General features: G+C 43.5%; 1 protein-coding gene across 1 annotated transcript; it reads right to left on the bottom strand.

Moving 5' to 3' along the window:
* Positions 1–5,430: 5,430 nt before the first annotated feature.
* LOC139366949 (diamine acetyltransferase 1-like) lies at positions 5,431–34,393 on the bottom strand. Its single transcript, XM_071104739.1, has 6 exons — positions 34,225–34,393; positions 12,376–12,427; positions 12,196–12,279; positions 7,250–7,351; positions 7,108–7,148; positions 5,431–5,854 (listed from the first exon to the last, which is right to left on the bottom strand). Exons 1-6 carry the CDS (start codon positions 34,288–34,290, stop codon positions 5,678–5,680), a joined length of 522 nt encoding a protein of 173 aa, XP_070960840.1. The 5' UTR covers positions 34,291–34,393; the 3' UTR covers positions 5,431–5,677.
* Positions 34,394–65,675: the final 31,282 nt, after the last annotated feature.

Here is a 65,675-nt window from a genome sequence, read left to right as displayed (position 1 = left end):
TCTTTTCCAGGGACCGTCCCTTACTTCCATCAACCCCACTGACATAAACAATTAGACAGGTATTCTTTATTTTCTGTCTGCCATTAACAATATTGTATGTCTAATCAAACATTTAAATTAAATCATTCGGTAACTGTATTTTGACATACCTGTAACCTGTGTGTTTGCTTGTTTACATCTGTCTACTACCCTGTTCCCTTTACTCTGCTCCTGTTCTCCAGGACCTAGGGGTTCTGCCCAACACCCAGACCTGATGTCCTCCATTACCCACCACCCTCCAACTTTTCATTACATCAGCTACTGTTATTGTCATGTTGTCATTATCTGCTAAGAAAGATCAAGAAAACTATCATACTGGGCACATAATGTGAGATGCACAGGTTAACTAAAAACACTAGCACTGCAAACACTCAGAACAAAGAGAGCAGCAGCACCTTGACTTTGCAGTCTCCCTTCCGAGACTGACTGCCTGTTGAAAACAAGTGACAGGCAGAACCTCCCATCCACACAGCACCCACATCCTCTCTATTCCACACACCAGAATTCAGGGCGGGAAATGAAGTCAAATCATGACATCAGTGATTTTAAGGTCAGAGAAAGATGCCAGAGTTTCTGAATTGGAATGCCAAGTTGGATGACTGTTAAAAACAAGAACCAAAAATCTCAGTCTGAGTTTATTTTGTTCTGAGTTCCCAGTTGTCATGAAAGCACTGAAGTCAGAGATTGCCCAGTTCAGTTGTTTTGATTGCGCCCCTAGAGACCTAGTGTACTTATTATCTCTGAATATGGCTAGCTCCTACAAAGAAGTCCTTGTGTCTGTATTGATATGATTATTTCTCACATCTACACAGTAAAGGTGAATGGCTGCGATATCAACTAGGCTAATATTTTTTGTATCAAGGTAATAGGCCTATTTTAGCTAAATCGACAAATGAAATTGACTAGATTACTCTGGCAATTAAAAATATTTTTGACAAAATCATGTAGATGTTTGTAAGGTGTTCATGGTGAGATATTTAATAATAAACTAAACAGACACAAACTAGCACGTGACTCATAACACATGTAGTCGTTTTTAAGGCATCCACGGTAAGATCTTTCATAACCTTAGAAGCAAACTGACGTGAGGTGGTCGATGCCACATTACACGATGTGAACACTACATGTACATGACGTGTACACGTCGGCAGTTTGATGCCTTAGAAAAAAAACTTTTTTCCATTGACAGTTCACGTTAATTCATGGCGGTATTTTATGGCATTTATCATTCCCCATAGCAGTGTCACTGCTCAATATGGTAGCTGCGTGAGTGGGAGAGAGATGCCCGTGTGCTTCGCGGTTTACCGGATCGTTTTTCTGCAGTTTTATTGAAGATCACTCGCAGATGATGCGCTGTCATCCACTAGCGCGTCATTCTCACTCGCCATAACCACCGCTGTCAGCACATGGACTAAAGCGAACCACAAGTTCTGATTCAGCTCATAAACTCATCGCTGTCTCTCTTGGTTTCATATAAACTTTGAGAGATAACGAGGAGCGACCACAATGTGTTTTGTGCGGGGATGTGCTTAGTAATTATTCTCTCAAAACGAACAAATTAAAACAACACGTCCTGACCAAACCTCCACAGCATGACGGTAAACCCAGGGAGTTAAATCAGAACACCTACACACTGGGTAGGAACAACATCAATTGCCCAAAGTTTAATTACTGCCAGCAAAGGATAAATAGCTAATTTGTCCAGGGATATAAACATTGAGTTGTTATTTGACTTGAAATTTAGAATCACAATCTAATGTCTTGGTTAAACTATATCTACAGAAACATCAGCCTCATATAAGTTCAGGCTTTAGAATTAGGAGGGCGATTGGGATGAGGTGTAGAATAATAAGTAGGTGTTCTCGGGTGTGGGTGGGTTCACACACAGTTCTGGGTTGATCATCAACAGCAGGAAGTGGCCTCCTGCCTGACTGAGAAAGCAGTACATGTTCTGATCCAGTTTGGCACCACATACAGTGGGGAGAACAAGTATTTGATACACTGCCGATTTTTCAGGTTTTCCTACTTACAAAGCATGTAGAGGTCTGTAATCTTTTATCATAGGTACACTTCAACTGTGAGAGACGGAATCTAAAACAAAAATCCAGAAATCACATTGTATGATTTTTAAGTAATTTATTTGCATTTTATTGCATGACATAAGTATTTGATACATCAGAAAAGCAGAACTTAATATTTGGTACAGAAACCTTTGTTTGCAATTACAGAGATCATACGTTTCCTGTAGTTCTTGACCAGGTTTGCACACACACTGCAGCAGGGATTTTGGCCCACTCCTCCATACAGACCTTCTCCAGATCCTTCAGGTTTCGGGGCTGTCGCTGGGCAATACGGACTTTCAGCTCCCTCCAAAGATTTTCTATTGGGTTCAGGTCTGGAGACGGTCTCGGTCACTCCAAGACCTTGAGATGCTTCTTACGGAGCCACTCCTTAGTTGCCCTGGCTGTGTGTTTCGGGTCGTTGTCATGCTGGAAGACCCAGCCACGACCCATCTTCAATGCTCTTACTGATGCTCAATGCTCTTACTCAGGGAGGTGACAAAGAACCCGATGGTCACTCTGACAGACCAACAGAGTTCCTCTGTGGAGATTGGAGAACCTTGCAGAAGGACAACCATCTCTGCAGCACTCCACCAATCTTGCCTTTATGGTAGAGTGGCCAGACGGAAGCCACTTCTCAGTAAAATGCTCATGACATCCCACTTGGAGTTTGTCAAAAGGCACCTAAAGGACTCAGACCATGAGAAACAAGGATCTATGGTGTGATGAAACCAAGTTTGAATTTGTTGGGTTGAATGCCAAGCATCACGTCTGGAGAAAACCTAGAACCCTCCCTATAGTGAAGCATGGTGGTAGCAGCATCATGCTGAGGGGATGTTTTTCAGCGGCAGGAATTGGGAGACTAGTCAGGATCAAGGGAAAAATGAACAGAGCCAAGTACAGAGATCCTTGATGAAAGCCTCCCCCAGAGTGCTCAGGACCTCAGACTGGGGCGAAGGTACACCTTCCAACAGGACAACAACCCAAAGCACTCCACCAAGACAATGCAGGAGTGGCTTCAGGACAAGTCTCGGAGTGTCCTTGAGTGGCCCAGCCAGAGCCCGGACTTGAACATCTCTGAAGAGGCCTTAATATAGCTGTGCAACAACGTGCCCCATCCAACCTGACAGAGCTCGAGTGGATCTGCAGAGAAGAATGGGAGAAACTCCCCAAATACAGGTGTACCAAGCTTGTAGCGTCATACAAGAATACTCATCTGTAATCACTGCTTCAACAAAGTACTGAGTAAAGGGTCTTAATACTTGTAAATGCGATCTTTCTTATTTTAAAATGTCTAAAAACCTTTTTTTGCTTTTTTTATTATAGGGTGTTCTGTATAGATTGACGAGGGGGAAAAAAACGATTGAATTGATTTTAGAATAAAGCTGTAATGTAACAAAATGTGGGAAAAGGTAAGGGGTCCCAATACTCAAACTGAAAATCAGCCAATCCTCTGTCGTTCACCCAATGGAAAGTTCAAATGCTTTATTACCTCAAGTGTGTAGGCGACAAAGAAACTAAATCATGCAGTTTGAGGCCATGTGGCAGAACATGATCAGGGTGCTAGGGGTGGGGGCTAGTGGGCAGGAGTAATGTTTGTATGATGTAGTCATATATGCTTTGTATTGTTTATAAATTACATATTGGAAACATACAGTACCAGTCAAAAGTTGACACACCTACTCAAAAGAAAAACATTAAGTTCTTGAAATTTTCCAGATTGCCTGACCTTCATGTCTTAAAGTAAAGATGGACTGTCATTTCGCTGTCCTTATTTGAGCTGTTCTTGCCATAATATGGACTTAGTCCTATTTGGTAAAAGACCATCTTCTGTATACCACCCCTACCTTGACACAACACAACTGATTGGCTCAAACGCATTAAGAAGTAAAGAAATTCCACAAATGAACTTTTAACCAGGCACACCTGTTAATTGAAATACATTGCAGGTGACTACCTCGGTGCTGGTTGAGAGAATTCCAATAGCGTGCAAAGCTGTCATCAAGGCAAAGGGGGCTACTTTGAAGAATCTCAAAAATAAAATATTTTGGTTGGACATGATTCCATGTGTTATTTCATAGTTTTGATGTCTTCACTATTATTGTAGAAAATAGTAAAAATAAAGAAACCCTGAAATGAGTAGGTGTGTCCAAACTTGACTGGTATGGTTATACATTTAACCATAGAAAAACATGGAAAGTTACTATTTGGCCTGGTCCCACATCTTGACGTGCTTTAGCCAACTCCTCGACCAACACTTACTGTGGGATAGGCAAGTTGGTACAGAGGTGGGAGTGTCTCTGGGTGTAACTTGACCCTTGACCTTGACCATTATGTGGTGGGGGTTGTGACTCACTGGGGTCATGATTATGTGTCTATTTGTACAACAGAGTGATGAACACCTGTGTGTGCTAAGAATAGAAGGTTACCAAGGTTCTTCTGTAAATGAAAAAGTTAATCTCCTTGGTGTGTCTTTAAATAAATGCCAATGGATAGTCAGTAACGGGGCACCGTTTAGAGCTCTGGACATAAACAAGTCAGTTTTGAAGTTCAGCGAGGCTCATGGGAGTCTAGAATGAAAATATTATGGCCTGTCTGGGGATAAAGGATGCTGTCTTTTCTCAACTCCCTTATACTCTCCGCACTTCCTAGCACACAGAGGATCTGTCTCTGCCTGGGCAAGGGGTTGGGGGAGGAGAGGACAGGACAGGAGACAGTGTTTTTAATATTATCTAAACTCTACTGGGCCACTACAGGGTTGGGTTCTGGATGTGTTTGTTGTTTAGGCATTGCTGCAGTGAATGTTCAAAATACAGTCAGTGAACACCAGACATCCCACTGATTTCTACGTCCCTGGTTTCTGCTAGATCTGACTAAGATGTGTGTGTGTGTGTGTGTCTGAGCATTAGATACTGTGACAGTTTGGCGCCTTTCCAAGGTCAGTGCAGTAACTAACAGTGTTCCACTCCTCTGCTCTCCATAGACTGTTATAACAGACCACACATCCCCCTTCTACAAAGAGAAGGTATGACAGAGGGGACAAGAGAGATGGAGGAGAAAGAGGACAAGGCTGTTATTTAAGTATCTTGATGACGTCACCATTCTGAAATTACTCCCACGAGAGACGGAGGATGACGGGGAGGGATTTCATTGTAAAGCAATGAACTCACCCCACTTCCCTCCTAGCCCCACAGAAATCAGTCACCATAGAACATAATAACCACTAACAAATACAATCAAACTACAGAAAAAAATAATTTTAAAATAAATCACTATTATAGAATAGTAAAATATATTGGTCAATAAATGAAACAGAGAATGCAAGGAATCCTAAGGTGTGTTGATTAAAAACTACAACTACTAAAACGATGTTTTCAGATAAAATACGTGACCTAAATGAGTGACTAGATTGAGAAAGTTGGTGCACACACATGTTTAATGACCCTTTTAATAATAATCTACTGTCAGAAGTCACACCCCCCCACCGCTGAAGTGAAAGACAGGCAAATAATTAAGTAATATAAATTGACCAAGTCTGTCACTCTTGTCCCCATCTTTCTATGTGTCTTGGGGCCAGCTCACTCTTTGGAGCCGGAGGACATCTTGAAGAGGGAGCTCTTGTTGATCTTGAAGAGTCTCCATCCCTCATCCTGAGTGATGTCGGCCGCCCCACGACGCTTGTAGAACTCTATTGACTTCTTGTTGTCGTTGGCGACGACAAAGTGCATGCTGTTGCAGCGAGTCTCGAATGCCATCTGAGGGGGAGAGAGGAAGGGAGAGCAGGTGTTAGCACACATAATTAAACCCCAAAGTGTTTGATGGGGTTGAGGTCAGGGCTCTGTGCAGGCCAGTCAAGTTCTTCCACACCGATCTTGACAAACCATTTCTGAATGGATCTCGCATTGTGCACGGGGGCATTGTCTTGCTTAAACAGGAGAAGGCCTTCCCCAAACTGTCACCACAAAGTTGGAAGCACAGAATCATCTAGAATGTCATTGTATGCTGTGTTGTTGATTTCCCATCACTGGAACTAAGGGGCCTAGCCTGAACCATGAAAAACAGCCCCAGACCCTTATTCCTCCTCCACCAAACTTTACAGTTGGCACTATGCATTGGGGCATTGTAGCGTCCTCTTGGCACCCGTCTAAGCCAAATTTGTCCGTAGGACTGGCAGATGGTGAAGTGTGATTCATCACTCCAGAGAACACGTTTCCATTGCTCCAGAGTCCAATGGTGGTGAGGTTTACACCACTCCAGCTGACGCTTGGCATTGGGCATGGTGATCTTAGGCTTGTGTGCGGCTGCTCGGCCATGGAAACCTATTTCATGAAGCTCCTGACGAACAGATATTGTGCGGATGTTGCTTCCAGAAGCAGTTTGGAACTCAGTAGTGAATGTTGCAACCAAGGACAGACGATTTCAGCATTCGGCAGTCCCGTTCTGTGAGCTTGTGGCCTACCACTTCGCAGTTGAGCCGTTGTTGCTCCTAGACCTTTCCACATTACAATAACAGCACTTACAGTTGACCAGGGCAGCTCTAGCAGGGTAGACATTTGGAAAGGTGGCATCCTATGACTGTGCCACGTTGAAAGTCACACAGCTCTTCAGTAAGGCCATTCTACTGCCAATGTTTGTCTAATGGAGATTGCATGGCTGTGTGCTCGATTTTAAACACCTGTCAGCAACAGGTGTGGCTGAAATAGCCGAATCAACTAATTTGAAGGGGGTTTCCACATACCTTTTTTTATATATAGTGTACATGTTCTCTGTTCCCAACGCACATTCATTGATTATTTCAACAGCAATAACCAAACAAAACACACAGAAGAACAACAGAATCAACGGTATGTACAAAAAAATCATAACTCACTGAAATGGGCTCAAAATGGGATTCTGTTAGAGGCATTGACCTACAACAGGATTCTGGCCAGAGCCATGTAACAACTGACTGACAGCTACCATCTAGTTTTTACTATGTTTACAGGGTCATAACTCCAAAATTACTCACGTCACTGAGGAGCTTGAGGATCTCTGAGCCGATGCCATTCTCTGGTGGAAGGATGACAGAGAAGGAGAGATTATGGTTACTGGTCAGGTCAGAGAGGAAAGAGAGCGACAGAGTAGGAGAGGAAAATAGTTACTTTGCTTACCCCTGTACTCTTCCATGACAAAGAAGTCTTCCAGGTAAAGCAGCTTGCCGATCCAGGGGTCATAGGTGAAGTAGTACATAGCAAACCCAATCACCACAGGACCTGGACACAGAAGTAAACCCACACACATAAAAACAAGCTAGATGTAATGTAACAGAGCTCGTACCGGAGTTACCCAGGTAGCTAATCTATGGTCAGTTGAGCATTTCCCTAAATGTTTAAGGGTGTTTAGGACTTGGAGGGGCAGAGCTGCGCATATATCCATGGTTAAGATTAACTTGTACTTTCAGAGGTTAACTCAGTCTGGTTGCCAGGGGACTGTGTAAAGAGATGTTGGTTGTGTTGTGAGAACTGACGTGTTGAGACAGGCTGTTCTAGCTCAGAGAAGCTTCCAATGGAAGTTGTAGCAGGTGTGTGTCATACAAGTGTTTCTGGCCTACATGTGAGTGACATCCACAACAGGAGTAGGCCTAGACACTATACACACCGGCCTTTCGATCAGAGACATGCATTGGTATGCGTTTCTGTGTGTACAGCAAAAACATTTCAAACAAGACACCTAGTTACTTCTCAGAGAATGTGCCAAAGTGTAGCTGAAATGTTTGTCTCCTCCCAGACACCCCCTGTCATGTCATTGTGCATCACATACAGTGCATACAGTGCATACAGTGCATTCAGAAAGTATTCAGACCCCTTCCCTTTTTCCACATTTTGTTACGTTACAGCCTTATTCTAAAATGGATTAAATAAATCAATTTCCTCAATCCACACACACACACACACACACACACACACACACACACAATGACTAAGCAAAACCAAGTTATACATCTTTGCACATTTATATAAATAAATACATATACACACTACCGTTCAAAAGTTTGGGGTCACTTAGAAATGTCCTTGTTTTTGAAAGAAATGCAATTTTTTTTGTCCATTATAATAACATCAAATTGATCAGAAATACAGTGTAGACATTGTTAATGTTGTAAAAGACGATTGTAGCTGGAAACGGCTGATTATGGAATATCTACATAGGAGTACAGAGGCCCATCATCAGCAACCATCACTCCGTGTTCCAATGGCACGTTGTGTTCGCTAATCCAAGTTTATAATTTTAAAAGGCTACTTGATCATTAGAAAACCCTTTTGCAATTATGTTAGCACAGCTGAAAACTGTTGTGCTAATTAAAGAAGCAATAAAACGGGTCTTCTTTAGACTAGTTGAGTATCTGGAGCGTCAACATTTGTGGGTTTGATTACAGGCTCAAAATGGCCAGAAACAAAGAACTTTCTTCTGAAACTCGTCAGTCTATTCTTGTTCTGAGAAATTAAGGCTATTCCATGTGAGAAATTGCCAAGAAACTGTCATTATGGGGTATTGTGTGCAGATTGGTGAGGGGGGAAAAAATAGTTTAATCCATTTTAGAATAAGTGGAAAAAGTCAAGCAGTCTGAATACTTTCCGAATGCACTGTAACTATTGTAAGGAAAAAGGTGTCTCTGTATCGAGTAAGGGCAGTACAAACTGAGCTAACAGTAAGGGCAGTACAAACTGAGCTAACAGTAAGGACTGTACAAACTGGGCTAACAGTAAGGGCAGTACAAACTGAGCTAACAGTAAGGGCAGTACAAACTGAGCTAACAGTAAGGGCAGTACAAACTGAGCTAACAGTAAGGGCAGTACAAACTGAGCTAACAGTAAGGGCAGTACAAACTGAGCTAACAGTAAGGACTGTACAAACTGGGCTAACAGTAAGGGCAGTACAAACTGAGCTAACAGTAAGGGCAGTACAAACTGAGCTAACAGTAAGGGCAGTACAAACTGAGCTAACAGTAAGGGCAGTACAAACTGAGCTAACAGTAAGGGCAGTACAAACTGGGCTAACAGTAAGGGCAGTACAAACTGGGCTAACAGTAAGGGCAGTACAAACTGAGCTAACAGTAAGGGCAGTACAAACTGAGCTAACAGTAAGGGCAGTACAAACTGGGCTAACAGTAAGGGCAGTACAAACTGGGCTAACAGTAAGGGCAGTACAAACTGAGCTAACAGTAAGGGCAGTACAAACTGAGCTAACAGTAAGGACTGTACAAACTGGGCTAACAGTAAGGACTGTACAAACTGGGCTAACAGTAAGGGCAGTACAAACTGGGCTAACAGTAAGGGCAGTACAAACTGGGCTAACAGTAAGGGCAGTACAAACTGGGCTAACAGTAAGGGCAGTACAAACTGGGCTAACAGTAAGGACTGTACAAACTGGGCTAACAGTAAGGGCAGTACAAACTGGGCTAACAGTAAGGGCAGTACAAACTGGGCTAACAGTAAGGGCAGTACAAACTTGGCTAACAGTAAGGGCAGTACAAACTGGGCTAACAGTAAGGACTGTACAAACTGGGCTAACAGTAAGGGCAGTACAAACTGGGCTAACAGTAAGGGCAGTACAAACTGGGCTAACAGTAAGGGCAGTACAAACTGGGCTAACAGTAAGGGCAGTACAAACTGAGCTAACAGTAAGGGCAGTACAAACTGGGCTAACAGTAAGGGCAGTACAAACTGGGCTAACAGTAAGGACTGTACAAACTGGGCTAACAGTAAGGGCAGTACAAACTGGGCTAACAGTAAGGGCAGTACAAACTGGGCTAACAGTAAGGGCAGTACAAACTGGGCTAACAGTAAGGGCAGTACAAACTGGGCTAACAGTAAGGACTGTACAAACTGGGCTAACAGTAAGAACTGTACAAACTGGGCTAACAGTAAGGACAGTACAAACTGAGCTAACAGTAAGGGCAGTACAAACTGGGCTAACAGTAAGGACTGTGGCTGTCATGAAATCTTGTCAGCTGGTGATTGTCAAGCAAATAACTGGTACTTGACCGTTAATTAACAAACGCATTTAGCATCTCCTGGCTTCCACGCATAGCCTACATGCCACTGATGCTGACCTTAAGAACATCTACATTTTAAAAAGTCGAACAAATCCATGTAATATAGTGTACACCATCACAATACATCTATGTATTTTAGACTGGTCTAAAGAAACATGATATGAAGAAAATGTAGTCTATTTCAAAAGAACAGATTAGCATACACCTTGTTAGGTCCTGACCTGGGTATGTCATATGGCTGTGGGCTACACTAGTTCATTTAGCAGACAAGATTTGCTTAGAATTCCATGGCATTATTTTATTTTATAATTTGAAGAATTCAATTGAACATAGCTGAATAAAATAGAAAATGTTTTCTCAAAGATTTCTGGGGGAGTGTGTACATGCGGCTATTCTGTGTTGAGCTGTTAACAAAAACAGGTATTCCTACATGCTTAATTTATATTTTTTTAATTAAACTTTAGTTGTGATGAAAACATATAACTCGACTTTGTATTTTTGATATATTCCAAGGTTGCATGAAGCAACTAATGATGATTTGAAAAAAGTTCCATTAAAAGGCATGAGTTCTGCTTTGTTATTTGTGCAGGCTGCACACATTTCATCATCCTCTCATTGACAATTTGACAAACACTTGATAATGCCTCGAATTTCCCGGCTGCTTCCACAAATACCCCCTAAATACATCCATGCCTTTTGCGGCCTGAGGCAGTTGTGCCCTTGGGCTGAATATAATAATTATAATTCCCCTCTCCCGGCTGCGTGCTCCGAAGCACCTCTCACTTACATGGCTCTCTCGGCCTATCACGTGATCGGGTCTTTCTCAGAGGCTACAAGTGAAGACACACAACTGCGTGCATCCTTATCCAATTCCGAGGCGCACATTGAAGATATAGGAAGAACTATCCACATTTACTTTTAGTCAGCCCGCAAGATGAGTAGGCAAAAATCACTAGCCTATGTCAATCTACTATCCCCCATAGTACAAACGTTGACCTATTCTGTGTGAGAAAAAAATATTCCAAACATAGCCTGGGACAGTTGTGTGATGCAATAGATCCCAAATGAATACAACCACTAGCATCAAAAAACCTTTAAGCAATGAGGCGGATGCAACAGATCAAAATGTTTAGCTTAAAATGCTATCACCTAATAGTTTATTTCGTTACATTATAAGTGCAGCAATGTGCAGATGGCAGATAAGCACAAATGTTCCAAAATTCAATTCTCAAAAGTAACCGCAAAATGCAATTCTGCATGTATTTATTTTATTATAAAGGTGCATTAGCGCTGCGTATGCATGCCAGTTAGGCTCTACACCCATTGTAAAGAAGTTATTATTTGGCCACATTAGTTGTGATACAAACCTTAAACATATGGGCCTATGAGCTAGGCTACATGAGGTGTGCAACTACAGTAGGATTTGAAAAAGTTGCCCCCCAAAAAAGGGATGCACAGTTTATTGCCTTACTGCACACAAACTGGGCATCATTCACAAGTGATAGGCTAATAGGGGGTGAGGGGGGGGGGGGGGGGGGGGGGGATGCATGTCATCTATGCACTTAAATAGAGAATGGAGGACACTTTTCCCATGGATCATTTTCATGCCAGCGAGGTAGTTTATACTCCTGTTGTACAGAGAAGCAATGTGATAAATATTAGGAATGTTGAATAATAAATATAGTAGGCCTAGCCTATAGAAAGCTGATCTTCCTCCTTTCAGTAGAGGCCATCACTCTGTTTTCAGAGCTTTGAGAAGCCTAAATACCGTCACATGGAATTTGACTGCCATCATTACTCATGGCTTTAGGTGTGGCGGTAATCTGGTCACCGTAACAGCCCTAATTAGAGGTTTGATTTATGTTTGGCATAGGGTCAGTAGCTACACACCACACATTCTTCTATGCTTAGGAGAGGCACTGTTTCAGTCAAGCCCATCAGATATAGTTTGCTATAATACAATACCGGTCTGTCACACTCAACACATCCATCCAATCCTCTGAGATGTACCGGTGTGATCCAGGGAATAGACAAGATCATTTGATATACAGAATCTCTTACCATTGTTGCTCTGCGGCTCACTGGGGACTTCTGCCATGACGCAGTGGTATAATGGGTTGTCACCGAATCCATCCTCGAGCAGATCTGTTTTTACAACGTTAGAAAGGCCTTATAAACTATGCACAGCAGTCAATCACACGGTGACCAATACAGAAATGCTTTAGTTTCATTCAGACTCACTTTCCTCAGTCAGTTTCACTTGGCCTTCCATTTCTTCATATTTAGCCAGTTCCTGGCCAGAAGAAACATTTCAGATTCAAAACCAAGAACAGCGAGTCAATAGGGAAAGTTTATCATTCACTGAGAAGTGACAGTCAACGAAGAGAACAGCATTTAACTTTACAAACACAAACAAATGGAGGAAACCGGGCCTGTTGCCAACGTAAACACAAAAAAGGTACAAAATTACAGAGCGAACTGTGATACAGACGGATATCCAGCGAAAATGGTCTGTTTTTATCACCTTCAAGACAGACAAATTTGCAGAGTTGATCTCTGAATGCAGTTAGGATGAGCACATTTAAAATACCCAAATGGGGGACAACAGGCTGGATTTTCCCTGGTCATTGTAACCACATTTCTCCCGACATACTGAATATGCATAAAATTCATCCTCCAATTGCAATATCTGCCTTTTGTCTCAAAACGTTATATTTTTAATACCTGCAAACACTACGTTATGCTTACCCAACTTCAAAATAGTCCAGGGCATCGTCACAGTCAACCGTGAATGATAATTATTCAGGTTTCACCAGTGAAATATTCAAACTGCGTCTGCATGCCAATCATTTGGTCCCAATCAGTTTAAATTGGAATATGCATTTAGATGTTCTTGAATTGCTGTTTCATGAGCAAATTAGAGGAGATGGTGTTAAACTACTCAGAACAAAAATATAAACACGTGTTGGTTCCATGATTCATGAGCTGAAATAAAAGATCCCAGAAATGTTCCATACGCACAAAAAGCTTATAACGACAATATATGGAAACGTCTGCTCTACCCAAATTTACAACTAACTAATTGCAGCATTACCGCAAAAATGGACGAGACAAGTGGAAGGGGGAAAGTAAGGAACTTGTCTGTCGGCCCTGCATTAAAGACTAAAATTGGTTTAAGAAAATTGTGATAAATGAAACTGGTATACTTTTTTATTTAAAAGACCTAAAAAATGACAGCTGTGCCATATAGATTGCAAAAATCGTTGAAGGAGATTTGATATACTGATTCTATAGCACATGGTTTATGAACTGATACACAAAACGACGCCAGATTCAAAACAGTTTCAGTGTAAGCTATTATAAAATTATTGCAAACAATAGAATGTTATATTCTGTATATGGAGGACACAACCATCCCAGCTCCGCAGATTTTTCTGCGAAGAGAATCATTAGATCATTTGCTTAGCTTGTTTTTGGTCGCAGGTTTAGGAATGACTGAAGAATTGCAACATTTACCTGGAGCCAACTCTGCAAATAGCACTATTGGGTGATTTGAAGTACTAGTCAATCGATCAATAATATAATAAACTTAAGCCAAAATGTTTCTTTATTTTTACAATCTTTAGAAACTATGACATTGGAAAGATTCAGAACTTTTGTGAAACATCACAGCACAGTTGAAAGACACACTACGGTCTAAAGTTTTAGAACACCTACTCATTCAATGTTTTCTTTATTTTTACTATTTTCTACATTGTAGAATAATAGTGAAGACATCAAAACAATGAAATAACACACATGGAATCATGTAGTAACCAAACAGTTCTATTTTTTTTCATCAGACCAGAGGACATTTCTCCAAAAAGTATGATCTTTGTCCCCATGTGCAGTTGCAAACCATAGTCTGGCTTTTTTAATGGTGGTTTTGGAGTAGTGGCATCTTCCTTGCTGAGCGGCCTTTCAGTTAATGTCGATATAGGACTCGTTTTACTGTGGATATAGATACTTTTGTACCTGGTTCCTCCAGCAACTTCACAAGGTCCTTTGCTGTTGTTCTGGGATTGATTTGCACTTTTCACACTAAAGTACGTTCATCTCTAGGAGACATAACGCGTCTCTTTCCTGAGCGGTATGACGGCTGTGTGGTCCCATGGTGTTTATACTTGCGTACTATTGTTTGTACAGATGAATGTGGTACTTTCAGGTGTTTGGAATTTGCTCCCAAGGATGAACCAGACTTGTGGAAGTCTGCCATTTTTTTATTTGAGGTCTTGGCTGATTTATTTTTATTTTTCCATGATGTCAAGCAAAGAGGCACTGAGTTTGAAGGTAGGCCTTGACATACATCCATATGTACACCTTCAATTGACTCAAATTATGTCAATTAGCCTATCAGAAGCTTCTAAAGCCATGACATTTTCTGGAATTTTCCAAGCTGTTTAAATGCACAGTCAACTTAGTGTATGTAAACTTCTGACCCACTGGAATTGTGATACAGTGAATGAAGTGAAATAATCGGCCTGTAAACAATTGTTGGAAAAATGACTTGTCATGCACAAAGTAGATGCCCTAACCAACTTTCCAAAACTATAGTTTGTTAACAAGAAATTTGTGGAGTGGTTGAAAAACGAGTTTTAATGACTCCAACCTAAGTGTATGTAAACTTCCGACTTCAACTGTAGCTAGTGGCTTGTCCATTTTCTGGTTGCTAAAACTCTACAAGTTTGCCTAATTACAGTTTGCGACAAAATAATCTAGTGTAGAGAAGCATTGTACCATTTAAACCGCTGTGAAATATATTTCCAAAACTATTGTATTTTCAGCTTTTTGAATCTGGTGTACCAACCGAAAGTAAAATATGCAAAAACGGGAAGCATAGAAATAGCATACAATAGATCTACTGCGTCTTAGACTTGCTTTCAATGAGAATGACAGATCTATAACTAACATTTGGTTGTGTCGCCCAATAAGTTACATATTGCCACTTTAACCTATTCAGTCATGCACATGCTGTCTACCGTGTCTCTCTCTCTCTCTGAATACATTGCTGCTCATGAGTTTCCGTGTGTCCACTTCACTCACTGCTGTTTGTCTTATAACCAGAATTCCTCTGATGACTGCAGAGGGGGACACGTGTGTTCAGTTCCTCATCAGCAAAGGTGTCCATCACTCCCTGTGTAACACTGTACAAATCCACACAGGAGACATCTGACACATTGCATTAGTGATCTAATATTGTCACTTCTGTTGACAAAGAGGGAATGTTAAAACAGGAAATGTAATTGTAAGGAAGAAGCACCCAGAGCATTGTTTATCATTGTTCCTCTTGTCCAGACGCACCTGGACATGGCGTTTCCTGTTAGAGGCAGGGGCTGATGAGATGCACACAGCACTCATGGAAGATTGTATGTTGAGTACACACACAGATACTGGCTGCTGTTGGACAGAAGGGGCACAGGTCAACAAGCCTGCTGAATCTTTTGGCGGCCTGTGTGGGACACACACACGTATAGCTGGCTGCCCTGCTGATTGAGAGGTGCGCAAACCTGGAGATCAATGATGAGGGATACACTCTACTCATGGAGGCTGCATGAGAGGGCCAAGAGGAGATGGTAGCCCCCTGCCAGTCACACACTCCTATCCTAGGTAGCCTCCTGCCAGTCACGCATTCCTATCCTAGGTAGCCTCCTGCCAGTCACACACTCCTATCCTAGGTAGCCCCCTGCTTTTGGCAAGAGGTATGGGCTTCTCTGTGTGGGTTTGAAATAAACCAGTGCTTTTGTTGAACGACTTTACCTACCATATTTACTATCAAAGCTCAGTGTTGAGGCAAAATATGAAAACCCCAAAATAAAGTTATATTCAGATACAGTTTCAAACTTATTGAGTTGATGGCTTTTTGGCTTTTCCAAAACAAATTGAAATAGCCAACAGTGGGAATAGATTGGTACTTTAAAGTGTGTTCCAAGCAGAACCCTCTTATATCCTCCCTCGGTTGTCTGCAGGTGCCAACATCAATGGTCAGACAGGTGAGGCCCAGGAGACCGCCTTGACTGGCCTGCTGATGGGGTACCCTGAAGGTGGTCGACTTCCTCATCAAGGCCGGGCCAACATCGAACTGTTTGCTCAATGTCCAAGTCGACGGGAGACAGAGCTGACGTATGCCTGTGAGAACGAACACACAGGCGTGGCTGACGTGCTGCTGCAGAGTGTGAGGGCATTTTCTATTAAACCTTACTAATGCTTGTGTACTAAAATATCCTTCTTTAAGCCTAGGCATTGGGCTTGAGATATATGCCTTTGTTAAAGAAACTAAGATAGAAAAGTGTGTGTGTGTATTATTATAGACCTGTTCTAACTGTTCTGTAGACATCTGACTCATTGCCACTAGAGCCACAGACACCTTGCTCATCAGATAATTTTACAATGATACAGTAGTCTTAACCAGTTGCGATTTTAGCATGCAAATCTTGGTGGGACAAAAAATATATATAAAGTAGGATGCATGCCAGCAAAGCCACTACACAACAACACTAAACAATACATTAATTGCACTATACCACTGCTACACCTGGCTATCAGCGGAGCCTTGTCTGGCAGCGAAACAGTTCAGCCTCATTTACTGCCTTTAAAAAAAAGCTGACATGACTGACTTGCTTAAACAAATGTGGTTTCTACTGACAATTGAGATGTACAAACTATGTTATAAGGGGACGGACGACAAGTGGATAAAAGGCTATCTGTAATTTCAATTAAGACAATGAGCGAGCTAGGACGGACGTAGTCAATATGACAATTTGTTCAGCACTTTTGAAATTTACAGCGACAGAATTCAGAACATGGACCGTTCTTAGTGTTCTTCCTGTACACCAAGTCAGAACCGTGGGATAAATAAAGGGGGCATATAAAGTAGTCAATGAAAGCTCTTACAATAGTCGATGATTACGTTTTTCAAAAACAGGTTATAGGCTACTTGTGCACCAAATCAGAACAGTAGGCAAAATTAAGAGGTGAAAATAGACCAAATGGTTAGGGTGAGGCACATGGGCTACTAACAGCTTACTACACAACATACACTTAGTATTAATTTCTTAGCTACAGTATATAAATATCTCCCTGGCATATTACATAATTTATGCAGCAGCATACAATACATGTTTGGACTCACCTTGTTGTGCTGTGTTCACTTGAACAGGAAGGTGGCACGGCGGTGCTTCGTGGGCAAATGATCAGTCCAATCAAAGCTACTGTACATATAACGTGATTTGACGTCATTTTATCTGTGGCCAATGACCTTGAGCCTTCTTGGATGGGCACTTTAATGTAACGCTATGTCAGTAGCCAAAGGGCTAGAATTTCCGAGGTATATCCCCTTACACTTTGCGGTGACGTAGCTTCCCCATGAGTGACAGAACACAGAGCCAATCACAGCGCAAAGCTATGTCTTTTCTGCTGGCTTGCCCCACCACCACAGAAAGCACTGAGCTAGGCTGAAACGCCGGCATTTTTGAGCTGCCTTAATAAAAAATAAAATTTAAAAAAAGAGACCATGTTTGTATGCGGCTTAATTAACTCAATTATATATATTTTTTTGTACATTGTGTGCAAACTGATGTGACACGTATTAATGCCAAAATAACATGCAAAACAGGCAAGACCTGTTATTTATTTATTATTATTTTGCTAAAAATGTGGGGCTCAAAACAGGTGGGGCTCTGCACTGTCGGTCTGTCTCTTTCTCTCTCCTGTCTGTCTCTCTCTGGCTGCCTGTCTCTACGGCTTTCGCTCTCTGGCTGTCTCCCGCTCTCTGGCTCTGTAGTTCTCCCTCTGGCTCTGTAGTTCTCCCTCTGGCTCTGTAGTTCTCCCTCTGGCTCTGTAGTTCTCCCTCTGGCTCTGTAGTTCTCTCTCTGGCTCTGTAGTTCTCTCTCTGGCTCTGTAGTTCTCTCGCTGGCTCTGTAGTTCTCTCTCTGGCTCTGTAGTTCTCTCTCTGGCTCTGTAGTTCTCTCTCTGGCTCTGTAGTTCTCTCTCTGGCTCTGTAGTTCTCTCTCTGGCTTGCTCTCTCTGGCTCTCAATTAATTTCAAATGGATTTATATGCATGGGAAACATATGTTTACAATGCCAAAGCAAGTGAAACAGAAAATGAAAGTTAAATCAAATGAACAGTAAATATTACACTCACTAAAGTTCCAAAAGAATAAAATACATTTCAAATGTCATTATGGTTCACTGGTTGCCAGGAAAGTTATTGGGGACATTGTCCTGTGTAGGGTGCAGTCTTCGGATGGGACGTTAAACGGGTGTCCTGACTCTCTGTGGTCACGAAATATCCCATGGCACTTATCGTAAGAGTGTTATCCAATCTGGCCTTCACACCATCATGGACACCTAATCATCACCAAACGTATAAATTGCCTCATTCATCCCCCCTCCTCTCCACTGTACCTATTCCCCAGGTCGTTGCTGTAAATGAGAATGTGTTCGCAGTTAACTTACCTGGTAAAATAAAAGCGCAGTTTCCACCTCATTTGTGGGCAGTGAGCACATAGTGTCTTCTCTTGAGAGCCAGGTCTGCCTATGGCAGCCTCTCAATAGAAAGGCTATGCTCACTGAGTCTGTACATAGTCAAAGCTTTCCTTAATTTTGGTTCAGTCACAGTGGTCAAGTATTCTGCCACTGTACTTTCCCTTTAGGGCCAAATAGCATTCTAGTTTACTCGGTTTTTGTATTCTTTCCAATGTGTCAAGCTCTCTCTTTGGCTCTCTCTCTCTGAATCTCTTGCTTTGGCTCTCTGGATCTGTCGCTCTCTCTCGGTTTTGCTTTCTCAGTCTCTCTCTGGATCGGTCTCTCCATCTCGTTTTGTGTCTTTCTCTTTGCCTGCCTCTTTCTTGCATGCACACTCTGTCTGCTCAGCTTTCTCTCTGTCTGGCTCTTGTGAAACATCAAGGTAAATCAACCATAACCCTTCTTGGCAAAGATGTTTTAATTGCTTTGGTGATTGATTCGATGGGTAGTCATGGATACAGCACACTACTGATTGCACAATCAATGATGTGTGCCTCACCATGCAATAGTTACTTCAAAATGCATTGTCTCATTATTTATTACACACCTATACATTACCTTCCCGATTGGCATTGCAGTCTAAGGCACTGCATCTCAGTGCAAGAGGTGACACGACAGTCCCTGGTTTGAATCCAGGCTGAATCACATCCGGCCGTGATTGGGAGTCCTATAAGGAGGCGCACAACTGGCCCAGCGTCGTCCGGGTTTGGCCATTTAATAAAGGTTAAGTAAAAAATGTAAATTATAAAAACATTACATACCTTTCAACACCTGTTGGAAACTGGAAAAATGATTTCTCCCTTTTTCTTGGCTGCATTGCAGCAGACACATAGCCTCATACATAATAATTGCAGTAGTTATCAGTATCTTTGACAAGAAACACGAGATTTCAGCTCAACAATTTAATAATCAAGTTGGAAATTAGCCTTGCATAATGATGTATTTTTTATATATTGCTTCTCCTTGCCCTAAACAAAATCACTGATAACATTTTACACTAAACAAGGTATTTATTGATGACATGTTTCTTATCGTTATAAAAAGTTGATTCACAGACGCAGTACAAGTAGTGGCAAAACATGCAAAGATATCGATTTCTAGCTATAAGCCAAGTACGTTTTTTCTGTTCTTTGGGAGTTGTGATTTATCTATCTAGCTATCTATCTATCTATCTAGCTATCTATCGCCAAGAAGAGGATGAGGACCATTTGAATATGCATGAGGCTCATTGGAAGACACCCACCATCTAGTGCACTTATCCTAAACAAAGTCTTCTCTATAAACAATTAGGTAAGGTAAGTCAAGTCTACCAAACTTTGTAACAGAGTGGACTGATTCTAGTTTTGGAAACAGAAAACTGTAGGGAGATCAAATGTTTCATTGATGAGAATGTTCAGGATGTCAAAATCCATCTCGCACCATCTTCTCCCACTCCCGCCCAAAGGGCTTCCTCTCACTACCATATTTGGTAGTGAGAGGAAAACGCGAAACAGATGCTTCACATTTATACATCCGGTGAATTCTGTCTCATTGTTCTGTGTTCTTGGCCTTGGGTCCTATGTTCTTCTTGACTTTCCCTTTATTATTTCTATCTAGGTGATATCACCAGCTGCAATGAGTACATGACAGTCAAGAAGGACCTGTTTAGGGAGGTCATTTTCAGACTCCAAATTGTAAGCATTTTGTGCCGTATAGTTATAAGGAAATGATGGTCAGTTTACAGATACGTGTAATGGAGGGCTAAAGGACTGTAATATTCTTAGGTTTCTGGTTAGGGTGCGTTCCCCTCCGGGCGTTGGTCATAACACAATGATGGAAAGACACAGTAAACGGTTGGCTTGTAGTTTACTGAAGGAACAGAGTAAATAACACCACAATATGTGCAGGGCTATGGCTTGAACCCTAGAAAAGCTACTGCTTCTACCACTGATCCATAACTGTGGAAAGGGGATAGTAATTTGTGTGGTTGTCCTATAGGGAGGAAGCAGAATGCAGACTGCCATTAACAATAACCAGGAAAAATATACAGCAATTATACAATGACGTTACTTGCCTTTATTGTAAGTGGTGTCATCACTGTAACAGGTAAACACATAAAGGGCCTAATCTAAAGCACCGCTAGGTGGGAGTAGTAACACAATGACTAGTGCATCACTACATAACTGAATGGTGGAATCTCACTGGATCCTACAAGACACAGGAATGGGTGGGGCATAATACTGAAGGAAACATACTCTGTAGGCTCAACAACCTTTATCACTAACTCTCATAACAGGCCTACACTGAAAAAGCACACTCAAGTGCTATGATAACCTAAATAGTACACATAAGCATACACAAACATAATCCACTGGGCGTATAATAACTCTTTAAAAAAAAATTAAATGACTGTGGCAAGAAAAGAGATCCATGAAGTGAACATGGACAGCATCTGTCAGTCTGATTTGTCGTTGTGTAAAAGGTAAGGATGGCTCACCTCAGAAACTGAATGGACATTCTTATGGAGAAACAAAATGTCGCAAGGATCTGTACAGAATTCCTGGAATCTGAACATGTCCCAATTCTGCCATGGCCTGCATACCAGACACCCATTGAGCAGGTTTGGGATGCTCTGGATCAACGTGTACGACAGTGTGTTCCAGTTCCCGCCAATATCCAGCCACTTCACACAGCCATTGAAGAGGAGTGGTACAACATTTCACAATCAACAGCCTGATGAACTCTATGCGAAGAAGATGTTGCAGTACTTGAGACAAATGGTGGTCACACCAGATATTGACTGGTTTTATGATCCACACCCCTAAGTTTTTTTTTAAGGTATCTGTGACAGATGCATCTGTATTCCCAGTCAAGAACATCCATAGATTAGGGCCTAAAGAATTCATATATAATGCGTTCTGAAAGTATTTAGACCCCTTGACTTGAGACATGTTGTTACATTACAGTCTTATTCTAAAACGGAATAAATATTTTTTCCCATCAATCTACACACAATACCCAATGACAAAGCAAAAACAGGTTTTTAGAAATGTTATACAAATGCATTAAATATAAAAATGAATTATCACATAAGTCTTGAGACCCTTTACTCAGTACTTTGTTGAAGCACCTTTGGCAGCTATTACAACTTTGAGTATGATGCTACAAGCTTGGCACCCCTGTATTTGGGCAGTTTCTCCCATTCATCTCTGTAGATCCTCTCAAGCTGTCAGATTGCAGCGACGCACCCCATCCACATCTATTTTCAGGTCACTCCAGAATGCCAAATCGGGTTCAATTCTGGGCTTTGTCTGGGCCAAAAAAAGGACATTCAGAGACTTGTCTCAAAGCCACTCCTGCGTTGTCTTGGCTATGTGCTTAGGGTCGTTGTCTGGTTGAAAGGTGAACCTTCGCCCCAGTCTGAGGTCCTAAGTGCTCTGGAGCAGGTTATCATCAAGAATATCTCTTCACTTTTATCCGTTCATCTTTTCCTCGATCGTGACTAGCTTCCAAGTCCCTAAAAAACACCCCCACAGCATGATGCTGCCACTGCCATGCTTCACCGTAGGGATGGTGCCAGACTTCCTCCAGACATGACGCTTGGCATTCCGGCCAGAGTTCAATCTCGGTTTCATTAGACCAGAGCATCTGGTTTCTCATGGTCAGAGTCCTTTAGGAGCCATTTGGCAAACTCCAAGCGTGCGGTCATGTGTCTTTTACTGAGGAATGGCTTCCATCTGGCCACTCTACCATAAAGGCCTGATTGGTGGAGTGCTGCAGAGATGGTTGTCCCATTTCCACAGAGGAACTCCGGAGCTCGGTCAGAGTGACCAAGGCCCTTCTCCCCCAATTGCTCAGTTTGGCCAGGCGGTTAGCTCTAGGAAGAGTCTTCGTGGTTTTAAACTTCTTCCATTTAAGAAATGGAGGCTACTGTGTTCTTGGGAACCTTCTATGCTGCAAAATTGTTTTGGTATCTTTCCCCAGATCTGTGCCTCAACAAAATCCCGTCTCGGAGCTCTACGGACAATTCCTTCAACATCATGGCTTGGTTTTTGCTCTGACATGCACTGTTAACTGTGGGACCTTATATAGACAGGTGTGCCTTTCCAAATCATGTCCAATCAATTGAATTTACCACAGGTGGACTCCAATCAATTTGTAGAACCATCAAGGATGATCAATGGAAACAGGATGCACCTGAGCTCAATTTAGAGTCTCATAGTAAAGGGTCTGAATACTTATTTACATAAGATATCGTTTTTTATTTTTTTTTTAATAAAATGTGCAACAATGTCTAAAAACCTTTTTCCACTTCATCATTATGGGGTATTGTGGGAAGATGTGAGGATTTATTTTATTTAATCCATTTTAGAACAAGGCTGTAACGTAACAATGTGGGAAAAGTAAAGGGGTCTGAATACTTTCCGAATGAACTCCATCTTAGGTTGGCCTTGGCCTGACGTTGAAAGCGCAAAATGAAAGCGCAAAATGGGATTTATCAATTTAGGTCATTCAGAGTACATGTCACTGTTTGTCATCTAATTTTTCACACAGGGTGAAAAAGCCCAGGGGCCAGGTTGGGACATTTTTTTAAAGAATGGAGTATACCCACCTCTCCAGGCACCACTACACCACTGGCTGTACCGCAACAAAGTGTGGAATAAGTCAAGGGGTATGACTCATTTCTGAAGGCACTGTATTTTGCACACATACACACCCACCACTTATGCTGCTGCCATAAAGTATATACTGTTTACTATCAACCAACTTTAAGGTGCATTACCACCACCAACTGGCCTGGAGTGTGGACCTCAGTTCATCTTTCAATCACACACGTGGGAATATTCTCATAAAAACCAATGAGGAGATGGGAGAGGCAGGACTTGCAGCGCGTCAATAATAGAACTCAGTTCTATTTTAGCGCCTGGCTACCAGACATTCGTTAACCTGCGTGAGCAGTTTGGATGAAATGACTGAATAACATGTGTACATTTATTTTGCAACGCTTGCACATCTAACGCGAGTGGTGTGGTCAGCATGTATAGGTGAGGTAATAGCTAGCAGAGTAGAACCCTTGGAAAAAATAGAGTTGCACACTAGGAGCTCAGAAGCAATCATTATATAACCAACTTTTCAATAGCCAAGCTGTCTTCATCAGGGTATAATGACAAACATTGCATGTCACTAGTTTATATAGTTTGAAAGGACACAGGTGTCTGTAATCATGGCTGGCTGTGGCTTGATTTAGAGATATAAAAAAAGCATGAATGGATAACATAAATACAATTTGGCTACATAGGCCTACAAATATTATTTACAATTGAGAGCAAAAACACAATCACAAGAATGACTTCAGATCAAACTCTACTTTGACACCGAAGGGAAAAATAATATTTAAATTAAAAGATCCAGGCGGCCTCTTGTTTAAACGATAAAATGGTCAAGGTCACCCCCAAGGGCGGGTCTGAAAACACATTATGATACTCTCATCGGATATTAGAATGTGCCAATGTTTGTAAACGGTTCACCTTAATTTGTTCAGAGCACTTTGAATAGTGCGTAGTATGACGCAATAATGCTTCCTTGAAAGAGATCATGTCTCGATTTGTTTTGAAATCTCAACAGCAGTATTAATCTGACAATTGTTGTACTCCCTTTCCTTGAATCTCAGCCATGTTTCGATCCATATTTTTATTTGACAAAATTGTCTCGAGAGCAAACTGTTTTTCAAGGGAATCAGATGACAGCTATCAGCCCTTAAACTGTTGCAATCAGTGGGTTTCCTGTAAAGATCAGTGTATACAACATTTTCCTCACAATTGGCCCAGCGTCGTCGGGTTATTAGAGGCTTTGGCCGGGGTTGGCCGTCATTTGAAATTAAGAATTTGTTTTAGCCTCCGGAGTGGCGCAGTGGTCTAAGGCACTACATCGCAGTCTAGCTGTGCCACTAGAGATTCTGGTTGAGTCCAGGAGACCCATGGGGTGGCGCACAATTGGCCCAGCGTCGTCCAGGTTAGGCACGGATGTCCTTGTCCCATTGCGTCAGCAGGTGCATAGTGTTTCCTCCGAAACATTGGTGCTGCTGGCTTCTGGGTTAAGTGGGCAAGTGTGTCAAGTTTCGGAGGATGCACGACTCTCGACCTTCGCTTCTCCCGAGTGCAGCGATGAGACAAGACTATCTACCAATTGTATACCACGAAATGAGGGAGAAAAAGGGATAAAAAAATATATAATAACAATTTGTTCTTAACGGATATAAATAAATGCACTGGAGGGTAGTTCATTTGGGTCACATTACAAAATACAAGTAATTAAAGTATTCAGGGGGAGGTTCAAGAGATTCAATGATCGAGATCAAAAGTCGTGTATTTTTTTGGGTGATTTGACCAGAACGTAAAATACCCATCTATGACAGAGAAGATAGTGTTATGAAAACACCGACGCACACCCCGCCACCACCTTATGCCGTTTACGATTTGTTTTAAATTTATATTGCTATCAGTCCCTTTCTCCTAATCGCTGCCTACATAAAACTATCTACCTCAAATATTCCAGTATCCCTGCACATTGTAAATTTGGTACTGGCTCTGACTCTGTATATAGCGAACTCTTATTTATCATGTTCATATTTCTCATTAAAAGAATCGGAATATAACGCTTGAATGGATGTCAACCCCAAAACATGTTCAAGTCATACTAACCAATCAACTGCATTACGGTTAAACACTGACTAACATCAAAGATGTATTTATGCCAGCCATGCTAACCCGCTTATTCTAACGGGGGTTAGCATTTAACAGTTACTTCTTCTAACCTTGCATTTTTTTCCCTTCTCCATGTTATGCAGCGGAAACAGCCAAATCATTCCAAATTGGACTTAACCACATTGTGGGTCTGTTACAGCACATTGTTCATGACGGATGACGAATATCCACGTTGTTAGATCAGGTTTGTGGAATGTGCGCTTATCTGGTAAATGCACATTGCACTCCAATGAATCCTTTACCGTATCTATACAGGGGGGTTAAAAGGGGCAAACTGATTGGTACATCCATTTCTAGACTTTTAAAGCTGCAATATGTAACTTTATGGGCGACTTGACCAAATACACATAGAAATGTGAGTTATAGAAAGCAAGTATAAGAAGCGGTAGATATGTTCTGTGTGTGCTATTTCTATGCTTCCCGTTTAGTTTTTGGGTCTTATTTTCGGTTTTGTACACCAGCTTCAAACAGCTGAAAATACAATGTTTGGTTCTGGAAAATATATTTCACAGCAGTTTAGATTGTACAATGATTCTCTACACCAGGGGTCGGCAGCTTTTGTGTGGAGAGACAATTTACCCTACCATTTCTAACGATCTGCGTGCCAGTTATGATTTTCATATTTGCATTCAAATTTGTCTGAATGTCTAAATGCTCACAAACGGATGCATTCTATTCCATAGCTCGCTATAAACAGAGGTGCTGTGCATTAGCACCACGGGGCTCCACTATAGGCCTACCAGCATCCGATGAGCAATGCCGCACCAAGGCGCTGTTCAAGGTGTTGAATCCGGCGCGGTCATCGCTATTTTTAAAACGCAGCTACAGATCTTTGTATTGTACTTCCTGATTTTCGCCATTGTTTGGTCGTTCTTGTTTGGCAAGCGTCCTTGATGATTGTAAGTAATTCCTTTGATGTTATGTCTCGTATTCCATTGCATTATGCAGTTGTGGTCAGCAGTTTTAAAGCGATGGTCATTTTAATTTTGAGGTCCGCATTTGAATTCGGCCTTATTGTGACTTGATGGCCTGTAGTGGCTTTATGTATATTTGTTTCGTAAAGCCTACCAAATGTTGGTTTTAGTTATAGTTTTGATTTGTGGACAATATTCACTTGATGCGTTTTATCAATATTTCGTTTCAAGTGTCTTCTGCCGTTTTAAATTGCATCTATCAGACATCTCAATTGATTATATATGGACATTTCGTTAGAACACTTGGAAATATGATTTATACATCTTCGTTTATTATAATAATAAGTGTATAAATTGCTATTCTTTCATGTGTTTGTGTCCCATTTCAATATAGGCTACAGAACTATAAAGGACAAATAATACACATGATTCAAAAGTTAGATATTGTCTTTCAAAAAAGTTTATATATATATATTTTTAAACAGACGACTGTTAGTTAGGCCTACCAACAGCTCTAAACATAACTGAATGTAAGTAAGGAAAAAAATATTCTTATCTGCTAAGAATTGTAGCCTACTCCGTCTCCCGTGTCTTATTCCAAATCCCAAGCAACCCACAGGTTCTAATTACTACTTGTTGAAATTAACTGGCATAAACATTACAAGGTTATATAATGTGGTATTGAAAATCACATATTACCGATTTAGTGCGATCCTTGTCCCCGCTTTCCTTTGCCGAGCCCCGTAATATCTGGGCTATATTTGGAGGCTGAGCTGCACACAGACCTCGGAGCGGTCCGTTGTCAGCCGGCTGAGTGAGGGGCTCAGGGTTGACTTCGTGTGTTTAAAGATCTGTTCACGTAGATACGTGGATCTGCCAGACGTGGAATGTCATTCATATCCACTCTCATCAAGAGCCACACTAAACACAGGTGCACCTTTTAACGTTACAGTTTGCTGCTCATTTACATTGTCAACCATCTCAGTAATGCACCTGTGAACAGTTCTGGCAGACACAGGAATGACTTTAATCTTTGAGATGATTGTGCATTTTAGGAAATCCATAAAATAAAGCCTGCGAACTACTGAGGAAAGCCTCCTTGATATTTCCTCCATTAAAAATATCAGTAAATGGCTTTGTATGTTTAGCAATGCACTACGCAACTTTGTAGCTCCCCTCTGTAGCTTGATATTTGACTGCATTTCGATTTGTAAACACACTGCTTTGCATACCTGGACACGGCCCTTCAGCCTTGTCTGCCTCATCCTTGAAGTTGTTCCATGTGTCGTTTCAAAATGACGCGGTACACTTGACGTACAACAAACAACAATTTTACAAGAGAGCGCAAACAGCCCGATCCTTCATTAAACCAAATCCATATTCCTTTGTTCAAGAGGCAATAGATGAGTGGAAACAGAGCCGGGCAGCCCTATACGCAAGTTGCGTAGGGCCCCGCAAATTACGCAAGGGCCCGCCTCCCCTTTGTGTCAATGTTTACAACTTCGATGAGAGGATAAAGCGGAACTATCCTTCTGGTAACGAAAAGAGAGAAAAAAACAATGATAGTGAATTGCGGGAACAGCAATCAGGTAAACTTGTGTTATCCTCTCCAAGTTTGATCTCAGCAAATAACATTACCGTTAAATTGATGCGCTAGCTTGCAGTGCATCTCTTTGCCTTTCTGTGTCTTGCTTGCTTGCCAGCCACTTCAAGGGCTGTGTTCTGTGACTTTGTGCGTGACAAAAGAGAGAGTGAAATACAACTATTTATTACGTTTGATAAAACGCCAACGGGCAACGGTGTTTATAAACTGTTTATAAACTGCAGCTCGGAAAAGAACCGCGTCGTGCATTCATATGCGCGTAAACGAAATTAAATTCAAGCTTTCCAGCAGCAACCACTGTGGGGACCAGTCCAGACAATATATGGGCGTGATTGAACTCCTCATAGGCTCACTTCATTTTAAAACAAGACAATGATTATCTAGCAACTCAGTCAAGGTTTAGTTACAACTCTGGACTAATGCAAGATGGAAAGCAATGGACTGACATTGACCTATATATTGAATTTAAAATGTTGATTAGCTGGGCATACTGGGCAATATGGATGCACATCTCTCAGTAAATAATAACCATTAAGTATTCAGCCAAGCCATAGTATAAATAATATTTTATATTTGAAAATGTATGCAAGGAAATCTGGGGAAACCAGTTTGAATAGGACTGATGCAGCTGATAAAATTAATAATAGTATTGTTATCTATAATTTACAGGTGCTATGCTTAAGTTTGTCAGTAGAGGAGATGCTGGATCATCAGCCAGTACAAGAAGACACAGTACAGCCGGCATCTGCAAATACTAACACAGACCCAGTACAGCTGGCTTCAGCAGATACTAACAAAGACCCAGTACTGGCAGCTTCAGCAAGTACTAACACAGACCCAGTACAGCTGGCTTCAGCAGATACTAACAAAGACCCAGTACTGGCAGCTTCAGCAAGTACTAACACAGACCCAGTACAGCTGGCTTCAGCAAATACTAACACAGACCCAATACAGCTGGCTTCAGCAAATACTAACACAGACCCAATACAGCAAGTACGAACACAGACCCAGGTGAAGTACTGGCAGCCTCAGCCAGTACTAGCACAACCAGAGGTGTACAGCCAGCATCAGATACAAGCAGTTCAGACCCTAATAGAACAGTTCCTGCTCCACCAAAGTTAATGCGCAGAGGTCCATTCAAACCAGGACTGTATTTCTTACCCTAAAGACAAGTCTAGAAGAGGTTTATTACAGAGACAGCTGTCAAATGGGGATTAGATTACCAGGAGGTGGCTTTCATACCTAATCTAAAACAACGCTGTGTATTGTTTTAGCAGTAAGCTCTTTTCTACAGAAGACTACAAAATAATAAAGGAAGGTGTGAATGACTGGTCAAATATCAACAGCATTCTGAAACACCATGAGGCTAGTCCTGAACACACAGACAATATGATAAAGTGAAGAGAACTTGATGTGCTCCTAACTCGGGGACAGACTCTTGACCAAATATAAATGACAATTTTGGAGGCTGAAAGAAAGACATGGCAGGATGTCCTTACACGTTTAATAAGTATCACCCAGTCTCTGGCTGAAAGAAGCATAGCATTCAGGGTTTCAGACAAACTCTTCCAACCAGACAATGGAAACTTCCTAAAAGAGGTTGAATTATTGGCAAAAATTTGACCTTCCTTTCTCTGCTGCTTTCCTTTCTCCTTTCTCTGGAGGAACTCTATCCTAGCCTTTGGGATAGCCCTAAGAATTGCAGTCACCCTACCAGTTAGGTCGGCAGAGAGGAGCTTTTCAAATAAAAGCTCATCAAAAGCTACCCGAGGTCTTCCATGTCACAGGAACATTTGAGTGGTCTGGCCATCATGACCATAAATCATGATGTGGGGAAACATGTCACAGGAACATTTGAGTGGTCTGGCCATCATGAGCATAAATCATGATGTGGGGAAACATGTTACAGGAACATTTGAGTGGTCTGGCCATCATGACCATAAATCATGATGTGGGGAAACATGTCACAGGAACATTTGAGTGGTCTGGCCATCATGACCATAAATCATGATGTGGGGAAACATGTCACAGGAACATTTGAGTGGTCTGGCCATCATGACCATAAATCATGACGTGGGGAAACATGTCACAGGAACGTAGGAGTGGTCTGGCCATCATGACCATAAATCATGATGTGGGGAAACATGTCACAGGAACGTAGGAGTGGTCTGGCCATCATGACCATTAATCATGATGTGGGGAAACATGTCACAGGAACATTTGAGTGGTCTGGCCATCATGACCATAAATCATGATGTGGGGAAACATGTCACAGGAACATTTGAGTGGTCTGGCCATCATGACCATAAATCATGACGTGGGGAAACATGTCACAGGAACGTAGGAGTGGTCTGGCCATCATGACCATAAATCATGATGTGGGGAAACATGTCACAGGAACATTTGAGTGGTCTGGCCATCATGACCATAAATCATGACGTGGGGAAACATGTCACAGGAACATTTGAGTGGTCTGGCCATCATGACCATAAATCATGACGTGGGGAAACATGTCACAGGAACATTTGAGTGGTCTGGCCATCATGACCATAAATCATGATGTGGGGAAACATGTCACAGGAACATTTGAGTGGTCTGGCCATCATGACCATAAATCATGATGTGGGGAAACATGTCACAGGAACATTTGAGTGGTCTGGCCATCATGACCATAAATCATGATGTGGGGAAACATGTCACAGGAACATTTGAGTGGTCTGGCCATCATGACCATAAATCATGATGTGGGGAAACACATGTCCTATGATGACATCATTGATGATTTTGCCTCAAGAAAGTGCAGAAGAGGAAGATTTTAATTCAAACATTCAAATATTTACACACTTAGTAACATTTAAGATTGTATGGCAGAAGTGCATTTGTGTAAATGACTGCTTAACTAACTATGTGACATACTTTCCATTTCTTCCAGACAGTCCAGACAGACTGGTTCCCATGCTGATGCTGAAAATACCCAGGCTGTAGAGGGAACCAAAGCTAATCACACAGCTGTATACGTTTTATTTAGCTATTTTAAGACATATAGCTGCAGCTTATTTCGCTATTTTAAGACATACAGCTGTAGCCATAGCCTATAGGCTTAGGTTTACATCGTATAGACAAAGCTAATTGTATAATATTGTGAGGACTGGACTAATTACCAGGCAGTAGAGCCAAAGCTCAGTGTTATATTTTCTACAATTTCTTATGTAATTAATATTCACTTATCTTAAGATTCTATAGAAAATATTATATTCAAGAAATATTGTTTGTTTATACCTCATTCTGTTCTGTATAGGTTTACTTGTTCTTAGACCGACAGATGGAGCAAACTGTTTTAAAGGAGGGAGGATTGTAGTGGGAGCACTGGGGTGTCAGTTGTGACTGTGGCAGGTGTGACTGTGTGGCAATGGCAAATGGTTTACACGGGTCAGGTAGGAGGGCCCCTTAGCAGAATTTTGCTTAGGGCCCCAGGGAGGTCAGGACCGGCTCTGAGTGGACATCTACCTTATTTTTCTTTGCTGATGACATTTTGCACCCTGAACTTTTTTTAAATAACAAAAGTAAGTTTGCTAGCTGCTAGCCATGTGAAAAATAATCTTATCTTTAGTGCCGCCATGGTTTTGAATTTGGAGGTAGAGGCGAGGAGGGTTGTCTTGCGCTTAACTAATAACATGAAACTCCTGCAAAATGAAAGCCCAATGGCTAATCAGGATTGACATACCTTGAATTACTGTACAACATTGCACTGAATATCAATGCAATTTCATAACCAATGCATGTAATTTTTTTATCCAGTTTATAAAAAAAATTAACTGTCGAAAATAAGTGAGATAATAAATATACATTTTTTGGGGGGGGGGGGGGTGCTTGGCAATTCAAGGCAAATACCCTCATGTGTGCCTTAGGTTGCTGTACAGTATACTTGGTTATTTTGTCAAACTAATTTCAGTATAACTATTAGAATTTGAACAACCAGGAAATGACGGAGATATATTTCTGTATAGTGCATCTTGAAGGAAAAAAGAAACCGCACACTGCTCTTGATAGTATCAGCGATCTTTAATAACCTTACGTATCAGCCACATGGCCTTCGTTAAAGCTTTTGGAATTTTTTGAAAGTTGCACCATTATGTGGACCTGGCCCCTCCCACATCCGTTCTACACATCGAAGGGGGTTGGAGGCAAAGGAAAAATAAACAAGTGCTACCAAATATAACAATATGCATTTCATAAATATTACAAAAGTGTATAAATAAGGCGTATTAAACACGTCTGTAAAATCTCAATGAGGACATAGCAAGTTTTCATTAGTCATAGGGTACATCATACGAAAAACGTCAGAATAATCTACAAGAGACACATATTTCATGTTCAAATTCACAACATAACTGCATTGTGAGCAGTGTGCGGTTTCCTTTTTCCTTCATCTTGTTCAATTGTTGCCATGCACCTGCAAATTAGATTGCTCAGATGTGCAAGTGCCTTTTGAATTTTGTATAGTGCATCTTCAAATTAATAATAAATACCCTACTGATTTTAGAAAGTAAATCTTGGTGCGTCAAAAAAAAAAAAAAAAAAAAAGTGGAATGTATGCCAGTAAAGTCACTACACAACACTAAACAATCACTGTGACAAACGGTGCCTACATAAAGCTGACCCAACAGCAGAGTCCCAACAGCTTACCACTGATACACCTGGCTGTCAGGGGAGCCTTGTCTGGCAGCGAAACCATTCATTCAGCTTCATTTACTGCCTTAAAAAAAAACATAGCTGATATGGCTGACTTCCTTAAACAAATGCGGTTTCTACTGACAATTGAGATGTACAAACTATGGCATAAGGGGCCAACAGGCGGATAAGAGGCAATCTCTAATTTTGATTAAGACATTAATGAGCGAGCTAGTCAATATAACTATTTGTTCAGCACTTTTGAAATGTACAGCGACAGAATTCAGAACATGGGCCGTTCTTAGTGTTCTCCCTGTACACCAAGTCAGAAACGTAGGATACATAAAAGGGGCATATAAGCAGACAATGAAAGCTCTTACAATATTCACATTTCTCAAAAACAGGTTAAAGGCTACATGTGCACCACCAAGTCAGAACAGTAGGTGAAATTAAGAGGTGAAAATAGACCAAATTATTAGGGTGAGGCACATGGGCTACTAACAGCTTACTACACAACATACACTTAGTATTACTTTCTTAGCTACAGTATACATATCTCCCTGGCATATCACATTTTTGGACTCACCTTGTTGTGCTGTGTTCACTTGAACAGGAAGGTGGTGTGGCGGTCCTTCCTGGGCAGATTTTGTCAAACTTTATCAAAAGTCTGTCATTCTCTGGATTTATGGTGCTTTCAAGACAATTGGGAACTCGGGGAAAAAAAAGGTCCAATCATTATGATGTCAGTGATCTTCAGGTCGTAGCTCTAGAAAGAGGCCCGAGTACCAGATTTACAATTCCAAGTTGGATGAAAGTTCAAAACTTATTTTGCCAGTTGTAGCTCGTTTTTCCCAAGTTCCCAGTTGTCTTGAACTCACTAAAGTCAAATTTTGCAGTTCTGAGTTGAGTTGTTTTGAGCGTGGCACAAATCATGCTTCATTAACAGCATGGCCAATGTTGAATGTTTATCATTTTAAACTTGGAAAAGAGACCCTCAGACTTGGGACCACACAGCCACTCCACTGAATAGCAGGCTAATGATTGATTTTCAATGCTTGCAGTTAGCCAATCATACCTTCCAAACCCCTCATTGTTGAATTAGCAAGTTCCAACTTGTTATGTAATGTTTATGGCCGATGAGCACCGAGATAGATATATAGATATATATATAAAATTGCCAAGAATGTGGGGCTCAAATCTGAAAGATGGGTCGCCACTGCTGATTCGTGAAGAACATAACTTTGAAATGCCTCATGATTTAAGTTCAACTATGGTACCCCATCACAACCACGAATTTGAGAGCGCTTTTAATCCGTACGTTATATTCCATAAATAATTCCTCACTTATATTAACATTACGGTACCTACAGGCACGTCAAACGTCCTGAAGGAAGTACAATTTTAATTGCTGTCAATTGTCCCTTTACACTTGCAAGATTTGCTTCATCCATTACAAGCTTTTCATAGTTAGTTGTATTTTGGTATTTAACTAGCTAACGATACACACGGAAATACTGTCGCCGGAGAAGAGTGACGAAGGGTGAAACCAAGTCGATTTTCTAGCTAAGCAAGCAGTGATTTTAGTTTGCGGCTTACCTTTATCAGTCGCAGTATGTCAGGTACATCTTTGGATTCTGCTTTCCGTATTTTAAAATCTGTCATTTTCTTATATTAATAAGAGCTGAACAGTCGACTTAAAAGCTAGCTAGTTATCTAACGTTAGCTACCTTGCTGGTTCTATTCAAACCAAGTCCCTTTAAGCAAAATGTTCGCTAGATATATTGAAGGACATTGTGGAGAGGTTAGATTGGGGGCGCCTTTTTATCCCATTGTTGTGTGAGCCAGCCCACGCGCGGGTTGTTTTTACACAAGGCGTGTCTGTTGTACTGTCAAATGCATCAGAGAGGCTTCATTACACAGTGGAGTGTGTTTACGGCTGGATCAATATGATTATATTAATGGATCAATATTATTATATTTTTTGTAGTATTGTTTTTCATAATTTTCCTAAAATTCGCAAGAGGCTCAATGTATCTCACATGATACACATCCGAGCTTGCGAAATAGCGCCCCTATGTCTCCACGTGTAGACCATCCCATCTATCTGATGCTGTCTGTTCCAAACGAACATGACATTGTAGCGTTGAAGGATAGGGAAGTCACCGAGCATTTGGACGCCAAACAGTGTTAATATAAACTGAGCGACCTCAACTGTGAATGGTCGTGGCGCACCAAAAAAAAAAAAAAAAAGTGTCAAGGGAATGCAGCGTGGATTTGTGTCACTACTATCAAATCCCATTGAGCGCACACATAATTGACAGAAAAACTAGAATTGTTGCATCACGTTATGTTGTTGTCCTCCGGTGGCTAGCTAGCAAAACTTGTCCCTTTCCTAAATTAGCCATGGATGGAGATATGGATTTTGACTTGGGATTTTACTTCATTCTACACACTGACCAATGATTATAAAGGCGATTCTGATCCAACTATCCAACTATTAATTCATACATTGTTGAGCCGATGGGAGTTCTGTGTAGCTAGCTATATGTAGAAGGATAATGTTAACTAGCTAACGTTGCACATGAATGGAAGTTAAACTAGCGAGAAAGCATTTTAGCCAGGTAGCCTAGGACAACAAAAAACAAGTGTGCACTGTATGACAGAGTGATAGACAGTTTCTCAACATGAAAGAGAGGATGGCATTGGCGTTTCTCTACAAGTAGGGTGAGTCAACATGTTTTTCTACTTACTCCTTACTCGCACATGCTTTTTCAGTTTTGCCCAAAAATGTTCCATAGGATTGAGGTCAGGGCTTTGTGATGGCCACTCGAATACCTTGACTTTGTTGTCCTTAAGCAATTTTGCAACAACTTTGGAAGTATGCTTGGGGTTATTGTCCATTTGGAAGACCCATTTGCGACCAAGCTTTAACTTCCTGACTGATGTATTGAGATGTTGCTTCAGTATATCCACATAATTCTCCTCCCTCATGATGCCATCTATTTTGTGAAGTGCACCAGTCCCTCCTGCAGCAAAGCAGTACTATTGTTTGTACAGATGAACGTGGTACCTTCAGGCGTTTGGAAATTGCTCCCAAGGATGAACCAGACTTGTGGAGGTCTCCAATTTTTTTCTGAGGTCTTGGCTGATTTCTTTTGATTTTCCCATGACGTCAAGCAAAGAGGCACTGAGTTTGAAGGTAGGCCTTGAAATAAATCCACAGGTACACCTCCAACTGACTCAAATGATGTCAATTAGCCTATCAGAAGCTTCTAAAGCCATGACATACATTTCTGGATTTTTCCAAGCTGTTTAAAGGCACAGTCAATTTAGTGTATGTAAACTTCTGACCCACTGGAATTGTGATATAGTGAATTATAAGTGAAATAATCTGTCTGTAAACAATTGTTGGAAAAATTGCTTGTGTCGTGCACAAAGTAGATGTCCTAACCGACTTGCCAAATGTCCTAACCAACTTGTTAACAAGAAATTTATGGAGTGGTTGAAAAACAAGTTTTAATGACTCCAACCTAAGTGTATGTAAACCTCCGAATTCAACTGTATGTATGTATACAGTGGGGAGAACAAGTATTTGATACACTGCCGATTTTGCAGGTTTTCCTACTTACAAAGCATGTAGAGGTCTGTAATTTCTTATCATAGGTACACTTCAACTGTGAGAGACGGAATCTAAAACAAAAATCCAGAAAATCACATTGTATGATTTTTAAGTAATTCATTTGCATTTTTTTGCATGATATAAGTATTTGATCACCTACCAACCAGTAAGAATTCCGGCTCTCACAGACCTGTTAGTTTTTCTTTAAGAAGCCCTCCTGTTCTCCACTCATTACCTGTATTAACTGCACCTGTTTGAACTCGTTACCTGTATAAAAGACACCTGTCCACACACTCAATCAAACAGACTCCAACCTTGTTCTCCCCACTGTATATTCAAAATTTTGTGTATCTTAATTTCCACAATTGACTAATAATTTGCATAATAATGTAGGCAGTTCATGTGAAGGATTGTTACTTATAACCAGGATTGCCATTAAAGTTGAAATTTTTGGCAATCAATCATTTTAGCAAACAATTATTGTGATTCATCCTATATTGTCCCTAACATCATAACCCCGTAGAAACACACACACCCTTTCCCCCCACAAACAACCACAAGCTCAGATGTTTAACAGTTGTTAAACATTACCCTTACCTGCCGCCTGTCCCTCCTATCACCTGTGCTTGGCCCTCCTATGTTGAACATAATAAACCTCTCTATCCACCGCATCTGTACCAAACTCACTAAAAGTGGCAGTAATAAAGCCTCTTGGAAAAGCCAAACCTTGACCCAGAAAATATAAAAAACTATCGGCCTGGTTTTAGACCCCATCATAGCACTGAGACTGCACTTGTGAAGGTGGTAAATGACCTTTTAATGGCGTCAGACCGAGGCTCTGCATCTGTCCTCATGCTCCTAGACCTTAGTGCTGCTTTTGATACCGTCAATCACCACATTCTTTTGGAGAGATTGGAAACCCAAATTGGTCAACATGGACAAGTTCTGGCCTGGTTTAGATCTTATCTGTCGGAAAGATATCAGTTTGTCTCTGTTTGTGGATGGTTTGTCCTCTGACAAATCAACTGTACATTTTGGTGTTCCTCAAGGTTCTGTTTTAGGACCACTATTGTTTTCACTATAAATTTTACCTCTTGGTGATGTCATTCAGAAACATAATGTTAACTTTCACTGCTATGCGACTGACACAGCTGTACATTTCGATGAAACATGGTGAAGCCCCAAAATAGCCGTCGCTGGAAGCCTGTGTTTCAGACATAAGGAAGAAGTGGATGGCTGCAAATGTTCTACTTTTAAACAGACAAAACAGAGATGCTTGTTCTAGGTCCCAAGAAACAAAGATGTTCTGTTGAATCTGACAATTAATCTTGATGGTTGTACCGTTGTCTAAAATTAAACTGAAGGACCTCGGCGTTACTCTGGACCCTGATCTCTCTTTTGACTAACATATCAAGACTGATTCAAGGACAGCTTTTTTTTCCATCTACGTAACATTGCAAAAATCAGAAACTTTGTCCAAAAAATGATTCAGAAAAATTAATCCATGCTTTTGTCACTTCTAGGTTAGACTACTGCTATGTTACAACCCTAAATCTGTAAACAAGGGCACCCTCATAGACGTTATCCTGACCAACTGGCCCTCTAAATACACCTCCGCTGTCTTCAACCAGGATCTCAGCGATCACTGCCTCATTGCCTGTATCCGCTACGGGTCCGCAGTCAAACGACCACCCCTCATCACTGTCAAACGCTCCCTAATACACTTCTGTGAGCAGGCCTTTCTAATCGACCTGGCCCAGGTATCCTGGAAGGATATTGACCTCATCCCATCAGTTGAGGATGCCTGGTCATTCTTTAAAAGTAACTTCCTCACCATCTTAGATAAGCATGCTCCGTTCAAAAAAATGCAGAACTAAGAACAGATATAGCCCTTGGTTCACTCCAGACCTGACTGCCCTCGACCAGCACAAAAACATCCTGTGGCGGACTGCAATAGCATCGAATAGTCCCCGCGATTTGCAACTGTTCAGGGAAGTCAGGAACCAATACACGCAGTCAGTCAGGAAAGCAAAGGCCAGCTTTTTCAAGCCGAAATTTGCATCCTGTTGCTCTAACTCAAAAAAGTTCTGGGACACTGTAAAGTCCATGGAGAACAAGAGCACCTCCTCCCAGCTGCCCACTGCACTGAGGCTATGTAACACGGCCACCATCGATAAATCCATGATAAATCGAAAACTTCAACAAGCATTTCTCAACGGCTAGCCATGCCTTCCTCCTGGCTACTCAAACCCCGGCCAACAGCTCCGTCCCCCCCGCAGCTACTCGCCCACGCCTCCCCAGCTTCTCCTTTACCCAAATACAGATAGCAGATGTTTTGAAAGAGCTGAACAACCTGGACCCGTACAAATCAGCTGGGCTTGACAATCTGGACCCTCTATTTCTGAAACTATCCGCCGCCATTGTCGCAACCCCTATTACCAGCCTGTTCAACCTCTCTTTCATATCGTCTGAGATCCACAAGGATTGGAAAGCTGCCGCAGTCATCCCCCTCTTCAAAGGGGGAGACTCCCTGGATCCAAACTGTTACAGACCTATATCCATCCTGCCCTGCCTATCTAAGGTCTTCGAAAGCCAAGTCAAGAAACAGATCACTGACCATCTCAAATCCCACCGTACCTTCTCCGCTGTGCAATCTGGTTTACGAGCCGGTCACGGGTGCACCTCAGCCACGCTGGGCCGACTCTTTTCTCTGTATATATCAATGACGTTGCTCTTGCTGCAAGCGATTCCCTGATCCACCTCTACGCAGACGACACCATTCTGTATACTTCTGGCCCTTCCTTGGACACTGTGCTATCTAACCTCCAAACGAGCTTCAATGTCATACAACACTCCTTCCGTGGCCTCCAACTGCTCTTAAAAGCTAGTAAAACCAAATGCATGCTTTTCAACCGTTCGCTGCCTGCACCAGCACGCCAGACTAGCATCACCACCCTGGATGGTTCCGACCTAGAATATGTGGACATCTATATGTACCTAGGTGTCTGGCTAGACTGTAAACTCTCCTTCCAGACTCATATCAAACATCTCCAATCTAAAATCAAATCTAGAGTCGGTTATCTATTCCGCAACAAAGCCTCCTTCACTGACGCCGCCAAACTTACCCTAGTAAAACTGACTGTCCTACCGATCCTAGACTTCGGCGATGTAATCTACAAAATAACTTCCAATACTCTACTCAGCAAACTGGATGCAGTTTATCACAGTGCCATCCGTTTTGTTACTAAAGCACCTAATACCACCCACCACTGTGACCTGTATGCTCTAATCGGCTGGCCCTCACTACATATTCGTTGCCAGACCCACTGGCTCCAGGTCATCTACAAGTCCATGCTAGGTAAAGCTCCGCCTTATCTCAGTTCACTGGTCACGATGGCAACACCCATCCGTAGCACGCGCTCCAGCAGGTGTATCTCACTGATCATCCCTAAAGCCAACACCTAATTTGGCCGCCTTCCAGTTCTCTGCTGCCTGTGACTGGAACGAATTGCAAAAATCGCTGAAGTTGGAGACTTATCTCCCTCCCCAACTTTAAACATCTGCTCTATGAGCAGCTAACCGATCGCTGCAGCTGTACATAGTCCATTGGTAAATAGCCCACCCAATTTACCTACCTCACCCCCATACTGTTTTTATTTATTTACTTTTCTGCTCTTTTGCACACCAGTATCTCTAACTGCACATGACCATCTGATCTTTTATCACTCCAGTGTTAATCTGCAAAATTGTAATTATTCGCCTCCTCTTGCCTTTTGCACACAATGTATATAGACTCTTTTTTTATTTTTTTCTACTGTGTTATTGACTTGTTTATTGTTTACTCCATCTGTAACTCTGTGTTGTCTGTTCACACTGCTATGCTTTATCTTGGCCAGGTCGCAGTTGTAAATGAGAACTTGTTCTCAACTGGCCTACCTGGTTAAATAAAGGTGAAATAAAAATAAAAAAAATTAAAATGTTCTACTTTCCGGCTACCCGGATAAAAGACTAAATACACTTCAGTGCTAAACACAGCTGCTAGAATTTTGACTAGAACCAACTAATTTGATCATATTACTCCAGTGCTAGCCTCTCTACACTGGCTTCCTGTTAAGGCAAGGGCTGAGTTCAAGGTTTTACTGCTAACCTACAAAGCATTATATGGGCTTGCTCCTACCTATCTTTCCGATTTGGTCCTGCCGTACATACCTACACGTACGCTACGGTCACAAGACGCAGGCCTCCTAATTGTCCCTAGAATTTCTAAGCAAACAGCTGGAGGTAGGGCTTTCTCCTATAGAGCTCCATTTTTATGGAATGGTCTGCCTATCCATGTGAAAGACGCAGACTCGGTCTCAACCTTCAAGTCTTTATTGAAGACTCATCTCTTCAGTAGGTCCTATGATTGAGTGTAGTCTGGCCCAGGAGTGTGAAGGTGAACGGAAAGGCACTGGAGCAACGAACCGCCCTTGCCGTCTCTGCCTGGCCGGTTCCCCTCTCCACTGGGATTCTGTGCCTCAAACCCAATGACAGGGGCTGAGTCACTGGCTTACTGGTCCTCTTCCATGCCGTCACTAGGAGGGGTGCATCACTTGAGTGGGTTGAGTCACTGAAGTGATCTTCCTGTCTGGGTTGGCGCCCCTCCTTGGGTTGTGCCGTGGCGGAGATCTTTGTGGGCTATACTCGGCCTTGTCTCAGGATGGTAAGTTGGTGGTTGAAGGTATCCCTCTAGTGGTTTGGGGGCTGTGCTTTGGCAAAGTGGGTGGGGTTATATCCTCCCTGTTTGGCCCTGTCCGGGGGTATCATCGGAGGGGGCCACAGTGTCTCCTGACCCCTGATTTCTCAGCCTTTAGTATTTTTGCTGCAGTAGTTTATGTGTCGGGGGGCTGGGGTCAGTCTGTTATATCTGGAGTATTTCTCCTGTCTTGTTCGGTGTCCTGTGTGAATGTAAGCATTCTTTCTTTCTTTCTTTCTTTCTTTCAGGACCATGCCTCAGGGTTACCTGGGCTGATGACTCCTTGCTGTCCCCAGTCCACCTGGCCGTGCTGCTGCTCCAGTTTCAACTGTTCTGCCTGCGGCTATGGAACCCTGACCTGTTCACCGGACATGCTAACTGTCCCAGACCTGCTGTTTTCAAGTCTCTAGATACAGCCGGAGCGGTAGAGATACTCTGAATGATTGGCTATGAAAAGCCAACTGACATTTACTCCTGAGGTGCTGACCTGTTGCACGCTCGGCAACCACTGTGATTATTTTTATTTGATCCTGCTGGCCATCTATGAACATTTTAACATCTTGGCCATTTTCTGTTATAATCTCCACCCAGCACAGCAAGAAGAGGACTGGCCACCCCTCATAGTCTGGTTCCTCCCTAGGTTTCTTCCTAGGTTCTGGCCTTTCTAGGGAGTTTTTCCTAGCCACCGTGCTTCTACACCTGCATTGCTTGCTGTTTGGGGTTTTAGGCTGGGTTTCTGTACAGCACTTTGAGATATCAGCTGATGTACGAAGGGCTTTATAAATACATTTGATTTGATTGATTTGATTTGGGTAGGTCTACCTGAAAACAATGGCGCAAGGGATAGTTAATTGCACTACTGAAATGCCCCTAATCAAAACGAAACAAAAACGGCCTAAACCCAGCCATCAGAAAACACTGAAAATTGTACTTTTTTCAATGTGTCAATCACGCCCGTGTCATCTGGGACCCACGAGCTAAGCCCAAGGGACTACTAGGGAGGCACTTGAACATTTGCAGTGTCATTCAAAAAAGTGATCAAATTCAACATCTTACAGACTCCAGCCATGACTTCCTCTGCCTTTCAGAGACATGGCTCCAAAAAAACTCTCCATATGCTGCTTTGATTGTGATTGGCTACAATGTTTTCAGGAGAGACAGGATTGAAGGAAGAGGGTGTCTGATGATTTACATTAAAGATTATATCCGATGTAAACAAATTGAGTGGTCATGTGATAATGAACTAGAATGTATTGGCTTAAACGTTACTTTCTCCCCAAATGTCTTTTATCCTTATTGGAATTTACAGACCACCTTCCACCAGAAGTGTGTTTTTAATCAGTTTAATAACATGCTTAGGGAATGTGATTTTGGAAAAGAGGTAATATTAAATGGGAGATTTTAACATTAATTATGAAGACAAGTCTTGTAAGAAAACCCTCAAATGGATAACTAATACCTTTTGACCTTACGCAGCTAGTTAAAGGGCCAACCAGCGTGACTTGTTGTTCTAAAACACAGATTGACCTGGTGTTCAGTAATAAACCAGAGAGAGTGACTAAATCATTCAATATGGCTACTGGGCTGTCTGATCATAATCTGACACTCACTGCCAGAAAGCTTTCCAAGAACAGGTTTAACATCTCTACTGGTAGCAAGCCTGATCAGCTCAGAATACCTAAGAGTCAATTAAATCATTTTGAAAAGGGAATTAAGGGAATTAACTGGAATGATCTCTTGTCCTATAAAAATGTGGAAGCTGATGGTCAGGTTTTTCTATCCACAATTCAGACTACACTAAATGGCTTCCTAAAGAAAATCTAATCCAAACCTGTCCAAAAAAAGCACTCTTCCTTGGCAAAATGGAGAAATCTGGAAAATTATGAAAGAACATGCTCTGGTGAAAGAACATGCTCTAAAAACAGCCCTAAAGCCCAAATTAGAGCATGACAGGTAGGTTTGCCATGTTGAGAAATAAGGTGATGGAAAAAATCAGACAGGCCAGGGCAAACATTTTTTATCAACATAATTGGTGAAGCAAGGGAAAAATTCTAAATTGATCTGGGAGAATCTAAAAAAGTTAACAGAGAAAGACCATAGTAACACTGCAAAATGACTAGAAATCAATGTGAATGACAGTCTAATACAGAATGCAGTCGAAATATCAACAGCCTTCAATTCCTACTTTGTTGACTCTGTCAAGGTACTAACACAGAACCCCTCCACTGGTTTCTTGGGCTCAGAGCCAGTGAATTACACTTAACCTTTCTTCATCATTAAGGAGGTTTCTGAGTCAGAGATAAACAAGCTGATTAGCTCAATAAAGGTAGTTCACACATTCATAAATTAGGGTTACAATATAAACAGATGTCCCATTTCTGGTTAGTTTATAGTCAGCTTTCGTTTTGTATTAGAGTGTGTTTACAGGAATCCTTTTCAATACCTATAAGTCACATGATTTCCTAAGAAAATGTTTCTGCAGTGAGGTGTCCTTGTATGAATGTAAACAACATGCCTAACTATACAGAAATGCCAAAGGTGGAGCTGTGGCTGATGTAAAGAATATTTGTTGTGTGTGTAATGACTAGCAACCAGACGCTGCACATGACACATTTATGAAATTGCTTATCCCAGTTACTAATAAGCATGCACCCATTAAGAAAATGACTGTAAAAACTGTAAAATCCCCGTGGATTGATGAAGAATTGAAAAAGTGTATGGTTGAGAGGGATGAGGCAAAATAAATGACAAATAGGTCTGGTTGTACAACCAATTGACAAACGTACTGAAAATTGAGAAATTGAGACTAAACTGAATAAAAAGAATAAGAAACTACACTATGAAACAAAGATAAATGACATAATGAATGATAGTATAAAGCTTTGGAGCACCTTAAATGAAATGTTGGGCAAAAATGAAAACTCCACTCCATCATTAAATGAATCAGATTGTCACAACTTCCGCTGAAGTCGGCTCCTCTCCTTGTTCGGGCGGCCTTCGGTGGTCGATGTCGCTCCTCTCCTTGTTCGGGCGGCCTTCGGTGGTCGATGTCGCTCCTCTCCTTGTTCGGGCGGCCTTCGGTGGTCGATGTCGCTCCTCTCCTTGTTCGGGCGGCCTTCGGTGGTCGATGTCGCTCCTCTCCTTGTTCGGGCGGCCTTCGGTGGTCGATGTCGCTCCTCTCCTTGTTCGGGCGGCCTTCGGTGGTCGATGTCGCTCCTCTCCTTGTTCGGGCGGCCTTCGGTGGTCGATGTCGCTCCTCTCCTTGTTCGGCGGCATTCGGTGGTCGATGTCGCTCCTCTCCTTGTTCGGGCGGCATTCGGTAGTCGATGTCGCTCCTCTCCTTGTTCGGGCGGCATTCGGTGGTCGATGTCGCTCCTCTCCTTGTTCGGGCGGCCTTCGGTGGTCGATGTCGCTCCTCTCCTTGTTCGGGCGGCCTTCGGTGGTCGATGTCGCTCCTCTCCTTGTTCGGGCGGCCTTCGGTGGTCGATGTCGCTCCTCTCCTTGTTCGGGCGGCATTCGGTGGTCGATGTCGCTCCTCTCCTTGTTCGGGCGGCATTCGGTGGTCGATGTCGCTCCTCTCCTTGTTCGGGTGGCATTCGGTGGTCGATGTCGCTCCTCTCCTTGTTCGGGCGGCATTCGGTGGTCGATGTCACCGGCTTTCTAGCCATCGCTGCTCCCTTTTTCATGTATCCATTTGTTTTGTCTTCTTCCCTGCACACCTGGTTTTCATTCCCCAATCAATTCATATGTATTTATTCCTCTGTTCCACATCATGTCTTTGTGTAGGATTGTTTGTGTTACGTGTATTTTGATATTGTTACGCGCATTACTGTTTGTCTATGTTCTGGGCACATTTTATGTTACTTTGTGCTGTCATTTTGACCGGAATAAAAAGTGCACCTGTTCACTAAACTCTGCTCTCCTGCACCTGACTTCGCCTCCAATACACAATCATAACAGAATCCTACACCTACCATGGAGTCAGCAGGAGCAGGTACCCTGGTTAGAGGAGTCCAGGAACGTGTCCAGGAACACGCGGCTATACTACATCATCTCGGTGCCATGATGGATCGCGTTGTTCAGACAATGGACCGCTGGTAGAGACAGGAGGTCTCTCCAGCGCCTCGACCAGCGCAACCGAGGTCCTCTCTACCCGTCCCGTCTGGATCCATCTCCAGTGGAATACGTCTCTCCCTTCCCAGGGAGTATGATGGGACGGACGCACAGTGCCAGGGGTTCCTTTTACAACTGGACCTATACCTGGCCACTGTTCACCCAGCTCCCTCAGGAAGGAAGAGAGTATCCGCCCTCGTCTCAGGCCTCTCGAGGAGAGCTCTGGAGTGAGCGAACGCCGTGTGGGGAGAGGAAGACGCGGCGTTGGACCACTTCGAGGAGTTTACCCGCCGTTTCCGGGCCATCTTTGACCATCCGCCCGAAGGTAGAGCGGCGGGTGAACGACTCTTCCATTTGAGGCAAGGGACGAGGAGCGCACAGGATTTTGCGCTGGAGTTCCGGACCTTGGCCGCCGGAGCAGGATGGAACGACAGGGCCCTCATCGACCACTATCGATGCAGCTTACGTGAGGACGTCCGACGGGAGTAGTCCTGCAGGGATGCCACCACCACCTTTGACCAACTGGTGGATATGTCCATCCAGTTGGATAACCTGCTGGTCATCCGTGGACGTCTTGAGGGGGCTCTGTCGGTTCCATCTCCCGGCACTCTCGCTCCGGTGCCCATGGAGTTGGGAGGGGCTGCACGTAAGGAGGCTGGAGGAGGGGCCTTAACGTGCACCATCTGTGGCCGCAGAGGGCACACTGCCGGTCGGTGCCGGGTTGGTCCCTCTGGGAGTCGCGGCAGCAGGCAGGGCACTCGGGCGTCACCCCGGGTGAGTCTGCACCACTCTCATCCAGAGTCCTCTGTTGTCCACCTGTTTGTACCTGTTTGTTTCCCTGAGTTTTCCCCGCATTCCCAGCATAAGGTGCTCGTCGATTCAGGCTCAGCTGGGAATTTTATTGACAGAGCGTTAGCACTTAGTTTAGGGATCCCCATTATTCCTGTGGATAGACCTTTTTTCGGTTCATGCTTTGGATAGCCGACCATTAGGGTCCCGGCTAATCAGGGAAGCCACCATCTCCCTGGCCATGGAGACGCAGGGGGGTCACGATAAGAGAATCAGTCTCTTTCTCATTGACTCTCCTGCGTTTCCCGTTGTACTAGGCTTTCCCTGGTTGGCTCATCATAACCCCACCATTTCCTGGCAACAGAGGGCTCTAACGGGGTGGTCGCGAGAATGCTTGGGGAGGTGTGTAGGGGTTTCCGTTGGTGCTGCACGGGCAGGGGGAGTGGTATATATCAATGACATTCTGATATACTCTGCTACACGCGGTGAGTATGTGTCCTTGGTGCGCAAGGTACTTGGACGACTGTTGGAGCATGACCTGTGCGTCAAGGCTGAGAAATGCCTGTTCTTTCAACAGTGTCTCCTTCCTAGGGTATCACATTTCCACATCAGGGGTGGAGATGGAGAGTGATCGCATAGCAGCCGTGCGCAATTGGCCGACTCCTACCACGGTAAAGGAGGTGCAGTGATTTTTATGGTTTGCCAATTACTACCGGAGATTTAGTAGAGGTTTTGGCCAGGTGGGTGCTCCCATTTCCTCACTGTCCTGTACGTCTGCAGTGTTCGGTTGAGGCGGACAGGGCTTTTGGGCAGCTGAGAGCTCTGTTTACCTCAGCTCCCGTGCTGGCCCATCCGGATCCCTCTTTGGCATTCATAGTGGAGGTGGACGCATCAGAGGCTGGGATCGGAGCCGTGCTCTCTCAGCACTCGGGCACGCCCCCGAAGCTCCGCCCCTGTGCTTTCTTCTCGAAGAAGCTCAGTTCAGCTCCGCCGGAGCTGAACTATGATGTGGGGGACCGGGAGCTGTTGGCTGTGGTTAAGGCTTTAAAGGCGTGGAGACATTGGCTTGAGGGGGCTTAACATCCTTTCCTCATCTGGACTGACCACCGCAACCTGGAGTACATCCGGGCAGCGAGGAGACTGAATCCTCGTCAGGCAAGGTGGGCCATGTTCTTTACCTGTTTTGTGTTTACCTTGTCCTACAGACCAGGTTCCCAGAATGTTAAGGCAGATGCACTGTCCCGGCTGTATGACACAGAGGAGCGGCCTGGTTGCGCCGGTCGTGTGGGAGCTGGACACGGACATTGATCGTCCGTTGCGTACTGAGCCCACTCCACTCCAGTGTCCTGTCGGATTTCGGTACGTTCCGTCTGTTGTCCGTGACCAGTTGATCTATTGGGCCCACACATCACCCTCCTCTGGTCATCCAGGGATCGGTCGGACGGTACGCTGTCTGTCTGGGAAGTACTGGTGGTCCACCTTGGCTCGGGACGTGAGGGTTTATGTTTCCTCCTGCTCAGTGTGCACCAAGTGTAAGGCTCCTAGACACGTGCCCAGTGGTAAGCTACATCCCTTGGTCACACCTGTCAGTTGATTTTCTAACGGATCTTCCTCCCTCACAGGGGAACACCACGATCTTAGTCGTTGTGAATCGTTTCTCTAAGTCCTGTCGTCTCCTCCCTCTACCCGGTCTCCCTATGGCCCTACAAACTGTGGAGGCTCTGTTTACACACGTCTTCCGCGACTACGGGGTGCCTGAGGATATAGTGTCTGATCGGGGTCCCCAGCTCACTTCGTGAGTCTGGAGGGCGTTCATGGAACGTTTGGGGGTCTCGATCAGCCTTACCTCGTGTTTCCACCCCGAGAGTAATGGGCAGGTGGAGAGAGTGAATGAGGATGTGGGCAGGTTTCTGCGGGCCTATTGCCAGAACCCGCCGGGGGAGTGGGCGGTGTTCGTGCCCTGGGCAGAGATGGCGCAGAGTCAGACCGAGGCTCCTGCGGTGGACGAGTGGTTCAGACATGCGGAGGAGACCTGGGAAGCCGTCCATGGTCACCTTCAGCGGGCCGCGTTGCGCCAAAATACCAGCGCGGACCGTCACCTCGGCGAGGCCCCAGTGTTCGCACCAGGGGACAAGGTCTGGCTCTCGACTCGAAACCTGCCCCTCCGCCTGCCCTGCCGGAAGCTGGGACCGCGGTTTGTGGGGCCATTCAAAGTCCTGAGGAGAGGTATGTTACAGGTTACAGCTTCCCCCCGATTACCATATTAACCCCTCATTCCATGTGTCTCTCCTCAGGCTGGTGGTGGCTGGTCCACTCCAGAAGTCTGAGATACGGGAGGTTCCTCTCCTGTCACGACTTCCGCCGAAGTCGGCTCCTCTCCTTGTTCGGGCGACATTCGGTGGTCGATGTCACCGGCTTTCTAGCCATCGCCGCTCCATTTATCATGTATCCATTTGTTTTGTCTTGTTCCCTGCACACCTGGTTTTCATTCCCCAATCAATTCATATGTATTTATTCCTCTGTTCCCCATCATGTCTTTGTGTAGGATTGTTTGTGTTACGTGTATTTTGATATTGTGGATATTGTTACGCGCATAACTTTTTGTCTATGTTCCGTGTTTTGGGCACATTTTATGTTACTTTGTGCTGTCATTTTGACTGGAATAAAAAGTGCACCTGTTCACTACACTCTGCTCTCCTGCACCTGAGTTCGCGTCCAATACACAATCCTAACACAGATGGCTTATTCATCACAAAACCAACTATGTTAATGATTTTTTCAGCAAGATTAGCAAATTTAGGCATGACATGCCAGCAACAAACACTGACACTACACATCCAAGTATAACTGACCAAATTATGAAAGACAAGCATTGTAATTTTGAATTCCGTAAAGTAAGTGTGGAAGATGTGAAAAAATGATCTATCAACAATGACAAGCCATCGGGATCTGACAACTTGGATGGAAAATTACTGAGGATAATAACGGACGATATTGCCACTCCTATTTGCAATATCTTTGATTTAAGCCTACTAGAAAATGTGTGCCCTCAGGCCCGGAGGGAAGTTGAATGCAACAAGCTGTCTGTTTGAACTACTGGCACACAGCTCAGACACCCATTTATACCGCACAAGACATGCCACCAGAGGTGTCTTCACAGTCCTCAAGTCCAGAACTATGGGAGGCACACAGTACTACATAGAGTCATGACTACATGGAACTCTATTCCACATCAAGTAACTCATGCAAGCAGTACAATTAGATCAAAAAAATATATATAAAAATGTACCTTAAGGAACAGCGGGGGAAGAGAAACTGACACAGACACACTTGATAAATGTATTGGTTAAAGTGTTAGAAAATGTAATGTCATGTAATATTTTAAATTGTATATAACTGCCTTTAAATTGATAAATGTATTGGGTAAAGTGTATTGAAATGTAATGTCATGTAATATATTTAAGGATTGAGGGTTAGGCCTAATACAATACAACATTCAAAACATAAACTCAACTACATAAAACCATTAAATACAGCTGGAATGTAGTTAACTCTCAAACTGTTTCCATCAAACAGAAAAACAACAAGAAAGTTGGATGAACACATTTAGATGCTGCACTTTACTTTTGCATTACCCATAAACAGGGTTGGGTAGGTTAGTTACTAGTTTATTAGTTACTAGTTACCTGTCCAAAATTGTAATCAGTAATGTAACTTTTGGATTTTCCAAACTCAGTAACGTAATCTGATTACATTCAGTTACCTTTAGATTACTTTAACCTTAAGAAGCATTAGAAGACAAAAATGTATGTTACCAATTGAACCACAAGGGCTGTTTACATGCGAAAATTGAATGCCATATGCTGCATTTGCTGTAAGCCTATTGTTTACCTTTTAGTTGGTGACACTTTGATATCTTGATAATATGCAGCTGTTTAAAGGGTAAATCACAGATGAAACAATAACAAAACGGTCACCCCGCCTCTGTTGAGAGATGGGCTTGGAGAAATGTAACCATGCATGTTTTTTTGTGTTATTTTTATCTTACTTTGTACATGATATGTTGTTATTTTACTGCTGATGTTTACTTATTTGTTACTTTTATTTTCTACTTATCTATTTTTTACTTAACACTTTTATTTTCTTAACTTCTTAAAGCATTTTTGGTTAAGGGCTTGTGTAACGCTCCGGGTGTCGTGGGTGTGGAGTCAGACGTAGGAAACAGAGAGTGCAATACTGTACTCTTTAATGCACTCACGCAACCTCCTCCGTGTAGTAAAGGCGGGACAGTGCGTCAGCCTTTACGTTCTGGGAGCCCGGTCTATAAGACAATGTAAACCGGAACCGGGTGAAGAACATGGCCCACCTTGCCTGACGTGGGTTCAGTCTCCTAGCTGCCCGAATATACTCCAGATTCTGGTGGTCGGTCCAGATGAGAAAGGGGTGCTTAGCCCCCTCAAGCCAGTGTCTCCACACCTTCAGAGCTCTGACCACCACGAAGAAAGTGCAGGGGCGGAGTTTTGGTGGCGTACCCGAGCGCTGTGATAGCACGGCATCCACCCCAGCCTCGGAGGCGTCCACCTCCACTATGAATGCTAGAGAGGGAACCGGATGCGCCAACACGGGTGCATCCGTGAACAGTAACCGCACTGGGCCCCCCTTCAGCAGTGAGGTAATGGGAGCCCCTACCTGGCCAAAACCCCGGATAAACCTCCGGTAGTAGTTGGCAAACCCAAAAACCTCTGCACCTCTTTTACCGTGGTCGGAGTCGGCCAATTACTCACGGCCCTAATGCGGTCACCCTCCATCACCACCCCCGAGGTGGAAATGCCATAACCCAGGAAGGAGACGGCTCATTTAGAGAACACGCATTTCTCAGCCTTGACGTAGGCGAATATAGGTCATGCTCCAGCAGTCTACCAAGCACCTTGCGTACCAGAGACACATGCGCGGTGTGAGTGGCCGAGTAGATCAGAATGTCATCGATATAAACAACCACTCCCTGCCCGCACAGGTCCCTGAGAATCTCATCTACAAAGGATTGAAAAACGGCTGGAGTATTCTTTAACCCATACAGCATGAGGAGATACTCATAGTGGCCCGATGTGGTACTAAATGCGGTTTTCCACTCGTCTCCCTTCCGAATACGCACCAGACTATACGCGCTCCTGAGATCCAGTTCTGTGAAGAACTGCGCTCCGTGAAATGATTCCACCGCCGTAGCGATGAGGTAGAGGGTAACTATACCCCACTGTGATGGCGTTTAGACCTCTATAATCAATACACGGACGCAAACCTCCCTCCTTTTTCTTCACAAAAAAAGAAACTCGAGGAGACGGGTGAGATGGAGGGCCGAATGTACCCCTGTCCCAGAGACTCCGTGACATATGTCTCCATCGCCAACGTCTCCTCCTGGGACAACGGGTACACGTGACTCTTGGGAAGCGCAGCGTTTACCTGGAGATCTATTGTACAATCCCTTCCTGGTCGATAAGGTGGTAATTTAGTCGCTTTCACTTTACTGAAAACGATTGCCAAATCGGCATACTCGGGGTGAATGCACACCGTGGAACCCTGGTCTGGACTTTCCACCGACGTGGCACCGATGGAAACTCCCAAACACCTTCCAGAACACTCCTCTGACCACCCCTGGAGAACCCCGTCTTCACAAAATTTTAGGATTGTGCCGGGCCAGCCAGGGAATCCCTAGCACCACTGGAAACGCAGGCGAATCAATAATATAAAGACTGATACGCTCCCTATGATTCCCCTGCGTCACCATGTCCAGTGGAACCGTGGTTTCCCTGACCATCCCTGACCCTAATGGCCGGCTATCTAGGGAGTGCACGGGAAAGGGAGAATCTATCGGCACGAGCGGAACCCCTAACTTAAGGGCGATTCTGCGATCCATAAAGTTCCCAGCTGCGCCTGAATCGACTAGCGCCCTATGCTGGGAAGAGGGGAAAAAATCAAGACAAACATGTGACCAACAGGGGGGTTCTGGGTGAGTTTGATGCGGACTCACCTGGGGTGATCGAGAAGCGTTCCGCCTGCCATCTCTACTCTCAGACGGACCCCCCCAGCACCGATCGGCCGTGTGTCCTCTCCGACCACAGTTGGTGCAGGGGAGGCCTCCTCCTCCGGTACCCCTCAGCACGGCCCCTCCCAACTCCATCGGAATGGGAGCGGAGGGGCTGGGTGGTGGAACACACAGGACCCTCTTCGAACGCCCGCGGGCAGCCAGTAGATTGTCCAATCGGATGGACATGTCGATTAGCTCATCCAGGGAAAGAGCGGTGTCCCGACACGCTAGCTCCCTGCGGACGTCCTCCCGGAGACTACACCTGTAGTGGTCGATAAGGGCCCTGTCGTTCCACCCAGATCCTGCTGCCAAGGTCCGGAACTCCAGCGCGTAATCCTGGGCGCTCCTCTTCTCCTGCCTGAGATGAAATAGTCGTTCTCAGACAAACTTGGGTAGTGCTCCTTCGCTGAGTCTGGGCCATTCCAGACTGCGTTCGCCCACTCCAGAGCACGACCCGTGAGGCAGGAGATGAGGACACTCACCCTCTCCGCTCCTGAGGGAGTGGGTCTGACGGTGGCCAGGTATAGCTCCAGTTGGAGTAAAAACCCCTGGCAACCCGCCGCCGCGCCATCATAAGCCCTCGGGAGCATCAGACGGAGAGTGCTGGAGTCGGGAGATGGGGAGTCCGGAGCCGGGGTTGCCGAAGGTGGAGAGAGGAGACCACTCCTCTCCCATCGGTCCATTCTCTCCATCATTTGATCCATCGCCGATCCGATCCGATGGAGGACGGTGGTGTGGTGGAGAACCTGTTCCTCCATCGATGGGAGAGGGTTGGCTGCTGCTCCTGCTGACTCCATTCAATATGGTGAGGGATTCTGTAACGCTCCGGGTGTCGTGGGTGTGGAGTCAGACGCAGGAAACAGAGAGTGCAATACTGTGCTCTTTAATGCACTAACGCAACACTGGGTGCTCAAAACCAAATGCCCCAAACATGGGGGACGAAAACAGTACAGCAGAATACACGACCAGGAACAAACACGTTCCTCTACTACATAACCGAAGGTCACAATAATTAATCCCGCACAAAGAAACAGGCGGGCGGCTGTCTAATAAAGCCCAACTAATGACTCACTAACAGGTGCTAACAATAAACATACAAGGAGGGGGAGGAAAGACAATCAGTGGCAGCTAATAGGCCGGTGACGACGACTGCCGAGCACCACCCGACCGGGAAGGGGAGCCACCCTCGGTCAGACTCGTGACAGCTTGTAAGTAAGCGTTTCACTTGTTGTATTCGGCGCATGTTACAAATAAAATTAGATTTAGATTTTAAGTCGTTTTTGGTATCTTTTAGTTGTCACTGTATTAGATTTAGCAGGGGTGATTTGATTATGTTGAAATTGAAATGTTACTGGAGCTGGAATAGTGGAGGCAGCTTTGCCTTGATGACAAAGGGTGGCTACTTTGAAGAAACCCAAATATACATATTTTGATAACACTTTTTTTGTTACTACACGATTCCATGTGTGTTATTTCATTGTCTTGATGTCCTCACTATTATTCTACAATGTAGAAAATAGTAAAAAATACATTTAAAAAATTGAGTAGGTGTCCAAATGTTGTCTGATACTGTATGTTTGTAAACTTACCATTAAAACATGCCATAGTAACTGAGTGTCCATATAGCTGTACCATGGTATTTGCATTGCTACTAAGTAAACCTCCAATTGTTTGCCACTATTCCATCCGCTAATCCTCCCCCCCCCCCCCCCCCCCATCACAAGTTGGGATGGCATCCCAGTGACCGGCAGACCACCCCTGAGACCAGGACCCTTCCTTTGAAAAGAGCACACAGTGCCACCCGCAGAACAGAAGCAGATCAACCGGCAAAAGCATTTCCAACGCCCTCACCTCGATTTGTATTATATATATAGTTATCAAAACACCTACCTACCTACCTACCTACCTACCTACCTACCTTAGCCAAAAACATTTAAACTCAGTTTTTCACAATTCCTGACATTTAATCCCAGTAAAAATTCCCTGTTTTAGGTCAGTTAGGATCACCACTTTATTTTAAGAATGTGAAATGTCAGAATAATATGAGAGTGATTATTTTCAGCATTTCTTTCTTTCATCATATTCCCAGTGGGTCAGACGTTTACATACACTCATTTAGTATTTTGTAGCATTGCCTTTCAATTGTTTAACTTGGGTAAACGTTTCAGGTAGCCTTCCACAAGCTGCCCACAATAAATTGGGGGAATTGTGGTCCATTCCTCCTGACAGAGCTGGTGTAACTGAGTCAGGTTTGTAAGCCTCCTTACTCGCACATGCTTTTTCAGTTCTGCCCAAAAATGTTCCATAGGATTGAGGTCAGGGCTTTGTGATGGCCACTCCAATACCTTGACTTTGTTGTCCTTAAGCCATTTTGCAACAACTTTGGAAGTATGCTTGGGGTTGTTGTCCATTTGGAAGACCTATTTGTGACCAAGCTTTAACTTCCTGACTGATGTCTTGAGATGTTGCTTCAATATATCCACATAATTCTCCTCTCTCATGATGCCATCTATTTTGTGAAGTGCACCAGTCCCTCCTGCAGCAAAGCACCCCCACAACATGATGCTCCCACCCCCGTGCTTCATGGTTGGAATGGTGTTCTTCGGCTTGCAAGCCTCCCCCTTTTTCCTCCAAACATAACGATGGTCATTACAGCCAAACAGTTCTATTTTTTTTTCATCAGACCAGAGGACATTTCTCCAAAAAGTACGATCTTTGTCCCCATGTGCAGTTGCAAACCGTAGTCTGGCTTTTTTATGGGGGATTTGGAGCAGTGGCTTCTTCCTTGCTGAGCGGCTTTTCAGGTTATGTCGATATAGGACTCGTTTTACTGTGGATATAGATACTTTTGTACCTTTTTCCTCCAGCATCTTCACAGGGTCCTTTTCTGTTGTTCTGGGATTGATTTACGCTATTCGCACCAAAGTACGTTCATCTCTAGGAGACAGAACGCATCTCCTTCCTGAGTTGTAGGACGGCTGCGTGGTCCCATGGTGTTTATACTTGCGTACTATTGTTTATACAGATGAACGTGGTACCTTCAGGCGTTTGGAAATTGCTCCCAAGGATGAACCAGACTTGTGGAGGTCTCCAATTTTTTTCTGAGGTCTTGGCTGATTTCTTTTGATTTTCCCATGATGTCAAGCAAAGAGGCACTGAGTTTGAAGGTAGACCTTGTAATAAATCCACAGGGACACTTCCAACTGACTCAAATGATGTCAATTAGCCTATCAGAAGCTTCAAAAGCCATAACATAATTTTCTGGAATTTTCCAAGCTGTTTAAAGGCACAGTCAATTTAGTGTATGTAAACTTCTGACCCACTGGAATTCTCATATAGTGAATTATAAGTGAAATAATCTGTCTGTAAACAATTGTTGGAAAAATTGCTTGTGTCATGCACAAATTAGATGTCCTAAACGACTTGCCAAAACTATAATTTGTTAACAAGAAATTTGTGGAGTGGTTGAAAAACAAGTTTTAATGACTCCAACCTAAGTGTATGTAAACCTCCGAATTCAACTGTTATGTATGTATATATTCAGAATCTTGTGTATCTTAATTTCCACAATTTACTAATAATTTGCATAATAATGTAGGCAGTTCATGTGAAGGATTGTTACTTATAACCAGGATTGCCATTAAAGTTGCCATTTTTGGCAATCAATCATTTTAGCAAACAATTATTGTGATTCATCCTATATTGTCCCTAACTTCATAACCCCGTAGAAACAGATCTGGGACACACACACCCTTTCCCCCCACAAACAACCACAAGCTCAGATGTTCAACAGTTGTTCCATCGCCGAGCCCGACTCAAGAAAAGATGTGCCACTTGATGTGCGACTGCATAAACAGGTCCAGCTGTTTGAGAAGGCATGCAAAATTTTGCAAAAATTGGGAAATTTGATTAACTAATGTGAAGTCCTAGCTGATGGAGATTAGGTACCTCCCCTTCCCCTGAAACACACACACACACTGGTCCACCGTTGTGAGCATTTTCCCAAGCATATCTGTGCCACCAGGGCCAGAATAATTTGATTCACTGTTTGCATAGACCGCTTTTTCCCTTTGTAGGGCAGTTCAGGTGGCTGCCATTACCCTTACCTGCCGCCTGTCCCTCCTATCGCCCATGCTTGGCCCTCCTATGTTGAACATAATAAACCTCTCTATCCACCGGATGTGTACCAAACTCACTAAAAGTGGCAGTAATAAAACCTCTTGGAAAAGCCAAACCTTGACCCAGAAAATATAAAAAACTATCGGCCTGGTTTTAGACCCCATCATAGCATTGAGACTGCACCTGTGAAGGTGGTAAATTACCTTTTAATGGCTTCAGACCGAGGCTCTGCATCTGTCCTCGTGCTCCTAGACCTTAGTGCTGCTTTTGATACCGTCGATCACCACATTATTTTGGAGAGATTGGAAACCCAAATTGGTCTACATGGACAAGTTCTGGCCTAGTTTAGATCTTATCTGTCGGAAAGATATCAGTTTGTCTCTGTTTGTGGATGGTTTGTCCTCTGACAAATCAGCTGTACATTTTGGTGTTCCTCAAGGTTCTGTTTTAGGACCACTATTGTTTTCACTATAAATTTTACCTCTTGGTGATGTCATTCAGAAACATAATGTTAACTTTCACTGCTATGCTGCTGACACAGCTGTACATTTCGATGAAACATGGTGAAGCCCCAAAATAGCCGTCGCTGGAAGCCTGTGTTTCAGACATAAGGAAGAAGTGGATGGCTGCAAATGTTCTACTTTTAAACTCAGACAAAACAGAGATGCTTGTTCTAGGTCCCAAGAAACAAAGATGTTATGTTGAATCTGACAATTAATCTTGATGGTTGTACAGTCGTCTCAAATAAAACTGAAGGACCTCGGCGTTACTCTGGACCCTGATCTCTCTTTTGACGAACATATCAAGACTGTTTCAAGGACAGCTTTTTTTCCATCTACGTAACATTGCAAAAATCAGAATCTTTGTCCAAAAAATGATTCAGAAAAATGAATCCGTGCTTTTGTCACTTCTAGGTTAGACTACTGCTATGTTCTACTTTCCGGCTACCCGGATAAAAGACAAAATAAACTTCAGTGCTAAACACGGCTGCTAGAATCTTGACTAGAACAAACACATTTTATCATATTACTCCAGTGCTAGCCTCTCTACACTGGCTTCCTGTTAAGGCAAGGGCTGAGTTCAAGGTTTTACTGCTAACCTACAAAGCATTACATGGGCTTGCTCCTACCTATCTTTCCGATTTGGTCCTGCCGTACATACCTACACGTACGCTACGATCACAAGACGCAGGCCTCCTAATTGTCCCTAGAATTTCTAAGCAAACAGCTGGAGGTAGGGCTTTCTCCTATAGAGCTCCATTTTTATGGAATGGTCTGCCTACCCATGTGAGAGACGCAGACTCGGTCTCAACATTCAAGTCTTTATTGAAGACTCATCTCTTCAGTAGGTCCTATGATTGAGTGTAGTCTGGCCCAGGAGTGTGAAGGTGAACGGAAAGGCACTGGAGCAACGAACCGACCTAGCCGTCTCTGCCTGGCCGGTTCCCCTCTCCACTTGGATTCTCTGCCTCTAACCCTATTACAGGGGCTGAGTCACTGGCGCTCTTCCATGCCGTCCCTAGGAGGGGTGCGTCAATTGAGCGTGTTGAGTCACTGACGCAAGATCTTCCGATCTGGGTTGGCGCCCCCCCCCTTGGGTTGTGCCGTGGTGGAGATCTTTGTGGGCTATACTCGGCCTTGTGTCAGGATGGTAAGTTGGTGGTTTAAGATATCCCTCTAGTGGTTTGGGGGCTGTGCTTTGGCAAAGTGGGTGGGGTTATATCCTCCCTGTTTGGCCCTGTCCGATGGTATCGTCGGAGGGGGCCACAGTGTCTCCTGACCCCTCCTTTCTCAGCCTTTAGTATTTATGCTGCAGTAGTTTGTGTCCAGGGGCTAGGGTCAGTCTGTTATATCTGGAGTATTTCTCCTGTCTTATTTAATGTCCTGTGTGAACGTAAACCTTTCTTTCTTTCTCTCTTTCTCTCTTTCTCTCTTTCTTTCTCTCTTTCTCTCTTTCTTTCTTTCTTTCTTTCTTTCTTTCTTTCTTTCGAGGACCTGAGCCCTAGGACCATGCCTCAGGGTTACCTGGCCTGATGACTCCTTGCTGTCCCCAGTCCACCTGGCTGTGCTGCTGCTCCAGTTTCAACTGTTCTGCCTGCGGCTTTGGAACCCTGACCTGTTCACCGGACGTGTTAACTGTCCCAGACCTGCTGTTTTCAAGTCTCTAGATACAGCCGGAGCGGTAGAGATACTCTGAATGATCGGCTATGAAAAGCCAACTGACATTTACTCCTGAGGTGCTGTCCTGTTGCACCCTCGACAACCACTGTGATTATTATTATTTGACCCTGCTGGCCATTTTCTGTTATAATCTCCACCCGGCACAGTGAGAAGAGGACTGGCCACCCCTCCTATTCTGGTTCCTCTTTAGGTTTCCTCCTAGGTTCTGGCCTTTCTAGGGAGTTTTTCCTAGCCACCGTGCTTCTACACTTGCATTGCTTGCTGTTTGGGGTTTTAGGCTAGGTTTCTGTACAGCACTTTGAGATATCAGCTGATGTAAGAACGGCTTTATAAATACATTTGATTTGATTGATTTGGGTAGGACTTCCTGAAAACAATGGTGCAAGGGATAGTTAATTGCACTACTGAAATGCCCCTAATCAAAACGAAACAAAAGCAGCCTAAACCCAGCCATCAGAAAACACTAAAAAAACTACTTTTTTCAATGTGTCAATCACGCCCGTGTCATCTGGGACCCACGAGCTAAGCCCAAGGTGAGCAAGGTGACCAAAAAGTGATATTCTACATTTTACAGACTCCAGCCTTGCCTCCCTCTGCCTCTCAGAGGCACGGCTCCATAAAACCTCTCCACATGCTGCTTTGAATGTGCCTGGCTACAATGTTTTCAGGAGAGACAGGATTGAAGGAATATGGTGTCTGATGATTTACGTTAAAGAACATATCCGATGTAAACAAATTGAGTGGTCATGTGATAATGAACTAGAATGTATTAGCTTAAACGTTACTCTCTCCCCAAATGTCTTTTATCCTTATTGGAATTTACAGACCACCTTCCACCAGAAGTGTGTTTTTAATCAGTTTAATAACATGCTTAGGGAACGTGATTTTGGAAAAGAGGTAATATTAAATGGGAGATTTTAACATTAATTATGAAGACAAGTCTTGTAAGAAAACCCTCAAATGGATAACTAATACCTTTTGACCTAACGTAGCTAGTTAAAGGGCCAACCAGCGTGACTTGTTGTTCTAAAACACAGATTGACCTGGTGTTCAGTAATAAACCAGAGAGAGTGACTAAATCATTCAATATGGTTACTGGGCTGTCCGATCATAATCTGACACTCATAGCCAGAAAGCTTTCCAAGAACAGGTTTAACATCTCTACTGGTAGCAAGCCTCATCAGCTCAGAATACCTAAGAGTCAATTAAATCATTTTGAAAAGGGAATTAAGGGAATTAACTGGAATGATCTCTTGTCCTATACAAATGTGGAAGCTGATAGTCAGGTTCTTCTATCCACAATTCAGACTACACTAAATGGCTTACTAAATGGCTTCCTAAAGAAAATCTAATCCAAACCTGGCCAAAAAAAGCACTCTTCCTTGGCAAAATGGAGAAATCTGGAAAACGATGAAAGAACATGCTCTGGTGAAAGAACATGCTCTAAAAACAGCCCTAAAGTCCAAATTAGAGCATGACAGGTAGGTTTGCCATGTTGAGAAATAAGGTGATGGAAGAAATCAGACAGGCCAGGGCAAACTTTTTTTATCAACAAAATTGGTAAAGCAAGGGAAAAATTCTAAATTGATCTGGGAGAATCTAAAAAAGTTAACAGAGAAAGACCATAGTAACACTGCAAAATGACTAGAAATCAATGTGAATGACAATCTAATACAGAATGCAGTCGAAATATCAACAGCCTTCAATTCCTACTTTGTTGACTCTGTCAAGGTACTAACACAGAACCCCTCCACTGGTTTCTTGGGCTCAGAGCCAGTGAATTACACTCAACCTTTCTTCATCATTAAGGAGGTTTCTGAGCCAGAGATAAACAAGCTGATTAGCTCACTAAAGAACTAAAGCCAAATATGTTTTTGGGCTGGACTCTACCTTGCTTAAAAACTACAAAGATACTAATTGGCCCCATTAAGTTCACCAACACATCTGTTTGTTAGGGGATGTTTCCAAAGGTCTGCAAGTCGGCCGTAATAACGGCCATCTGTAAATCAGGTGACCCTACTGACGTAACTACGGGCCCATTAGTATACTACCTGTGGTGTCAAAGGTTGCTGAAAGTGTGTAGCTGAGCAACTGATTGCCCACCTCAACAACAGCACCTTCACATTACACTCCATGTAGTTTGGCCTCAGAGCAAACACACCACAGAAACGGCCAACTACTTTCTTCTGGAAAATGTCCAAGATGGACAAAGGGGGTGGTGTTGGGGCTGTATTTCTAGACCTAAAGAAAGCTTTTGATACTGTTACCCATAAGGTTCTCATCACAAAACTGACTAGGTTCAACTTTTCCCCTGATGCCTTGATGTATGAAATCATACCTTGGAGGTAAAACCCAGTGTGCCAGAGTGAGCAATGAAATTCAAACGTTGCTAAAAACCTGTTCTGACAGTTTACATCATTAAAGATTATAATGTTCTAATGTGGTTAGCCATAAAGACGACAAGGTAGTTCACACATTCATAAATTAGGGTTACAATATAAACAGATGTCCCATTTCTGGTTAGTCTATAGTAAGCTTTCGTTTTGGATTAGAGTGTGTTTACAGGAATCCTTTTCAATACCTATAAGTCACATGATTTCCTAAGAAAATGTTTCTGCAGTGAGGTGTCCTTGTATGAATGTCAACAACATGCCTAACTATACAGAAATGCCAAAGGTGGAGCTGTGGCTGATGTAAAGAATATTTGTTGGTGTGTAATGACTAGCAACCAGAAAAATGACACATTTATGAAATTGCTTATCCCAGTTACTAATAAGCATGCACCCATTAAGAAAATGACTGTAAAAATGGTTAAATCCCCATGGATTGATGAAGAATTGAAAAATTGTATGGTTGAAAGGGATGAGGCAAAAGAAATGACAAATAGGTCTGGTTGTACAACCAATTCACAAACATACTGAAAATGGAGAAGTTGAGACTAAACTGAATAAAAAGAATAAGAAACTACACTATGAAACAAAGATAAATGACAATGAATGATAGTAAAAAGCTTTGGAGCACCTTAAATTGTGGTCGATGTCGCTCCTCTCCTTGTTCGGGCGGCCTTCGGTGGTCGATGTCGCTCCTCTCCTTGTTCGGGTGGCCTTCGGTGGTCGATGTCGCTCCTCTCCTTGTTCGGGTGGCCTTCGGTGGTCGATGTCGCTCCTCTCCTTGTTCGGGTGGCCTTCGGTGGTCGATGTCGCTCCTCTCCTTGTTCAGGCGGCATTTGGTGGTCGATGTCACCGGCTTTCTAGCCATTGCCGCTCCCTTTTTCATATATCCATTTGTTTTGTCTTCATCCCTGCACACCTGGTTTTCATTCCCCAATCAATTCATATGTATTTATTCCTCTGTTCCCCATCATGTCTTTGTGTAGGATTGTTTGTGTTACGGGTATTTTGATATTGTTACGCGCATTACTGTTTGTCTATGTTCTGTGTTTTGGGCACATTTTATGTTACTTTGTGCTGTCATTTTGACCGGAATAAAAAGTGCACCTGTTCACTACACTCTGCTCTCCTGCACCTGACTTCGCCTCCAATATACAATCCTAACAGAATCCTACACCTACCATGGAGTCAGCAGGAGCAGGTACCCTGGTTAGAGGAGTCCAGGAACACATCCAGGAACACGCAGCTATACTACATCATCTCGGTACCATGATGGATTGCATTGTCCAGACAATGGACCGCTGGTAGAGACAGGAGGTCTCTCCAGCGCCTCTACCAGCGCAACCGAGGTCCTCTCTACTCGTCCCGTCCGGATCCATCTCCAGTGGAATACGTCTCTCCCTTCCCAGGGAGTATGATGGGACGGACGCACAGTGCCAGGGGTTCCTTTTACAACTGGACCTATACCTGGCCACTGTTCACCCAGCTCCCTCAGGAAGGAAGAGAGTATCCACCCTCGTCTCAGGCCTCTCGAGGAGAGCTCTGGAGTGAGCGAACGCCGTGAGGGGAGAGGAAGACGCGGCGTTGGACCACTTCGAGGAGTTTACCCGCCGTTTCCGGGCCGTCTTTGACCATCCGCCCGAAGGTAGATAGGCGGGTGAACGACTCTTCCATTTGAGGCAGGGGATGAGGAGCGCACAGGATTTTGCGCTGGAGTTCCGGACCTTGGCCGCCGGAGCAGGATGGAATGACAGGGCCCTCATCGACCACTATCGATGCAGCTTACGTGAGGACGTCCGACGGGAGTAGTCCTGCAGGGATGCCACCACCACCTTTGACCAACTGGTGGATATGTCCATCCGGTTGGATAACCTGCTGGTCATCCGTGGACGTCCTGAGGGGGCTCTGTCGGTTCCATCTCCCAGCACTCTCGCTCCGGTGCCAATGGAGTTGGGAGGGGCTGCGCGTAAGGAGGCTGGAGGAGGGGCCTTAACGTGCACCATCTGTTGCCGCAGAGCAAGGGCACACTGCCTGTCGGTGCCGGGTTGGTCCCTCTGGGAGTCGTGGCAGCAGGCAGGTTACTCGGGCATTACCCCAGGTGAGTCTGCACCACTCTCATCCAGAGTCCTCTGTTGTCCACCTGTTTGTACCTGTTTGTTTCCCTGAGTTCTCCCCGCATTCCCAGCATAAGGCGCTCGTCGATTTAGGCTCAGCTGGGAATTTTATTGACAGAGCATTAGCACTTAGTTTAGGGATCCCCATTATTCCTGTAGATAGACCTTTTTCGGTTCATTCTTTGGATAGTCGACCATTAGGGTCCCGGCTAATCAGGGAGGCCACCATCTCCCTGGCCATGGAGACGCAGGGGGGTCACGATAAGAGAATCAGTCTCTTTCTCATTGACTCTCCTGCGTTTCCCGTTGTACTAGGCCTTCCCTGGTTGGCTCATCATAACCCCACCATTTCCTGGCAACAGAGGGCTCTAACGGGGTGGAGACGGTGGCTATGGAGACATACTGTATATCCATCCTGCCGTGTCTGTCTAAAGTCTTTGAAAGCCAAGTTAATAAACAGATCACTGACCATTTAGAATCCCACTGTACCTTCTCCGCTGTGCAATCCGGTTTCCGAGCTGGTCATCGGGTGCACCTCAGCCACGCTCAAGGTACTAAACGATATCAAAACCACCATCGATAAGAGACAGTCCATGATATCTGTAGCCAGTGGTGTAAAGTACTAAAGTAGTTTTTTTGGGTATCTGTACTTTATTATTTATGTGACATCTTACTTAACTACATTCCTAAACACAATCATCTACTTTTTACTCCATACATTTTATGACACCTGTTATGACTTCTACAAATGGTGCGGTGGAGGAGTCAACGCAGGTCGCAGGTAAGGTCGTACGTGAATCTATTTATTCCAATGACAGCGGAGACATGGACATGCCAACACTAGGGCGTAAGAAACCACTCGACCAAAATACACCGGACTAAAACTGTCCGGAAAATAATGAGGAATACACTTCTACACCAACACCAAAATAACAGAGAACAAGCCCGCACAAATACCCAGCGGGTCACGGTTTTCTGTATGGGAAAGAGAGTCAGACCAAAATGCGGCGTGGCTATTGCGATCCATGTTTAATAGGACAAAGTAAACACGAATCAAATACAAAAACAATAAACGTAACACGAAAATCGAAACAGCCTAATACTGGTGCAAAGTAACACAGAGACAGGAACAAGGACAATCACCCACCAACACACAGTGAAACCCAGGCTACCTAAGTATGATTCTCAATCAGAGACAACTAATGACACCTGCCTCTGATTGAGAACCATACTAGGCCGAAACATAGAAATAACCCAAAACATAGAAAAACAAACATAGACTGCCCGCCCAACTCACGCCCTGACCATACTAAATAAATACAAAACAAAGGAAATACAGGTCAGAACGTGACACAGCGGGCCTAGTGCCCTTAAATAGCCTACAAACAAACACTAACTCAAAACAGGTGTACCCAATTAAACCCAATAAACAGAAACAAACGGAAAGGGAATCGATGGCAGCTAATAGGCCGGCGACGACGAGCGCCGCCCGAACAGGAAGAGGCACCAGATTCGTGACAACACCCAAAAGTACTAGTTACATTTATGCTTAGCAGGACATAAATGGTCCTATTCTCTCACTGATCAATATAACATCCCTGGTTATCATTATTGCCTCTGCTCTGGCAAACTCAGACTCTCAAAACACAAATTCTTTGTTTGTAAATTACATCTGAGTGTGCTACATTTAGCATGTTCTATGTTGCTATGCATGTGATCACTGATCATTGTTTGTATTGTTCTTAATAACCTGCCCAGGGACTGTGGGTTAAAATTAGCCGGTTGGCTAAAACAGGCACTTTTATTGAAACGTTAATTAATGTGCTTTAACGTGTGTACTGGGAGTCGGTAAGCAAAATGTAATAAACAAATTAACAAAACAAGAAACACAGACAGGAAACAGAAACAATGACACCTGGAGAAGGAACCAAAGGGAGTGACATATATAGGGCAGGTAATCAAGGGGGGGGGTGGAGTCCAGGTGAGTCTGATGACACGCAAGTGCGCATTACGATGATGACAGGTGTGCGCCATAATGAACAGCCTGGTGACCTAGAGGGCGGAGAGGGAGCACACGTGACATGTGCACTGACCCTATAAAAATAAACTCTTTGCTTAAACTTGGCTTAAATCTGTCCTGACAGTTTACATCCTTAAATGTTCTAATGTGGTTAGCCAAAAAGACAAGTGTTTACACATTCATCATTTAGGGTTTCAATAAAACATACGTCACATTTTTGGTTAGTTTCCTTTTTGTATTAGGGTGCGTTTACAGAAATCCTTTTCAATAACTAAGTCACATGATTTCATAAGAATTTTTCTTATGAGGTGTCCTTGGATGAATGTCAACAATAGGCATAACCAGTTATGCAAGATGCATAGCAAGCTTCTGATAATCCTACAGCTAGGTGTGCCTTAGCAGGAAGTCCACTATGTGCACCTCATCCACTAACATAAATAACCCCAGCATGTATACCTCTGCTAAGCTTCCCAGTAAAACAAGAAAAACAAAACAATCAAGCATCCCAGGAAAATTTTTAAAATAGTCACATGATTTCATAAGAATGTTTCTGCAGTGAGGTTTCCTTGGATGAATGTCAACAAGATGAATAACCAGCACAAAGATTGAGGGTTAGGCCTACTACAATAAAACACTTGTCACACCCTGACCATAGTTTACTTTGTATGTTTCTATGTTTTGGTTGGTCAGGGTGTGATCTGAGTGGGCATTCTATGTTACATGTCTAGTTTGTCCAGTTCTATGTTCGGCCTGATATGGTTCTCAATCAGAGGCAGGTGTTCGTCATTGTCTCTGATTGGGAACCATATTTAGGTAGCCTGGGTTTCACTGTGTGTTTGTGGGTGATTGTTCCTGTCTATGTGTTTTCACCAGATAGGGCTGTTTA

Source organism: Oncorhynchus clarkii, chromosome 15 (assembly GCF_045791955.1).
Source record: "Oncorhynchus clarkii lewisi isolate Uvic-CL-2024 chromosome 15, UVic_Ocla_1.0, whole genome shotgun sequence".
NCBI classification, from domain to species: Eukaryota; Metazoa; Chordata; class Actinopteri; order Salmoniformes; family Salmonidae; genus Oncorhynchus; species Oncorhynchus clarkii.
This window is presented reverse-complemented; position numbering and strand designations above follow the sequence as displayed.

Coding starts and splice junctions, on each gene's coding strand:
- LOC139366949 (XM_071104739.1), bottom strand. CDS start 34,290: ATGACAGATTTTAAAATACGGAAAGCAGAATCCAAAGATGTACCTGAC. Junction 12,428..34,224: donor ACATACTGCGACTGATAAAG/GTAAGCCGCAAA, acceptor TCTTCTGGCCAG/GAACTGGCTAAATATGAAGA. Junction 12,280..12,375: donor AGTGAAACTGACTGAGGAAA/GTGAGTCTGAAT, acceptor TTGTAAAAACAG/ATCTGCTCGAGGATGGATTC.